At 44.1% G+C, this 59,444-nt stretch overlaps 1 protein-coding gene across 1 annotated transcript; it reads right to left on the bottom strand.

The window, feature by feature from the left end:
- Positions 1-14,431: 14,431 nt before the first annotated feature.
- On the bottom strand, positions 14,432-34,010 carry EGLN3 (egl-9 family hypoxia inducible factor 3). The gene is made up of 5 exons (XM_066608552.1): positions 33,393-34,010; positions 31,221-31,340; positions 30,958-31,094; positions 30,805-30,878; positions 14,432-20,317 (listed from the first exon to the last, which is right to left on the bottom strand). The coding sequence occupies exons 1-5, from the start codon at positions 33,747-33,749 to the stop codon at positions 20,283-20,285; spliced, it is 723 nt and encodes a 240-aa protein (XP_066464649.1). The 5' UTR covers positions 33,750-34,010; the 3' UTR covers positions 14,432-20,282.
- Between the last annotated feature and the right edge of the window lie 25,434 nt (positions 34,011-59,444).

Below are 59,444 nucleotides of genomic sequence, written 5' to 3'. Positions count from 1 at the left end.
AAGAGAGCTGAATTCCCAACCGAGAACAAACTAAACGCCAGAACCTGGAAACAAACGACCCCACAATCGGAGACGATAATTGCTGGTAACCCGTGCAATCTCACAATATGAGTAAGGAATAATATGGACAAGTTTTTAGCATTGAGAAGACCGGGAGAAGGGCACAAAATGACACATCTTGCTAAAACGATCTATCACAACCCAGATGACAGTATTACCTTCAGAAAGCAGCAAATCTTTAATAAAGTCCATAGACAAATGAGTCCAAGGTCTCACTGGTATCAGCCAAGGTATCGACCTCGTGGCAGGGGCAGTCTAAGGCCGCCTGCAGACGGCTGGGTCAGATCCGGCTACAAGACTTCTCGCAGCGGGACCCGACCCGAGCGTCTGCAGAGAGCAGCATGACACTCACCTGCTCCCGCGGCCCCGCCTCTTTCATGTACCGGCAATCCCCTTCCCTGTGAGGCAGTAACTTATCTGCCCCCTCCGGAGAAAAAACATCAGTGAAATCAGAAATATATTCTGGTAACTCCTCAGCTTGCAGTGAAGACACCCTTGCAGGGATACAAACAGATTTACAGTATGGACTCCATTTAGAGATGTCTACCTTCTTCCAATCCACCACAGGATTATGCAAACGCAACCATGGTAAGCCTAAAACTATCTGCGTTAGAAGGGATTCCATGACATATAAAGTGATAATCTCAGTATGGAATAATCCGATATTTAAACATATATCCAGAACACAAAATCTCAAGCACTTCTGTGATAATGGAGAGGCATCAATGGCCGATACAGGAATGGGTGGATCCAGAGGTTTTACCTTTAACCCCAAGCGTTTCACCGTCTCATGATAGATTAGGTTAATACCAGCTCCACAATAACAAAAAAAAAACCTGTGATTAGGTGGCTATTGCCAAACGACTAGTATGATTGCATGCAATGCACAGCCATTTAGACTGCAACTTCTCCTCTCTCCTGATGTTGCCAACTAATGAACCCAGTTGCATGGGTTCCTCCCCACCAGTAGGCATAAAAGATGAAATAGCGGACAGGTCACTTTGCCTTTCTCTAATCCAACGGCCAACTCTGATGGCCAAGGACATAACATCATCAAGACTTTGGGAAACCAGATAAACCACCAACAAATCTTTAATTTTATCAGTGAGACAACAGGAGAACTGGCTTCGCAATGCAGGGCCATTCCATTGAGACTCAGTAACCCAGCAGCGGAACTCGGCACAGAAATCCTCACTGGAAGAGTCTCCCTGCTGTAAAGCTCTGAGCTTTCCCTCTGCCAGTGACACCGTATTTGGGGTCAAAATAGATTAAACCTAGAGCGTTGAAAAAAAGACCCACAAAGGACAAAGCTTCAGAGGAGGGAAGCAAGGAAAAAGCCCATGCTGAAATACAGCTTGCAAGTTTCTCTAAAGCAGACACATTTCTGTTTCCAGAGAAACAGTCAGGTAGTTCGAGTTTAGGCTCCTTACCTGAAGCCCCTAGGGTTGGTTGCTGCTGCTTTACCTCAGCAACCTCAAGTGTCAGCATCCTCAGCTGTTTTGACAAAGCCTCAATGGGATTCATATTAGATAAACGAAAGTATCCCACCGAGTAAGTATGGCGGTTGATTATGTTAAGTCCAACCTGGACACACTGGATCTATCACTCGCAGATCTACCAAAAATGCAAATAAACAACTAAACAAGAATGGAACAAAAATATGGGAAACGCTGCCCCTATGCAAACAAACAGTGGGAAGGGCTCTGTCTGAAAACAGGACGATTGCCCCGATAAGGACAGCCCCGACCTCGTACCTTGGCGCCTAGTTGACCCTATGTGGGGAAAGGGAACAAAACCAGAAAACGAAAGTAACAATGCAAACAAATGCAGTACTTAGCTTGAGATGTAGCATGTAATTGACGATCCAGCAGGAATCTTTATATTTAATGGGACCCTTCTCCTTAAGTGATCTCAGTATTTTCGCCTTTTCCTTGTAAAAATGGATCATGCAAATCACATTCTGTGGACGGGTGTAGTCCACAGGCCAAAGGCCTAGTGATCTATGGATCCTATCTAATTCCACCAGCTCCCATGAGGGGCATTGTAAAAGTTCCCCAAAACATTTTTGTGCCTAACTTTCCAGATGTGTAGATTCCACCTCCTCGCTCAACCCCTTTATGCAGATGTTATTGCACCTATTACAGTTTTGATTATCCAGATATGTTAAAATATCAGAAATCTGATTTGAATATTATTGTGCAATAGAATGATTAGCATTGATGTGATCGAAAATCTGATCCTGGAACTCCTCCACCTTCGTCAGGCGATGGCCTATACGTTGGCTCTCTTTTTCAGGGACGCTATGGTCTGTTTTTGAGATGTATTGAAATGAGAGAAAAAGCCATTTAACTCCATCTAGGTGGAGATCGGCCTTAAATGACCCATCCAGTCATATTCCTCTAGATCCACTGAAGCAGGTGGAGATATCAGGGACCCTCTCGCTGAGGAATATGTATTGCGTATTGCTGGCTAATGAAGAGGAAGGAAATGGGGACCACTGCAATGCTGGTTTAGATGTACATGTTTGTAAGCATGCAGAGCCTGTCTGGCTCTCACTACCACCTTCAGGGGGTATCCAGAAACGGCTGCCCAGGATACCTCATTCTCCTTAGAATGAGCCGAGGTGAAGCACAGAGAAGCTGTAGCACCTCTTTCGGTCACCTTGTGGATCAGCATACGCCATGCTTCCCTGTCTTTGGCCGCTTCCTTCAGATTTTCTACAGTCATGTTCATATCAACCTTGATTGTGTCTAGCCAGCATGATCTTTGGCATCCTTTTCTTCTGGACTCACTGACTGACAATAAGTTTGATGCCCATTATGTGTACTTTGACACCCATCCACTGTTGCCTCAGCTTGCAGTGGTGTGGTGAACGCCGAAACTGGACTGCTGTGGAGTGGAATCGAGTTATCTTCAGCAATTAATTCAGTTTTAGTTTGGAAACTAAGGACGAATGTATTCCTGTCTGGAGACCTAGAGTTGAGCGCCTCAATCCTGCCTTTTCTGTGGAGTGGAACATTTCCCCCATCCTGCAGCCACATGCAGGTGGCTTCCAAAAGGCATTTTCCAGCAGGTCAAGGCTTGGCAAGGGTGTAACAGGAATGCCTCCACAATATTGTCACACTTCTGTGGCCTGCTTTGTCACCAGATATATCGCCAATAAAATGTGTATGGTACCATTTGGAACACTAACTTCGACAGCCTACGAGTTTGCACAATCTAAAGGCTCGGTTACAGCAAATGCGATATCTTGCAAGATGCCATACGGAACCTGTCTGCTTCCATGCCTGACCATATCACATCTTGTATCCAAGCTAGAGACAGTACAACAGGGTACTAGAGCCTCCATGCCCCCCGTATCACATCTTGTATCCAACTAGAGGTGATACAACAGGGTACTAGAGCCTCCATGCTCGCCCGTATCATCTTGTATCCAAGCTAGAGGCAGTACAACAGGGTACTAGAGCCTCCATGCCTGCTCGTATCACATCTTGTATCCAAGCTAGACACAGTACAACAGGGTACTAGAGCCTCCATGCCCACCCGTATCACATCTTGTATCCAAGCTAGAGGCAGTACAGTAAGTACTAACTAATGCCTCCCTTCAAGGGTTCAGTTTTCCACAATAAATTATCCTTTTGCTCTGATATTGTAATATTATATCAATTTTACAACACCACATAATAAGTTTCACTCCATTCTGACAACACCTTCTGGGTGCTTTTTTTTGACAATGGGTCTATTTTAGGCTGACAGTCGTTTTTTGCAATAGGGTTTATTTAAAATTTTTGCACCTTTTTGTCTTCTGCAGTAGTCTATAGGAGATCCATCAGTGAAGCTGGACTGATGGTTTAGTTTCCCTCTGTTCTCTCCTCTCCTGAATGTTCTCAGCAGCTAATTTATGACCACAACAAAGTTTTTATCTTTGTTGTGGTCATAAGTTAGATGATAAAAAAATTCAGGAAAGATAGATAAGTGATGAAAATTAGGGCTTCAGAAAAGCATACTGACAGATCTCCTATTGGGACTTCATAGTCTATATAGTGATATATAGAAGCTGCAGAAGACAAACAATGCAAAATGTTTCACTAAACCCTATTGCAAAAATATACCTCCCAAAAGGTGTCCATAGCCTTTAAAGGGGTTGTCTCGCGAAAGCAAGTGGGGGTATACACTTCTGTATGGCCATATTAATGCGCTTTGTAATGTACATTGTGCATTAAATATGAGCCATACAGAAGTTATTCACTTACCTGCTCCGTTGCTAGCGTCCTCGTCGCCATGGTTCCGTCTAATTTCGGGGTCTTCTTGCTTCTTTAGACGCGCTTGCGCAGATCCGTCTTCTCCCTTAGGCTCCGCTCGGCAGCATCGGCGATTTGGCTCCGCCCCCTTGTACGCATCATCGCGTAGCTCCGCCCCCGTCACGTGCCGATTCCAGCCAATCAGGAGGCTGGAACCGACACACATCATGGGGCGGAGCTACGCGATGATGCGTACAAGGGGGCGGAGCCAAATCGCCGATGCTGCCGAGCGGAGCCGAAGGGAGAAGACGGATCTGCGCAAGCGCGTCTAAAGAAGCAAGAAGACCCCGAAATTAGACGGAACCATGGCGACGAGGACGCTAGCAACGGAGCAGGTAAGTGAATAACTTCTGTATGGCTCATATTTAATGCACAATGTACATTACAAAGCGCATTAATATGGCCATACAGAAGTGTATACCCCCACTTGCTTTCGCGAGACAACCCCTTTAATTCTAGTTAAAATATTTTCTTGTTCTGCTCACCTCAATCAATGTTTGACAACACACCAATAAGTCTATCTTTCAAGCAGCCAATTGGTGCGCTTGGCACTCTACCTCAATGCCCCCTTGACACTCAGCCCTTGCCAGTTATTGCAGTTGCTACAGCACAGTGAATCAGTATCATATCCATCTGATCTGTTCTGACTCTGCCTGTTCTGTCCTGGTTATCTTGTACTTGTCCCTTTCCCTCCTGTATTCCTGCTCTGTTCATACTTGGATTTTGACCTTTGATTAGTTTGACCACCCAATTTCCAGACATTCGTTTTCCTGTAGCCCTCGTGGTATGTGACCCTGCTGTGTCCCAGGACCCCAGGACTGTCTGTTCCCTAAGCCTGTAGTCATGCCCTACACAGATCCTTAGCACAGTAATATGCTAATATGTTAACAGTTTAAAATAAAGATTTCAACCCCTTTCTAACTGCATCACGTAAAAGTATGTCACGTGGTTGCGAAGGATATATGGGATTGGATCAGAAGTCAAGTCCACTCCTACACCATGACTATTTGCAGCTGACTACCACTAATCCTCACACAGTCCACTCAAAGACAAACAATTAAATCAATTTAGAATTTTTAAAGGTTTGGAAAAAATAAAACAACTATATAAATTTGGTATTGCTGTAATCATACTGACCAATAGAATGAAGTAAATATTATACCATGCCCCCCCTTCCAAAGCATGGTACAGTGGTTGTTTTTCTTCCATTTCACCCCACTTAGAAATTCTTTTTATGTTTGTCAGTACATTACATTGTATATTAAACTGTACCATTAAAAAATACAACTTGAAAAACCGAAAATAAAAAAATGAAATATCTTTGCTCTTGAAGGGGTTACAAAAATGTAATAAAAAATACAAAACCAAACTATAAAAAGGGATTATTTAGCATGAAACAGATTTTTTCCACATATAGTACATAAAAGAAAAAAAAAAGACTGCACATATTAGGTATGTACATGACATGATAACCTGAACAATCGTCAAAAGGTCTCTTCTGGAGTCCTGGGGCATTTGTACTAGACACCTAGAGAATTTGACATTAAAAACATAGCTGCCAAAAATTACACTGGAGAATATGGCAGTGGAATTAGAAATGTAATAGGTCCAATACTACGGTATAATAAGCATTTAGAAGTATTACTTTATACAGTATGTGACATATTGCCATTCAAAGGCATACCACTAGGGGGCAGCAGTAGCCATAAAAAAATTGACACTAATACCAGCTTGACCACTTTTCCTATGCTACTTTCCACACTGTAACACCGTCCAACTACATCCAGTACATCCAGTAAAAGTACATGGAAATTCTATAGTCTTAATACATATATGCAAATATTTTCTTCTTTAAAATCAAATCCGGTTCATTGTTTTGTAGGTTAGTATAAAAACGAACCCTTATTCTAATTCTTAGGCCGCTCTCACGGGCGTATTGTTATTGCACATCACACGCATAGTTTTCCTGCGCCCGACACGTGATGTCAATAGCTTATTCATTCCTATTTGGCCACATCTGCATTTTATCTACACACGGATTGCTCGCACAAATAAAAACGTAGCATGCTCTATCTTGGCACATATTATACGCGCATACACAGCAAGATAGTGCATGGGATTGGCGGCATGCATGTCCTTGCATACTTGTTGCATTCATGTGCGGCACGCTAATAGACACAGTCATGTGAGCCCGGCCTTACTCATATCCTTTTGCCTAATCCCAACATCTAATAACTGGAGTTCCAGCATTGTAAAACACTGTAGTTCTGTCATAACGTGTTAAATGTCAAGACAACATTTGTTACATCCGTAAACAGAGATGTAGTGACAACTTTCTAAGTATTGTGTTTCTATATGACATCATAACTTTGAATAAGCCGCCTGCGCACGGGCGGGTCGGATTCTGCATGCGAAATCCCGCAGCAGAATTCGGCCCTGGCAGCAACGGCGTCCGCGTGTACCTGCTTTCGGTTTGCTTCATCTGAACTGCAGATGGTCTGCACGGCTTGCCGTCAGACATGCGCAACCCAGATTTTTTTTAAAACTCCTGCTTTTCGATAACGCGGAATTTGCGACCTTTCTTCAAATTGCAGAAGGGCCGCGGATTGGATGGCTTCCATTGACTTCTTTGGAAGCTGCCTGCGCAGAATCTGAGCAAAAATGTAGCATGCTGCGATTTTTTTCTCTGCAAGCGAAAACCGCATTTGGTATCCGCTCGTGCGCATGAAAAATCATCCACGCTATGGGCGGTATTTGCTGTGGAATCCGGAAGCGGACGCTCGCTCCAGATTCCGCATTGCAAATTCGCCCGTGTGCAACCAGCCTAAGACTTCCTGCTATATGTCTGATCCTGCATTAGTAACAAAATCATAGAAAAGGGAAATAGAAATGCACACACACAAAAAAAAACAACAACAAAAAAAAACACAAAAAGCATCCATATGCTTACTGATCTACTGATACAAAAGGGCAGGTAAAAACACCACATCCCAAACATGCTGACAGCCAAACTGCTAAATGGAGGAGCAATCGCACAGGTGAAGGTACTGATGAGCAGCCACTCATACACCTTCCTTATATAGAGGAGGCAGCTGCTTAGTACTATACGTGCACATTGTAGGGTGTTGGACCACATAGTACGTAGTGCTCCATGCAGGCTTACAACCTACTAATGACACCATATTTCAGTCCAACTGGCTGCCCTGCAACTCATAGGTAAGGCACACTGGCACCCTCAGCACCTCCAGCATTCAAAGCCACACGGCATGTTACTGATAAATACCGATATATACGAGGTATTAGCTAATATTTTGGCCAAAATACACACGCCCACAACCCACGTCAACGGTTCTTGTGTAGTCCCTACACTAACATCAATAAAAATCACAGAAAAGGGAAATATAAATAGACAAAAAAAATTAATGAAAGCAGCCATATGCTTACTGATATACTAATACAAGAGGGCAGGCATGAAGACCACGTCCTAAACATGCAGGCAGCCAAACTGCTACGTGGAGGAGCAATAGCACAGGTGCAGGTACTAATGAACAGCAACTCACACAGCGTTCTTATATTGAGGGGAGCGGCTTTTTAGTACTATTCTTGCACAAAAAGAGGTAACATACAGGGAGTCAGACCACATGTTACGTGCAGTGCGCCATGCACCCTTACAACCTATTAACCCATATTTCAATCCAGCAGGCTGCCCAACACCTCATAGGTGAACTGCACTGGCACATAATATAAGGAAGGTATGTGAGTGGCTGTTCATCAGTACCTTCCACCTGTGTATTGCGCCTTCATTTAGCAGTTTTGCTGTCTGCATTTTTGGGATGTGGTATAAGTATATGCCTGCTCGCTTGTATCAGTATATTAGTAAGTATATGGCCACTTTCTGTGGGGTTTTTTGCATCAATAACAACTTGTATCCGTACAATATGTCCTCTCATAAGAGAATTACAATTATTCACAGCATATTTATATAATTATTGTATTATAGTACCATAGAACCTTACGGAGTAATTTAGTAGAGACTGTTGATCTTACTCCAGTGACCATAATATGATAAATTTCCACCTCCATTTCTTTCAACATGGTGTTTTGTTTTATACTACTAATAATCTTTATTTGTATAGCGCCAACTTATTCTGCAGCGCTTTCAGGCATGGATAAATGCAAAACAATACAACAATTACAATGTGAGGTACATTGGGTTTGACACAAATGGGTTGGGGGTGGTACAGGAGGTGCAAAGGGTGGGGGAAGGGAGCAAGGCATGGGGAACACAGGCAGTAGGGAATTTCATGTGCAGATCAATTATTAGAAGGCAAACAGGGTGGGGCACCATAGGGAGGGGTAGGGGACTAGGTCAGGAGATTTGGTATGCTTCCCTGAAGAGGTGCGTTTTTAAGGCACGTCTAAAATTTTGTGCATCGGGAATTGTCCGGATGCCTTGGGGTAGAGCGTTCCAGAGGATGGCTGCTGCTCTGGTGAAGTGCTGTAGGCGAGCATATGAGGTTTGTATTACAGGGGTGTTAAGTCTGAGTGTGTTAGCCGATCTGAGTGGGCTGGGTGGTGTACTGACAGGAGGGGAGGTGATGTATGCCGGCGCAGCACCATGCAGAGCTTTGTGAATGAGGTAGAGGAGTTTAAATAGTTTAGTTTTGCAGTGAATGGGCAGCCAATGCAGCATCTGGCATAGTGGAGAGGCATCTGAGTAACAACTGGATAGAAAAATGAGCCTAGCTGCCACATTTAGTATGGATTGGATTGGAGTGAAGCGAGTCTAATGCGGGAGAGGCCGATGAGTAGCGAGTTGCAGTAGTCAAGCCGGGAGTAGACGAGGGCGATCACGAGTGTCTTTAGCGTGTACGTGGTTAGGAACGGCCATATTTTAGCAATATGTCTGAGGTGCAGGTGGCACGTTTGGGCCAGAGATTGGATATGGGGGGTAAAGGAGAGGTCAGAGTCCAGTGTGACCCCAAGGCACCGGGCATGCCGTCTGGGGGTTATGATGATGCCAGACACTGGAATGGAGATGCTGAGAGGTGGTCAGTTTGAAGGTGGAAAGACAAGGAGGTCAGTTTTAGTGAGGTTAGTTGGAGAAAAAGGGAGGACATAGTGTTAGAGACAGCGGACAGACAGTCGGTGATTATTTGGAGGAATGGTCCAGAGATCTCACGAGAGGAGGTGTATAGTTGGGTGTCAGCGTAGAGATGGTATTGGAGGCCGAATTTGTGGATTGTTTGTCCAATTGGGGCAGTATAGATGAAGAGAAAGGGACCAAGGACCGAGCCCTGGGGTACCCCAACAGCGAGAGGAAGTGGAGCAGAGATAGAACCAGCAAAGGAGACACTGAAAGAGAGGTCAGAGGTAGGAAGAGAACCAGAAGAGAGCAGTGTCCTTTAGACCAATAGAGCGGAGCATAGTGAGAAGGAGGTCATGGTCGACAGTGTCAAATGCAGCAGACCGGTCAAGGAGGATTAGTAGGGAGTAGTCACCTCTAGACTTTGCAGTCATCAGGTCATTTGTTACTTTTGTAAGGGCAGTTTCGGTCGAGTGTAGAGAGCGGAAACCAGACTGGAGGGGGTCGAGGAGTGAGTTGTCAAAGAGAAAGCATGTAAGGTGGGAGTAGACCAAGCATTCTAGTAATTTGGAGATGAAGGGGAGGTTTGAGACGGGTTGGTAGTTGGCAGCATCAGGTGGGTCCAGGGTTGTTTTTTTAAGCAGAGGGGATATGATTGAGTTTTTAAATGAGGAGTGGAAAGTGCCAGATGTTAGGGAGAAGTTGCAGATTGTGGTGAGGTGAGTAATGAGAGCTGGGGAAAGGGAACGGAGGAGATGAGAGGGGAGAGGGTCGCTAGCGCAGGTGGTGGGGCGGGCAGTGGAAAGGAGCCTGGAGACTTCTTCATCTGTCATTGTTTTTAACATAGTGAGTAGGTGCTGGATGCAGTGTTGACGAAACTGGAATCGGGGCTAACCATGCAGTTTTCAGAGATTTCTTTTCGATTGTTGTCGATTTTGTTCTTTGAAATAGGCAGCTGGTTTTCCAGCAGTCAGGTCTGTTGCAGGGGCCTGTTTGGGGCTGAGGAGGGAGTGGAAGGTCTCAAAGAGTTGTTTGGGGTTGTGGGATAGTGAGGAGACAAGGGAGGTGAAATAAACTTGTTTGGCATGGTGAAGGGCTAGGTTATAAGTTTTAAGCATAAAATCTGAAGTGGAGGAAGTCGCTGGCAGCTTTGACTTTTTAAATGAGGAGTGGAAAGTGCCAGATGTTAGGGAGAAGTTGCACTGCCGGATGAAGCGCGTTTGGGACGTGAACCAAGGTTGCCGTGGTCTGCGTTTGATGTCTCGAGTCACGGGTGGTGCCGCTTCATCCAGGGCATGACTGAGGGTGGTGTGGTAGTGTTCGGCTGCCAGGTTAGGGCAGGGGAGGAGAGAGATAGGGAGGACTGAATGGTCTCGGTAAACTGTTTAGTGCAGACGGACTGGAGGTTCCTAGATAGATAGGAGGGTCAGGGGAGATGCTAGGGTGCCTGATGGAGAGAAGGTTGTGATCTGAGAGTGGTAGGGGGGAGTTAGTAAAGTGAGAGGCAGAGCAGAGACGGAGGAAAACTAAATCAAGAGTGTTGCCATCTCTGAGTGGGGGAGTCAGAGATTAGTGATAAGCCAAGAGAGGAGGTAAGCGTTAAAAGCCGGGAGGCAGATGAGCTGGGGTCATTAGTAGGGATGTTGAAATCACCAAGGATGAGGGTTGGGATTTCATAGGATAGGAAGTTGGGGATCCAGGCAGCGAAGTGGTCTAGGCGGGTGGGACCTAGGGGACGGTAAATAACTGTGACACGCAGGGGCAGTGGGCGGAGGTGACGCAGGGTGTGGACTTCGAAGGAGTGGAAGGTAAGCGAGGGAGCTGAGGGAATGACCTGGAAGGTACAGTTTGGCGAGAGGATGATGCCTACTCCTCCGCCTCGTCTGTCATCCGATCTGGGGTTGTGGGAGAACTGCAGGCCATCATAGGACAATGCAGCGGGGGAGGTAGAATCGGACTGCTGTATCCAGGTTTCCGTGAGGGCAAGCAGGTTCAATTGTTTACTGGTGAAGAGGTCATGGATAGTTGGGAGTTTGTTACATGCAGATTCAGAGTTCCATAGGGTGCATTTGAATGGGGCAGGTGGGGCATTTTGGCAGGGAGCAGTACGGGGTGGGCCTGGGTTGGGGGATATGTTCCCTGTGGCTAGGAGTAACAGGGTAGCAAGTGTGAGTGCATGGTTAGGGGATTTGTGTGGGTGGCTGAGGTGTTTTTTGGCGGTATGGGGGGGTTGGAGGTGTCTTAGGAGGTTGAAAAGTGCATGGGAGCCATACATGGGTGAGGCGAGGAGGGAGGGGCTGATGTGGAGGGAGTGTGCTGGGCCTGGGTGTTGGAAGAATATGTTAAGGCTTGAAAAGAGGATAGTGATGGAGATCAGTGCAAAGAGGAGAGTATTTTCCTCCAGACTTTGGACAATTGTGGATGTTACCTGTCTCCTGCTCTGTCGAACTGCATCATTTGACAGCATAAGACACTTGTTTTCTGGACACCTCTGGTGAGGCATGGAGGATATAACTGGCTTTAAAGTTCTGACTACAGGACTTCAGCTGGGAGTGGCTTGTTACATTTCACTAGTCATCCAGCTGACCCACCTTTGGATGGCTAATGAACAAGTTGGGGGGGGGGGTTATTACCCTCTTACATAAACAGTGTCCAGCAACACTAAGATGAGACAAAGGGAGAAAGCTAAAATACATAACAAATAGAGTCAAATCAGTTTATATAAAGCAATGGGACATAGCATTGTGCACAGATTATGACATAAATGAAAGATTTCACAGCAGATTCAGGAGAGGCAAGGCAGAGCAATCAAATTCAGATGGAGTGAAGCAATGAATGAGTGGGACATACCTGTTGGTGAAAGAGAGAAGGTAGATGATTATTAGTAACTGCGCTGTATAACTGCATCATTCGACAGCATAAGACACTTGTTTCTGGACACTTAGTGCTGGAGGCCTCTGGTGAGGCATGGAGGATAGAACTGGCTTTAAAGTTCTGGCTACAGGACTTCAGTTGGGAGTGGCTTGTTACATTTCACTAGTCAACCAGCTGACCCACCTTTAGATGGCTAATGAACAAGATGGGGGGGGGGTTATTACCCTCTTACAAAAACAAACTGTGTCCAGCAACACTAAGATGAGACAGGGAGAAAGCTATTTGGGGAGCTGATGAGGAAAATACAAATAGAGTCAATTCAATTTATATGAAGCAATGGGACATACCATTGCGCACAGATTATGACATAAATGAAAGATTTCACAGCAGATTCAGAAAAGGCAAGGCAGAGCAATCAAATTCAGATGGAGTGAAGCAATGGATGAGTGGGACATACCTGTTGGTGAAAGAGAGAAGGTAGATGATTATTAGTAACTGTGCTGTATAACTGCATCATTCGACAGCATAAGGCTGCATTCAGACGAACGTATATCGGCTGGGTTTTCACGCCGAGCCGATATACGTTGTCCTCGTGTGCAGGGAGCGGGGGGAGGATGGAAGAGCCAGGAGCAGGAACTGAGCTCCCACCTCCTCTCTGCCTCCTCTCCGCCCCTCTGCACTATTTGTAATGGGGAGAGGCGGGCCGGGGCGAAGTTCCGAGAATTAGCCCCGCCCCCGGCCTGCCTCTCCCCATTGCAAATAGTGCAGAGGGGCGGAGAGGAGGCGGGAGCTCAGTTCCTGCTCCTGGCTCTTCCATCCCCCCCTGCACACGAGGACAACGTATATCGGCTCGGCGTGAAAACCCAGCCGATATACGTTCGTGGGAATGCACCCTAAGACACTTGTTTCTGGACACTTGTTTCTGGACACATCAGGTGAGGCAGCCTCTGGTGAGGCATGGAGGATATAACATTAACATATTGTTTTGTTGGACCACAGAAATATAAACGTCAGGAAGGCAAAGTATATAGAAGAAAATCCTGGGCACCTCTACATGCTGCCAGGATTTTTTTCTACATTGCATGGACTTCTGTAGGAGTGCAGTTTGTACTCTTGTCTGGCTGTTGCATTTTTTGGCCCTACCCAGATTGGGTTTTTCTGGTGCTGCTGACACACTTTGTTATTTTGCATTAGGAAGGCAAAGTATGATCAGCTCAGAGATGCTCTTAAAGGGGTTGTCCCGCGCCGAAACGGGGTTTTTTTTTCTTCAACCCCCCCGTTCGGCGCGAGACAACCCCGATGCAGGGGTTAAAAAAGAACACCGCACAGCGCTTACCTGAATCCCCGCGCTCCGGTGACTTCTTACTTACCTGCTGAAGATGGCCGCCGGGATCTTCTCCCTCGGTGGACCGCAGGGCTTCTGTGCGGTCCATTGCCGATTCCAGCCTCCTGATTGGCTGGAATCGGCACGTCACGGGGCGGAGCTACACGGAGCCGGCATCCTGCACGAGCAGCCCCATTGAGAAAAGCAGAAGACCCGGACTGCGCAAGCGCGTCTAATTTGGCCATTAGACGCCGAAAATTAGACAGGCTCCATGGAAACGAGGACACTAGCAACGGAGCAGGTAAGTGAAAAACTTCTTATAACTTCTGTATGGCTCATAATTAATGCACAATGTACATTACAAAGTGCATTAATATGGCCATACAAAAGTGTATAGACCCACTTGCTGCCGCGGGACAACCCCTTTAACCTCTTCAATTGGGACAATGTCCTCAAAAATAAGACTACAGACAAATAATGGGGCATTTTTAGAGCATCTTAAAGGAAGATGATACAGTCTCTAGATAATCATGTGATTGATAACACAGAATAGTGAGAAAGCAGAGAAAAATCTCTGCATCAAGATGGTCCCTGATAAGTATTAGACAGGAGGCTGCACTGCATGCAAGTCTGAATACATAAGAGACCTACATGTCAGGCAATCAATTGAGGGGTGCAGTGATGGAAAAATGTGTTTTTTGCTGGAGTGCTACTTTAAAGCACTAAGCACTGTTTTGTTTAGTCCTTAATAAGTCACAAGATACAAGTTCAAGATCACATGCTGTTTATTCTTTAAAATCAACACACATTGCATAAAAATCATAAGGATTTAACCATCTAAATTCCTTACACAACACTGTCAGATATAAATATACAGAGTGATTAAACAAAGTTGGTCAGGTTTACTAGATTTACACAACAAAGTGAACACGCTCTGGCCTGCAGACATGTCTTTTGGTCAATGACCGTACCAATCTCTGCAACATTTTCTTCCTGCTGTGCTTTTATTTTACAATAGTCTTTTAGACTTTGCAATATTTAAATATTCTGTACCAAAAAAAGACAAGGTGCTCAATCCATGCATGGAGGTGCAATACGGTATTCCTATCTTATGAAGCAGGGGTGCACAACTTTTTCTGGTCTGAGGGCAACATTGCCATACTGAACCATTTCCAAGGGCTGCAGGGGTATTCCCATCTGAGACATTTATGGTACATCCTACGTATATAGTAATGCCATAATAAATCAAAGTAAGTTCCACTTCTAGGACTCCCTCTTTTGGGAGACTTCCCCCCCTCCCCCCAGCACTCCAGAGAGGAGACCAAGCACATAGCTCTCTCCATTGTAGATGATGGATATTGAGGTAACATCCTGGTATTTCATAAGTCCTATAAACTACAATGGAGAGAGCCTGCATGTATGTACGTCACCTCTATCTCATATACTTGTCTCTGGAATGGCAGACAGGTCAAGAGACTTTATTCACCTACTATAGAGGGGGCCCAGACATGACTACACAGTGTACCCTTAGTACTTGGCAAACTACTAACGACCACTTGTCAGTATGTGAGTGCTTCTGATGCTCCGCCCCCTTGTGACATCATCAAAGGTCCTACAACATATATAAAACACAGAGCCTGACCGACAGAAGAACAACACAGTTAGGGCTCTTGAAAAGGGGAGGACAAAAATAACAAAATGAGAATACAACTAAGCAGTTATTATCTCAGACACAATTCAGCGGTCCTAACAGAAGACACCAACCTACCGCCACCACAGATATCCGGTGGCTGAAGGGCCTGCGGTGACATCATTGTTGTGGGAAGAGCCATTGTGCAATTTGGTAGAAAGTACTGTATACTGGATAAACCAACAGTAGCTACTACCAGGACCTGTGATGATGTCACAGTCATGTGATCACCTGTGTAGGTGGAGTCAGGAATCACATGACCAGGGGCTCATCATTGTATCCAGGAGTCTGATGATGTCTGGAAATCAGGATGGATGTGGATATAGCATAGCTGTGTGTGTGAATCAGGATGTAGCAAAGCTGTGTATGTCATATGCGGGAATCTAGATGGGTGTAGTAAAGCTGTGTGTTTGATGTGTGGTGATCATAATGGATGTACCATGTAGCAGAGCTATGTGTGTGTAAATCAGGATGTGGCAAAGTTGTGTGTGTCATATGCTGTGTGTGTGATGTGTGTGAATCAGGATGGATGTAGTAGAGCTGTGTGTGTGATGTGTGTGAATCAGGATGTAGAAGAGCTGTGTGTGTAATATGTGGGAATCAAGATGGAAGTAGCATGTGTCATATGCTGTATGTGATGTGGGGGGTAAGGATGGATGTAGTAGAGCTGTGTGTGTGTAATGTGTGGGAATCAAGATGGATGTAGCATGTGTCATGTGCGGGGTAAAAATGGATGTAGTACAGCTGTATATGTAATGTGCTGTGTGTGTAATGTGTGGGAATCAGGATGGATGTAGTAGAGCTGTGTGTGTAATATGCTGTGTGTGTGATGCGTGGGGTCAGCATGCATGTACAAGAGCTGTGTATGTAATGTGCTGTGTGTGTAATGTGTGGGAATCAGGATGGATGTAGTAGAGCTGTCTGTGTGATGCGTGGGGTCAGCATGCATGTAGAAGAACTGTGTATGTAATGTGCTGTGTGAGATGTGTGGGAATCATAATGGATGTACAAAGTAGCAGAGCTGTATGTGTAAAGTGCTGTGTGTAATGTGTGGGAATCAAGATGGATGTAGTAGAGCTGTGTGTGTAATGTGTGGGGTCAGCATGCACATAGTAGAGCTGCGTGTGTAATGTGTGGGAATCAGGATGGATGTAATAGAGCTGTGTGTGTAATGTGCTGTGTGTGTATTGTGTGTGAATCAGGATGCATGTAGTAGAGCTGTGTTTGTAATGTGTGGGGATCATAATGGATGTACCATGTACCACAGCTGTGTGCCGCATTGCGCCACCAGAAGCACGGGTGCTATAATTTACTAATAATTACTAGTTCTAATATATAGGGGACCCGGACAGTGCACCCTTAGTATTTGTCCTAATATATATGGACCCAGACATGACTACAGAGTACACCCTTAGTACTTGTCCTAATATATAGAGGACCCAGACATGAGTATACAGTGCACGTTTAGTACTAGCTCTAATATAGAGGGGACTCAGACATGGCTATACAGTGCACTCTTAGTACTTGTCCTAATATATAGGGGACACAGACATGGCTATACAGTGCACCTTTAGTACTTGCTCTAATATACAGGGGGGATCCAGAAGTGGCTATACAGTGCACCCTTAGTACTTGTCTTAATATATAGGGGACCCAGACATGGCTATACAGTGCACCCTTAGTACTTGTTTTAATATATAGGGACCCAGAAATGGCTACACAGTGCACCTTTTGTACTTGTTCCAATATTTATATGGACCCAGATATGACTACAGAGTGCACCCTTAGCACTTGTCCTACTAAATAGGGGACCCAGACATCATTACACAGTTCACCCTTAGTACTTAGTCCCTAATATATAGGGACGCAGACTTGACGACAAAGTCCACCCTTAGTACTTGCTCTAATATATAGGGGACCCAGACATGGCTATACAGTGCACCCGTAGTACTTGCTCTAATATATAGGGGACCCAGACATGGCTATACAGTGCACCCTTAGTACTTGTTCCAATATTTATATGGACCCAGATATGACTACAGAGTGCACCCTTAGCACTTGTCCTAATATATAGGGGACCCAGACATGGCTATACAGTGAACCCTTAGTATTTGTTCTAATATAAAGGGGACCCAGACATGGCTACACAGTGCACCCTTAGTACTTGTCCTTATAGGGGACCCAGACACGGACGGCTACACAGTGCACCTTCAGTGCTTGTCCTAATATATAGGGACCCAGACATAGCTACACAGTGCAACCTTAGTACTTGTCCTAATATATAGGAGATCCAGACATGGCTACACAGTGCACCCTAGTACTTGTCCTACTAAATAGGGGACCCAGACATCACTACACAGTTCACCCTTAGTACTTATCCTAATATATAGGGACCCAGACATGGCTATACAGTGTTCCCTTAGTACTTGTTCCAATATTTATATGGACCCAGACATGACTACAGAGTGCACCCTTAGGACTTGTCCTAATATATAGGGGACCCAGACATGGCTATACAGTGAACCCTTAGTACTTGTTCTAATATAAAGGGGACCCAGACATGGCTACACAGTGCACCCTTAGTACTTGTCCTTATAGGGGACCCAGACATCACTACACAGTTCACCCTTAGTACTTATCCTAATATATAGGGACCCAGACATAGCTACACAGTGTAGCCTTAGTACTTGTCCTAATATATAGGAGATCCAGACATGGCTACACAGTGCACCCTAGTACTTGTCCTAATATATAGGGGACGCAGACATGGCTGCACAGTGCACCCTTAGTACTTGTCCTACTAAATAGGGGACCCAGACATCATTACACAGTTCACCCTTAGTACTTATCCTAATATATAGGGACCCAGACATAGCTACACAGTGTAGCCTTAGTACTTGTCCTAATATATAGGAGATCCAGACATGGCTACACAGTGCACCCTAGTACTTGTCCTAATATATAGGGGACGCAGACATGGCTGCACAGTGCACCCTTAGTACTTGTCCTACTAAATAGGGGACCCAGACATCATTACACAGTTCACCCTTAGTACTTATCCTAATATATAGGGAGCCAGACATGGCTATACAGTGCACCCTTAGTACTTGTTCCAATATTTATATGAACCCAGACATGACTACAGAGTGCACCCTTAGCACTTGTCCTAATATATAGGGGACCCAGACATGGCTATACAGTGAACCCTTAGTATTTGTTCTAATATAAAGGGGACCCAGACATGGCCACACAGTGCACCCTTAGTACTTGTCCTTATAGGGGACCCAGACACGGCTACACAGTGCACCTTCAGTGCTTGTCCTAATATATAGGGACCCAGACATAGCTACACAGTGCAGCCTTAGTACTTGTCCTAATATATAGGAGATCCAGACATGGCTACACAGTGCACCCTAGTACTTGTCCTACTAAATAGGGGACCCAGACATCACTACACAGTTCACCCTTAGTACTTATCCTAATATATAGGGACCCAGACATGGCTATACAGTGCACACTTAGCACTTGTTCCAATATTTATATGGACCCAGACATGACTACAGAGTGCACCCTTAGGACTTATCCTAATATATAGGGGACCCAGACATGGCTATACAGTGAACCCTTAGTACTTGTTCTAATATAAAGGGGACCCAGACATGGCTATACAGTGCACCCTTAGTACTTGTTCCAATATTTATATGGACCCAGACATGACTACAGAGTGCACCCTTAGCACTTGTCCTACTAAATAGGGGACCCAGACATCATTACACAGTTCACCCTTAGTACTTATCCTAATATATAGGGAGCCAGACATGGCTATACAGTGCACCCTTAGTACTTGTTCCAATATTTATATGGACCCAGACATGACTACAGAGTGCACCCTTAGCACTTGTCCTAATATATAGGGGACCCAGACATGGCTATACAGTGAACCCTTAGTACTTGTTCTAATATAAAGGGGACCCAGACATGGCTACACAGTGCACCCTTAGTACTTGTCCTTATAGGGTACCCAGACATCGCTACACAGTTCACCCTTAGTACTTAATGTATAGGGACCCAGACATGGCTACACAGTGCACACTTAGTACTTGTCCCAACACATAGGAGACCCAGGCATGGCTACACAGTGCAACCTTAGTACTTGTCCTAATACATAGAGGATCTAGACATGGCTACACAGCGCACCCTCAGTACTTGTCTGTTCCCTACTATGTGCCACTGCTCTTCACCCAGACATGGAAACCTCATTTAAGCAGCCATGCATAGAGATTTTTGTGTCCAGATGATTGGGGCCACATAGAATGGCATTGTGGCCCACATATTACGGAATCCTGTTATAAAGTGATTGCATATCCTAAGCGATATGCTATTTCTTTATGACTGATGGGGTCCAACCAATGGGATCTCCACCAATCTTGAAAATGAAAGGGCTGTAGCGCTGGTGTAGTACTGCATCGCATTCTAAATTGTCCTTGCAGAACAACAGTCATTTAAATGGAGTCACACTGCAGTTCGCTGCACAGCAGGCGGTTGGGGTGCTGCAGAGCATGGAAATATAAGGGATTCTCAGAATTGCAGGCCACTACCGATCATAGAGCAATGGTGTATTCCCAAGAGATGTACACTTTATAAGGTGGAAATACCCCTTTATACAGAGAGCAGAAGGCTCATGGACAGTCCTGGGACACCGACAAGAATTGTGTGTAAAATGCTTCCCCGCTTTTGTCTTCAGTCCCTGCAGTGCCATTGAGTGGATGGTTCAATATGTAATCCATGTTGCCAACCATGGACACGGTGTGGTCTTTGTACCTGCATCCTTCTTATGGTAGGATGGTCTTCGCTTACAGCTCATGCACTGACTTGCTATCGTCCCTTCTTTCTTCAATCTCCAGTATTTCATTATGATGGAAATATTGCCATTTCCTGAAGTGTTCATTAGTTGTCCTCGGAAGTAGGATCCTGCCTAGACTCTGCAGAAAGACAAATAAGGTTATCAGTAAAGATCAATGAACGGCAACTCCAAAAAGAAAAGCCAATGTCTACAGAAAGTTGCTCAAAAAGCTTTGTCCTATGACACTCTGATCCAAAAAGCTCCCAAAATTTGATATATGTTGATAGCAATCAATAAACGTCTTTAAGGTTTTGTTCAGATGCCGATGTGCTGTCTGATTGCATGCCCTATGCTCATCGATATGTGACAAATTGCTCATGTGCATAGGCTATAATGGTCCATATGAAGTACATGGATGGAAAATACGCCGTGGTGAATAAACCCTATCTTGCATAGTACATAACTTTTTTTTACTTTTCTTTTCCGATTCCTGCCAGACAAGACAGGCTACAAATACTGAGGGAGATTGATAGGAGGTACACGCAATAGCATTGGAGAGGCCGTTTACTACAAATCCCATAATGCCTTGCATGTGACTCTCTTTGACTGACCTACCCAGTCGTATCACTGCTGAGAAGGTTCACAGTGTTTTTCATTGTGGATTTGACACTTCAGGATGCAAATTTCATATGGAATTGGAATGGACTCTACAGGAAACCCATGGTCAAATCCGCATCCTGAAAAGTCCTATTAGTTTTATATACTAATAGAAATCTGCATGCAAAAAGAAACGGCATTTCTTGATGCAAATTCCGCATGTGGAATTTTCCCAATGACTGTGTTAAACCTGCATGTGAATCCACAGCAACAATGCAGATTTTCTTTGAAATCTGCATCGGAAGAATTTGATGAGGATTTAGGTTGTGTGAATATAACCCAAGCAAGAGGCACAGACTAGACCGTACCCCAATACACTGCTGGTATATATATATACACAGTGGGGAAAAAGTATATAGTCAGATACCAATTGTACAAGTTCTCCCACTTAAAAAGATGAGAGGCCTGTAATTGACATCATAGGTAGACCTCAACTATGAGAGACAACATGAGAAAACACATCCAGAAAATCACATTGCCTGATTTTTAATGAATTTATTTCCAAATTATGGTGGAAAATAAGTATTTGGTCACCTACAAACAAGCAAGATTTCTGGGTCTCACAGACCTGTAACAACTTCTCTAAGAGGCTCCTCTGTCCTCCACTCATTACCTGTAGTAATGGCTCCTGTTTGAACTTGTTATCAGTATAAAAGACACCTGTCCACAACCTCAAGCAGTCACACTCCAAACTCCACTATGGTGAAGACCAAAGAGCTGTCAAAGGACACCAGAAACAAAATTGTAGCCCTGCACCAGACTGGGAAGACTGAATCTGCAATAGGCAAGCAGCTTGGTGTGAAGAAATCAAATGTGGGAGCAATAATTAGAAAATGGAAGAGATACAAGACCACTGATAATCTCCCTCGATCTGGGGCTCCACGCAAGATCTCACCCCGTGGGGTCAAAATGATCACAAGAACAGTGAGCAAAAATCCCAGGACCACACGGGGGAACCTAGTGGATGACCTGCAGAGAGCTGGGACCAACGTAACAAAGGCTACCATCAGTAACACACTACGCCGCCAGGGACTCAGATCCTGCAGTGCCAGACGTGTCCCCCTGCTTAAGCCAGTACATGTCCGGGGCCGACTGAAGTTTGCTAGAGAGCATTTGGATGATCCAAAAGAGTATTGGGAGAATGTCATATGGTCAGATGAAACCAAAGTAGAACTATTTGGCAGAAACACAACTCGTCGTGTTTGGAGGAGAAAGAATGCTGAGTTGCATCCAAAGAACACCATACCTACTGTGAAGCATGGGGGTGGCAACATCATGCTTTGGGGCTGTTTCTCTGCAAAGGGACCAGGACGACTGATCCGTATACATGAAAGAATGAATGGGGCCATGTATCGTGAGATTTTGAGTACAAACCTCCTTCCATCAGCAAGGGCACTTAAGATGAAATGTGGCTGGGTCTTTCAGCATGACAATGATTACAAGCACACCGCCAGGGCAACGAAGGATTGGCTTCGTAAGAAGCATTTCCAGGTCCTGGAGTGGCCTAGCCAGTCTCCAGATCTCAACCCTATAGAAAACCTTTGGAGGGAGTTGAAAGTCCATATTGCCCAGTGACAGCCGCAAAACACCACTGCTCTTGAGGAGATCTGCATGGAGGAATGGGCCAACATACCAGCAACAGTGTATACCAACCTTGTGAGGACTTACAGAAAACGTTTGACCTCTGTCATTGCTAATAAAGGATATATAACAAAGAATTGAGATGAACTTTTGTTATTGACCAAATACTTATTTTCCACCATAATTTGCAAATAAATTTGTTAAAAATCAGACAATGTGATTTTTTGGATGTGTTTTCTCATGTTGTCTCTCATAGTTGAGGTCTACCTATGATGTCAATTACAGGCCTCTCCCATCTTTTTAAGTGGGAGAACTCGTACAATTGGTATCTGACTAAATACTTTTCCCCCCACTGTGTATATATATGTTCAAAACGGCTCCAATAGGTAAAGAAAAGAGTGATTAATTTGCACTTTGTTTCACAGAACAATCCATTTAAAAGCTTGTGTGGACTTAGAAAAAAGTGGCGATTTTAAATAGGGCCACTCTCTGCATGGCCTGTGTGCAGTATGTATCTCAGTCACTTTATGCGCATGAGCTGCAGTTCCAGACACACCAATCTGAAAAAGCACATCAGCAAGAGTGGTGCTGTTTATGGAAGAAAGCAGCCACGTTCTTCGCATATCATGCAAAACCTTTTACGGAGAAATCTGAGTCAGATTTAATGCACTGATTTATGAAGGCAGCATGTAACTCGTACCAATCAGCTACTCATATTTCAGAATGACTGACAGAATTGTATTTGTCTTTTACCCCTACTTAACAGTTGTCATTTATGAACAGCGGAAGTTGAAAGGAAAAGTTTGAAGCAGGCTCAGGAGTTGAGAGAAGGGGCTCGTTCCATCCCCCAATCACCGTGATCATGGAGTTGCAAACTGTTATCATGAAAGTTGGCGGCCTAGTGAAGGCTTCCATGTCTGTTATCATAGTGTGGCAGGGTGTAAGAGGATGACAGCCAGGGAACAATAAACTGCAACGCATAGGTGTTGCAGTGTATTAAACATGTGACCCCTTGATTGCTTCTACAAGTTGCAATTGTAGAAGTTTTGCAAAGGGGCTAAGAAAAATGTAAAAAAAAGTTTAAAAATAGAGATGAGCGAACGTACTCGGCAAGGCCGATTTTGCAATCGAGCACCGCGATTTGAGTACTTCACTACTCGGGTGAAAAGATTCGTGGGTCGCCGGGGGGCGGGGCATGGCGTGGTGGAGCAGGGGGTAGCAGCACGGAACAGGGGGGAGCTCTCTCTCCTTCCCCCCCCCCACTCCCCTCTGCAACCCCCCACTCATTCCCGAATCTTTTCACCCGAGTAGTGAAGTACTCGAAAATTGCGGTGCTCGGAAATCGGCTTTACTGAGTACGTTCACTCGTCTCTATTTAAAAATTTTAAAAAAAATTATATATAAAAAATTTCAAAAGTTCAAAAAAATAATTTTCTCAGGTTATTACATACAAATGGAAGAGATTACAAAAGTAAACATAATTGCTATCACTACAATTAAAATAGTCCAAATGAATAAAATATGTTATTCCACATGGTGAATTCCAAAAAAATGCAATGTTGGAATTGCTATTTTTTGATCACCTCACTGCCCCAAAAGAATGGAGTAAAAAGTGATCAAAAAGTCCTTACAGCTAACACAGTTCCATTGATGGAAAAAAACCCTTATGTGACTCCTAATTTAGCAAATTTTTTAATAAAAACATTTTTAATTTTTAAGTAGTAAACTATAACAAAAACAACATAATATTGATGCGAGTGTGAACTGTTTTCAACGCATGTAGCCATGGAGACCATCAAAAAAATAAGGCGAACCAGGAGGTGTAGAGCCTGTGCACTCTTTTTTTTATGAGTGAAAAATGGTTGGAAATTGTGAGTGGAAACATTTTTTAAATATATAAATTGCAGGAAAATCACATCAAAATTGTATGAAACATTAGACTAGCTGAAAAAAATGGCCATTTGCATACAGCCTTAGGGCTTATTCACACGAGCGTATATATGCCGCCATTTTCAGGGCCATACGATATACGCTACCATCTGGTGCATTGGATTCCAATGCATCAGATCACACAGGCGTATTCCTGCAGCGTAAATGACAGCGGCCAGAGAAGGGAGGTGGGAGGGAGTTTAGCAACGTGACTGCTAAACTCCCTTCCCTTTTTCTCCTCCTCTCTCCTCCCCTCCCATTGCTGGCTGTGGACAATGGGCGGGAGCTTAGCCCCACCCCGCCCTCTCCCATTGCAAACAGCTGGAGGGGAGGAGGGAAGGGAGAGAGAGATTAGCAGAGCTAAACTGTCTCCCCCCGCCCGACGGCATATATGCCGAGCCCATGCATCAGATGGTAGCGTATATCAGCCATCCGTGAAAGTGCCGGATGATATACACTTGTGTGAATAAGCCCTTAAGGGTATAGTCACTTTTTTTCCATCTGAATTTTAGACCAAATAAAAGTGTCCAAAATCAAACAGAAATAAACCAATTAATCTGAATAGCGATATTTACATAGGCTTTGCAGCATGTCCTATTTTGCTATGATTTCCATACAAGTCTATGAATGTGTTTAAAAAAAAAACCAACAAACGGATAGCACTTGCATGCTGCGACTGTGATCCATTTTTAAACACAGGTGACCATAAATGTAAAAAAAGGATCAGGAAGCTTTTTTTATATGCGCATAAAAAACGGATATAGAAAAGATGGAAATCACTTGTGTGCGTGGGGGGGAATAAAAAAAGCATAAGCGTACGAAAATCGCAAGCAAAAACGATCTAGTTTTTCATGACCAAAAAGAAACCAACACCTGTGCGCACAAGTTTAAAGGCGAGAAACTCGTGTAAGACTTGTGCGTTGCGAGACGCACAAATCTAGCGCAAGTAAGAAATGAATGCAGTCATATACATTTGCAATGTGGTGCAGGAAACAAAAACATTATTTATTTTTTTTTTTTTAAATCGATGTATGTCCATTTGTCCAATCTTCTTGTGGTTTTCGGAACGCATTGCCCATTGTTTTCAATGGGACAGTAAAACACATCGTAGGGTTTGCGATGTGCATTCAAGGTTTCTCATTGAAAACAATGGGAAATACTTGCAGATCCTCTACTGTAGCTGAAACCCGCGCCAGAGGATCGCTACTTTACATAAGTGATGGGAGGAATTCACGCATGTTCAGGCATATTGCGCAAATTTGACAGCCGTCTATGGAGACCCTTGGTGCGCAAATGTGCATAAAACTATGGCATGCCGCTTTTTTTATGCACGTGCAAAATACGGATATGTGAACAAACCTATTGAAAACAATAGGTTTTGTTCACTGCGTATTGCGCTCAAAAATGCACCCGTGAGAAGCAGCCCTTATACAACACAATTTGTGTTGGGTAAACAATGAAAGTAATGGGCAAACACTGAAACAACGGAGTTCCATAGGATAAGTGAGAGGTGTTGATGTGCGAGTATAGGAGAATGTAACGCGCTGTATTGCAAGCAGAAACCATCGTATGCCTACTCAGGGGGGCACTGTGACCTCCATAAGGACAGCTTCAGATGACTGGGAGTGTGATAAACCCTACAGATCAGGCTCCTCCCATGCTATACAGACAGGCACGTACACAGTGTCACACACGTACACAGTCACACCGCCACTCACATGTCTTCACTGACGAGGAAGCTAATGTATGCACACTGCCAGAGGAAGCGCAACTCCAACTGACTCAACCAACAATGTGGTGAAAGAACAAAAGGAGATACATTGTATCATCTCGGTGGATACACAGAAGCAACACTGTATCATGTGGAAGCTTATAGCATATGAACGGCACAGTTTATTCTAAGGTCACAATTAACACTGCAACCTAATAGAAGAAAGGCAAAAGTGGTTTAAGGTTAATTTAACCCTTCCCAATCAAAGTTCCCTGCTACCCACACACCCCAGCTCGTATTTATTTTGGGTGGGAAAGAGCATTACTCATCAGAAATACATAAAATGATGTCATGACGATTTTATTAGCAATTTTTTGAAAATTAAACATGCATTAATATGTATATACTAGGTGGTATACCCTGCGTTCCACATCGCTAAAGGGAGAGGAATTGGTTATTATAAAAAGGGTTTTCAAAGTTATTTCCCTCTTCTACATAATAACTGATGTTACTGCGCCATTTTGCAGCGATCCCAAATCATTTCTTCGTCAAAAATCTGATTATGAGGCGCTGCGCAATTGGCCCATCAACCGTTGACACAATCATCTTTAGTAATATGTCTTGTAGCTGAAATGTACATTAATGTCATTAGTTGCTACATAAGTGCCACCAGTTGGCGAAGTTACTGAAATGCGAAATGTCAGTTTTGGTGGTAAATCGCAGACCGCAGCTGGCTCTGCCGACCCAATGTACGTTCTCATGATGAGGTATAAGATCTTACAACTAGAAGTCCTGGAAATACAAAGTAGCCACAAGAATGAGGCTGGCACCACACTGTTAGGCTGGGGTCACATGGGACGTATTCCCAGCGGAAATCTCGCGGATTGGCCACAGCGAAAAACCGTGAGATTTCAGCTGGGAAGGCGCTACTTCAAAACCCACGACACTTAGCCGCGGGTTTTGGAGTGGCTTGGCTGCACGCTTTTCTGTTGTGGCCAGTTCTCCCATAGAGGAGAGTGCAGCTGCAACTGGAAAAAAAAATTATTGACATGCTGCGGCCGGGAAATCTGCGCCGCAGCGCCAGCTTGACAAATCTCGTCCACATGGCTGGCTAATCCTGGGATTAGCGGCCACAGGTGGATTTGCCACAATGGAATTCTGGACAGAATTTCTGCGGCAAATCAGTCCTGTGTGACCCCAGCCTTATGGAAGCTGTTCAAAAGAAAATCTGTGTTGCCCATAGCAACCAATCACAGCGCAGCTTTCATTTTACCTTAGCAGTATAAGAAATAGCAGCCAGTCAGTCACAGCGCAGCTTTCATTTTACCTCAGCAGTATAATATAGAACAACCAATCACAGCGCAGCTTTCATTTTACCTTAGCAGTATAAGAAATAGCAGCCAGTCAGTCACAGCGCAGCTTTCATTTTACCTCAGCAGTATAATATAGAACAACCAATCACAGTGCAGCTTTCATTTTACCTCACCAATATAGAAAATAGTAACCAATCACAGCGCAGCTTTCTTTACCTCAGCAGCATAAGAAATAGCAACCAATCACAGCGCAGCTTTCATTTTACCTCAGCAGTATAAGAATAGCAACGAATCACAGCGCAGCTTTCATGTTACCTCAGCAGTATAAAAAATAGCAGCCAATCACAGCGCAGCTTTCATTGTACCTCAGCAGTATAACAAAAAAGCAGCCAATTACAGCACAGCTTTCATTTTACCCCAGCAGTATAATATATAGCAACTAATCACAGCACAGTTTTCATTTTACTTCAGCAGTCTAAGAAATGAAAGCTGAGCTGTGATTGGTTGCTGTTGGCAACAAGAATTACAGGGGAAGTCAATGAGTTTTCGATTTTTAATTACACCAGTATTTGTTGCCCAGTGCTGAAGAACACTCAGGCAAAATGTCACTGAAATTGGACCAGAACTGTGGATTTGTATATGACACAAGCAAACAGATTTTGAGTTTTATATATATAGATTACACGATGCAGGAGGGAGGTCCAACATCAGCGCTGTCATCTGAACAGTGCTAGACATGTGTCAGACCTCGTCCAACATGGGAGCTAAGCAGGGACATCTCAATGATGGACGACATCCGACACTGGAGTAGAAAGGGTTTAAAGGGGTTTTCCAGGGAGAATACGATCAATGACCGATCCGCAGGATGGGTCATAAATAGTTGATCGACTGGAGTCCACCGTTGGGGAAATGGAATCACATGGAAATAGAATGCATTGCTTTCAATGGGGATGATGGTCACATGGCTTGTTTTTACTTTGATCAACAATCTGAGTTTCTTTAAAAAACGGACTGCAGTCACATGATGTGAGAGCGATCCGTTTTTAACCTGTTTGTAACCATGGGGACTATCAGAAACAAAAAAAAAAAGAGAACCAGGAAGTGCACAGTCTATACATTTATTTGGGTTTTTTGGTATGCAAGTGGAAAACAGATACAGAACGGAAGTAAATCATATATGAAAAAAATAAATAAATTGTAAAACTACAAAAAAAAAAAACGCACAAAAAAAAAAAATAGGATTTTTTTTTTACAGACCAAAAATCGCAATTGTTCCTCATGCACACAGGCGGATTTTTGCCATGGAATATGGAGCAAGTGTCCACCTCTGGATTCCGCAGCAATATCTCTCCATAGCATGCTATGGAAAAATGATTCTTCATGCACACGAGTGGAAACCAATTGTGGTTTCCGCACGCGGATTTAAAAAAAATAAATAAATAAAAATTGCAGCATACTCCATTTTCCTGCGGTTCCTGTACAGACGGCTTCCACTGAAGTCAATGTAAGCTGTCCGACCCGCGGCCCATCCATAATTGACATTGCGGACGGGCTGCTGAATCTGCGGGAAAAGCAAGTTTACAAGGGCAATAGGGTCCCAGTTAGACCTATGGAAAGTTTACCACTAGGACCTTCCAAACTGATAAAATTAAAAAATACCTTTTATTAAATTACTTAAAAGAAAAGAAGAACAAAACACACACAAACAATCACAAGAGGAGTTATGATGTAAATAGACACCTATAACTAGTAATCAGAAGGATGTTCGAAACGTAAATTTTACGCTCGACTTGTAGAGCAAAAACACTTGCCACTCGTGTAATATGAACAATGACAGATTAGAGTCATACGATAAGACTCTGTTGATGTAAATCATTGGTCATAGTCCAAGTGAAGGTGATTCAGTCTAATAGGAGGACGAATCCCATACTTGGTCAGGTATAACACCGTGCATCAAAGGATGGAAATGACTAACACGTGAAAAAATTAGCTCATCAAGAGCGCGTCACCCAACGCGTTTCCCCCACCTAGTGGGTTCTTCAGGGGTTACAGTACGCTAATCCCAACTGATGTGTCAGGTCGTGGCCAAAGTCTACTTATGGAGACCACATAGACGTCCCGAATATAGAAGGCACGCTAGTGGTCGCCAAAAAATGGTCTGTTTGCGTCCATTTACGGATGCTAAGCACCGAAAAGATAAAGGTGCGTTGTAGGTAAAAACAGACCAAAAAAAAAATAATAATAATTGACCCTAAGCGTGACAAAAAAAAATAAAATTTTTTTTTATTTTGTCACCACTGTGGTCATAAAAAGAGCATAACTATCCTCTTAGTACAAGAAAAGGGCAGGGAGATATATCCCAAGCCCTAAAGCCGTTAGATAGAAACACGATCTGCAGTCCCTATGGTCCTAAAGATAGAACAAAAGTACCTAGCAGATATAAACTAGCTTAGGTTGCTAGATACATGGATAAGTGCAACCAAAGTAAGTAGTAACGGGGAACTCGCCCCTAAATCAGGACCCAAAACTGAAATCAAATAAAAGAAAAAAACGGCGGCATGTCAGTCCTTGTGGTGGAGTGACAGCATGGAAAAGCAAGAGTTTAAAAAAATCTGTATTGCGCATGTCCAACGGCGAGCCATCCACACAGGCTATGGCGAAGAAGATGACAGGTACGCAGGGTCACCCGTGCGGGATTCTGCAGCCGGAATCTGGACCTGCCCTGTACATGAGGCCTTACTCTTGTCAATATAGCCATAGGGCAGCTTGATGCAGGAGTATTTGCACGTGTATTTCTGCGTACAAAACTTGCGCGTGCCATACACAGAATAGAACCTATTGATTTCAATGGGTTCGTTCACATTTCTGTATTTTGCGCAGATATTTCAGTCACACGGAAAAAAAAATTTAATATATTGTATTTTTTTTGGCGCATTTGCGCACCAAAGGTCCCCATAGAAATCAATGGGGGATGCGCTAATGTGCATGCAAGGTGATGCGTAAAATATTGCACAATTACACTGGAAAAAGAACACATCTGGAACTAATAAGCCATTTGAATTGGTGCGTGTGTTTGCAGTGCAAATTAACATGCCTTGCAACAGGGCAAAAAGTACAGCAAAATACGCCGATGCGCACGCAAAAAAGCATTGCTCATTCCACAAAAACACAGCACTGAGGCGTGCGCAAATACGCTTGCGCTCAGGTGAAGCTGGCCTGATGCTGCATATTTTCACTGAGGATTTCACTCCTTTCAAATGAGTGGAATGAGTGGAATGAAATCCGCCATGAATGCTCAGCAAAATCCACAAGTAATACATTGCATTTTACCACAGATTCGCACAATTACACAACCGATTTTTTTCTGTAAATTTACGTCTCATACGGATGACCGACAAGGTGGAATTTCACTTTGACACATCGACTTGCACTTACCACTTAATCTTTTGAACCTCTGCTTGGCCGCTGCTCTTTCTTTGGCATCGAAATACCAGACGGTTAGCGCGTATCTATAAGGACAGGGATAACCGTTATATACGGAACGCAGTAACGACCGGCACTATATACAGTCCACCAATCTGCACTCACCTGGTGGCGTACGAAGGCTGCACCTCATGCGGGTTGCGACGGTCAGACCAAAAAAGAAGCAAGCGGTCAAAAAGAGGCTCCACATCAGCTACACAAGAGCCGCCATCAGGAAAGATGCGCAATACTCCACCATGGACCTAGAGGAGAACAAGATGGATCGTCACCGAGAGTCCAAAAATACTACAAAATCATCATATCCAAAGAAAAAGAAAACAGATAGACAAATAGCAAAAAAACGGATGAAATTCTGGAAGCTTCCTCACCTTGGCATCCCAGTTCTTATTCAGATAATAAATACAGGTAATGCAGCGCCCGTCTCCGGTGGGGTTATCTACGTGCCGCACGTAACCAGCGCCATTACCGGGATAACAAGCGACCATTGCCTGGAATATAATACAGCGTCTATGAGTTTTACTGCATTGGAATTAACCCTTTAATACCACACCTTCCCGGACAGATGTTCATACTGCACTTTATTTTCAGAAGTAGTTGTAGAACTATTGCTAAGAATGTCGTCATACATGTAGGTGCGCAAAACCGTTTTGTCGTAATACAAGAAATTAGATTAATAGCGCTCTGGTGGCGCCAGTTTGAAAATTTGTAGTATGCAAGGGTTAATAAAGACAGCCACACTGACAGATGTGTGTATATTTATCTCTGTCAGAAGTTGCTCTAAAACTTAACTTTTTTGAAAACTTCTGACCTCTTTTCGGCAGGTTTAAAAAGACCACATGACCGTTATTTAAACCCAGCGCCCTCCCATATGTAATAAGCTCAAATGTGTTTTGGGTGACTGTATGAAAAACATTACTCACAGGAGGCCACCAACAGTAGCAGATCAGACCAGCATGCTGCGCAAATTGTGATATACAGTATATGGGATATTGGGGGTCAGCAGAATCAAACCATGGCATCTACTGAGCAGCTCAAAAGAAAACCTTAAAAAAGAGACCCTGTCGCCATCTTTTTTGCATAAGGTAGTAACACTGATATGTCTGTGCAGTAGTTTTGGAGAAAATGACCTTTTATCGGTAGCAGCACCTGCATAGAAGACAACTTAAAGTACCCACAGGGTGGGTGTGGCTAGGCTGCAGCTCATGAATATGCAGGACTAGTTCTGGGTCTGGCTGCTACTAATAAAATGGAAGTTTCTCCTAAACTCTTGCACAGATACATACAAGAGACACATAACTGTAATCAGTGTGAGAGGACTACCTTGAGTGCTGCAAAAACATGGTGATATCTGTTTAAGGCAAGCGTGTATTTACACAAACAATTTGTCGTCTAATTTTCAGACTTAAAAAAAGCCTGAAATCATTAGAATTAGAACATATTCATGTGAATGGGTTTATTTACCCAAAACCTTGTTTTACCTGGATTACAGTCCAAGTAAAAAAAAAAAAGTTACATATGTCCTATTTTGGTGTGATTTTCGCACAAAAATCGTGAAAAGTGTCATCCGATTTAATTGCATGTAACCATGGCGATAATAAATTAAGGTCAGAAAGCTTTTTTTTATATGCAGGTAAAATTTAGATGGAAATTATGTGAGCAAATTGTAAAACAAAACAAAAAAAAAATTACAATTTTTTTAGGGCTCAAAAAAACAAAACAAAAAGAAAACGCCATGCAGGTCCTTTTATGCGGAATAACTGTCATTCAAAAAAACTGTTCTAACGAGCAAAAATGAATGATGATTGTTCAGTGTAAATTCAGCAAATAATTGATGAAAAATTATAAATCGTTCTCACTTTTCGCTCGTTGTTCATGTTCTGCAGCATTAAAATCATCCTTCGCTCATTCACTGTTCATTCAGTTTAAATAGCGCTCATCCGGTCCATCTCATTCACTTATACAGCGAATGAGAACAACTGAATGATTTCCCATTTGAACGAGCCAACGATGTATCTGCTATATAACTAGGCTGCAGGAGTGCGAACGCCGACATCGTTCACTCGCTCAGATAATAAATCGCTGGCTATAAACGGACCCTTGGGGTATAATTCACGGAAATCATTTTTCTATCTGATTTTTGGACCAAAAAAAAATAAAAAATCAGCCTGAAATCGGATAGAAACTGATGACATTGATTACAACATGAATATTCACACGGGCTGCTTTTTTTTACTTGGGCAGTCATATTTTTGTGCAATTTTCCTACAAAAAAAATTTTTTAATCGCTCGTGCAAGGCTATGGGTGCATTTCAATAAAACGAACCGAGTGACGTGAGCGCGATCCGTTTTAAACCCATGTAACCGAGGCAATCGTAACGTGAAAAAAAAAAGAATTAGAAAGCATTTGTTTATACATGTGTGAAAAGCGTACACAACAGAAGATAGAAATCACGTGGAAAAAAATAAAATAGTATGGCAGCATGGCGGCAGCGTAGTGACTGACCGCCAGTCGTGGGCATTATGGCGGCTGGGGGTCTCACCTTGGACCTCTCTTTCACGTAGTACTGGCCCAAATGGTTTCCACACAGCGCCACCAGTCGGTCGATGACAGATAGAACCAGTCCGATGGCCTCGCACCCTTCCTCCGTGCCAGCTATCCACGCAATCTTGTCCCCTCGCAGGTGCCTCTTGGAGACCCCTCGAGGATGCCCTGCCAGCTGGCCATCCTTGAGCGCCCCTTCCTGGTGAAGACGTCTGACCTCCTCCAGCACTTGATCCCCCAATTCTTCTCCCATGATTCGGTCCAAATAGCAGTAACCGTAGAAGAGCAGGCGCGGCGCGATGTGCTGCAGTGCCAGCTTCTCCAGGTCCACCGATGGGCTGCGCTTCAGTGGCATCGCTGAGCAAGAAGTGGGCACAACCAGCTTACAACATTGATACTATCAGATCAAGCAAAGGATGGCATATGACATGCCAGGGATGCCAGTGCAGAGTCTTCCAAGCTATGCCCACACCCCATGAGGTATGTGTTATCTAAGCCCAGGATAGGAGGGCACTTGCAACCCTCTCAGCTGGTATCCCTTGCGACTTTACAGCCCTTCTCCTGTGGACGGCGCTCTATATAGCCTCAGCTACGTGTCTCCCTCCGCAGCTCCAGCCCCTTTCTCTCGCCTGCACTAGACGTGCAGGGAGAGCGCTTTCCACTAACGGGGCGTGGCTTGTGCTATCGCTTAAACAAAAAGCCAATCAGGTTGCGTAAGAGGCGTGATCTGAAAGTAGGCATCTACGCACGTGCTCAAGGAACACACGGAGCTCGTCGACCAGCGGCTTAGCCGCATGTGGGCGTGGCCAGGTAACCAGGAGACAGCGTGCTAGTGGGCGTGTTATCCGCCATTGAGGAATCCCTCTTCAGCATGTAGCTTTCTACCACCGAGCGTAGTAAACAGAGGGGAGGAGGGGAGACAGGAGAGCCGCCAGCGAGGGAGGGAAGAAGAGGAAATAAGATGGGAGAGGTGAAACAGAGGCCAGAGCAGGAGGTCAGGAAGATGGAGAGTGTGTGTGGCCACTCTAAGAGGTACACGTCTGGGAGCTTTATATACAGGGGTCTCAAAAATGTGGAACCCCCTAGATAGAATAAAAAAGGTTTGTCCGACAGTGATGCAGTTTGGCATACAGTCTGCAGGGGAAGCCGGGCACCTGTTAGGTCATGTTGCCCAAATGATGGCCATTGTGAACGTGCCATCTTGGATTCAGCTCTAATGTTTCCAATGGGAAGGTAGGGGTGTGATATATCAAACGGACAGAGAATTTCACCCGAAAAACAATGCTGCGCTTCATTTTAACATCACGTTGTTTGTTTTCATGTAAACACAGTGATTTCTTCATTGCAGGCAGTGTGAATGATGGCGTTGTTTCAAGCAGATGGTCCTTATGTGAAGTAAATAAAGCATATGTTATTGTGAAAGATTTCATTCTTTTGTCATTTCAGGATTTGGTTTATTAGTGACGGAATTTGGAAAGAAGTTTGGTAATTGCAATGTTGGGGGGGGGGGGGGGGTTGACATCTGCAGCGATATGTAATTACATTACTGTAAGAGGTACCTAGCAATTGTTTCTACAGATTACCTGCCAGGATTAATACAGCTCACTTAAACCCGGGTTCACATCTGCGCTGGAACCTCCGCCCGTTCTGTTGATGTTCCCGCACAAAATACTGGAAGAAAAAGTGCTGCATGCGGCGTTTTCTTCTGGCCAAATACCAGGCAGATGAGCAGAAACTGAACAGACCCAATTATACACATACAGGAGTTATGTCAGTAAGTACGGCCATGGGGATTCTCGTTTCTGCTTACCGAACGGAGCAGGAAAACTAAACCCCCAACACAGATGTGAAAGCAGCCTTAACCCTTTCCAATCCAATTTATATCCTGGTTTTCCTAGGGGGCTTACTCTTTTTCTGCTGTTATACAACGGCGCTATATGCTGGCTAAAGCCAGTACTGCATGAGGTGACACATTGGATAGGCTCCAACAGCAGAGAGGCTGGCAATATACAGTAAGAGAACTTACTGTGGATTGAAAAGGGTTAAAGACTCATGAAAGTGGTCAAAAGCAGGACAAGCAGCTAGAACTAGTTTATAGGGGGGGATGTGAAATGTACTAATGTATTCAAACATCATAGAAGACCTTATTTGTGATTTGCAGAAAAATGCTGCACTAACGTTACTTACAATAGTCGGACAACTATTATCACTACTCTGCATTTCTCTATATAAACTATGTAAATAATAAAACCTCAGAAACATCACCTGAGTGTCTCCCACTGTGTACTTCTCCGATGCTTCATATATACAATTAGGCACTCCTGAGTGTCTCCCACTGTGTTCAAATATACAATTGGACATTCCTGAGTGATGAGATTACCATACTCTTTGAGTATCATCTAAATTAAATCATTACTCCAAAACTAGTAAGAGCAAATGTGATCCATACAGTATATGATCCCCTACAAAGATCCTCAGTGATCCATGTATGATCAGTCCTTTAACCCCTCAAGGACATCACCACTTGTCATCTTTTGGCTTTTTCACCTACAACTTCCATGAACCATAATATTTTTATTTTAACATCAACATGGCTGTTCGAGGATTTGGTTTTTTTGCAAGGTGAGTTGTATTTTTTAATGGCACCATTTAATCTACCATGTTAAGAAAGGCTTAGGCTAGGAAACATGAAAATAACTTATCTGTGTTGCGTTCGCAATACAGGCACTTCCTCATCTTTATGTGGTCCATGCATCCGTTTTGTATTTCAGTATGCCACCAATTTTTCACGTCTGCAAAAACAAAAGAGAGAGAGAGAGAGAGAGAGAGAGAGAAAAGCTCGGCACCCGGCGTCCCACATACAAAAATGCTCCAGTCTCTCATTGTAGTCAATGGGGTTCGTTACTCGAGTAGAGTGCTCGAATTTTATGAAAAGCTTTACTCAAATAACGCGGACCCGAGCATTTGGGTGCTCGCTCATCTCTAATGATAACTTTTTTATTTTTCCGTCAGTTGAGTCCTGTGAAGGCTTGTTTATTACGGGGTGAGTTGTAGTTTTTAGCATTATCGGACATATGACTTTTTGATCATTATTTAATTTTGGGGGGGAAACCAAGGTCACTGCAAAAAAATTATAATTCTAGCATGTTTTTTGGTTTTTTTTAAAGCATTTAAAAAGTTGTTTATATTATAGATCTTTGGACTTTTAGGAAGAATAAACAAACACAATTCTTCTTATTGTTTATATTTTTAATGTCAGGGTTTAAAAACTTTTTTTAATAGGTTTAACCCTTTGCAATCCAATTTTGGATTCAGGGTTTCCTAGGGGTTTTTCTTTTTGCTATTATACAATGGCGCCATCTGCTGGCTAGAGCCAGTACTGCGGCATGGGACATGCTGGAGTGGCCGCCAACAACAGAGCAGCCAGTAATATACAGTAAGAATACCCTGCCCGACGTTTTCTGACATCGAAGCTGTACAGCCTTCAATCAAAATGTCTTTAGACGTCAGACAATGGATTGGAAAGGGTTAATTCCTTTGGTTAAAACATTTTTACAACTTTTTTTCAGTTTTTTATACTTGAACATGTGATCTCTTGATCGCACGTACAATACACTGCGATACTTCTGTATTGCAGTCTCTTTTGCTTCAGTAGTCTTCCTATTACATCTTGCCAGAGGATGGTTGTAATAGCTGCCATACCAAAACAGGCCTGGAGGCCTTCACTAAATTTCTGGCCGCCATGACAACTGTTCAGCTTCATCCCTCTTTGTAACCATGTAGTTGCTACAGTCCGCTTTGACGGAAGGCATTAAAAGGTTATTCCAATTCTGGCTGCTGCAAGTATCCGCTGTGTTCCTAAGCCTGCTCCAAATGCACGTATATGTACATGGGGTTAAATTCCTCAGTGATCACATTAATATGGCATTACTAAAATACCTGATGGTCCATTATATGCTCATACTATTAAAATCCCCTGTGATCTATATATAATCACACATAAAATTTTCTGTGAGGGATAGAAGGGGTAAGAAAAATACTATAGTAAAATACTTTATTCTCGCATTCGTCTGAATTTTAGGGATCTAGGTATATGAGGACTCAAAACAGTTACAAGTAACGGAAGTGGAATACTTAAAGGGGTGGTCTCGCGAAACCAAGTGGGGTTATACACTTCCGTATGGCCATATTAATGCACTTTGTAATATACATCGTGCATTAAATATGAGCCATACAGAAGTTATTCCACTTACCTGCTCCGTTGCTAGCGTCCTCGTCTCCATGGTTCCGTCTAAATTCGCTGGCAGCTTGCTTTTTTAGACGCGCTTGCGCAGTCCGGTCTTCTCCTTTCAGCACGAGCCGCTTCAGCGTGCTCCCCGCTACAGCTCTTCTGCGCATGCGCAGACGAGCTGTCGCTGCTCGGGAGCGCGCTGGAGCGGCCATTCTGTACCTTCCTCTGTTAGAGGAAGGTGCAGAGCTGCCGGGCTGTCCGGAGAAGCCGCCCAGCTGTCCCGCCGTCCAGCTGTCCTGGTAAGTGATGGGCCGGGGGGGCTGCCGCTGCGCCGGGGGGGGCTGCCGCTGCGATGGGGGGGCTGTCGCTGCGATGGGGGGGGCTGTCGCTGCGCCGGGGGAACTAGCGCTGGGCTGGGGGGGGCTGTCGCTGGGCCGGGGGGGGCTGTCGCTGGGCCGGGGGAACTAGCGCTGGGCCGGGGGGGGCTGTCGCTGGGCCGGGGGGGGCTGTCGCTGCGCCGGGGGAACTAGCGCTGGGCCGGGGGGGGCTGTCGCTGCGCCGGGGGAACTAGCGCTGGGCCAAGGGGGGGCTGTCGCTGGGCCGGGGGGGGCTGTCGCTGCGCCGGGGGAACTAGCGCTGGGCCGGGGGGGCTGTCGCTGGGCCGGGGGTGGGCTGTCGCTGGGCCGGGGGGGGGGGGGGGGCTGTCGCTGCGCCGGGGGAACTAGCGCTGGGCTGGGGGGGGCTGTCGCTGGGCCGGGGGGGGGCTGTCGCTGGGCCGGGGGAACTAGCGCTGGGCCGGGGGGGGCTGTCGCTGGGCCGGGGAGGGCTGTCGCTGCGCCGGGGGAACTAGCGCTGGGCCGGGGGGGGGCTGTCGCTGCGCCGGGGGAACTAGCGCTGGGCCAAGGGGGGGCTGTCGCTGGGCCGGGGGGGGCTGTCGCTGCGCCGGGGGAACTAGCGCTGGGCCGGGGGGGCTGTCGCTGGGCCGGGGGTGGGCTGTCGCTGGGCCGGGGGGGGGGGGGGGCTGTCGCTGCGCCGGGGGAACTAGCGCTGCGCCGGGGGAACTAGCGCTGGGCCGGGGGGGGGCTGTCGCTGCGCCGGGGGAACTAGCGCTGGGCCGGGGGGGGCTGTCGCTGGGCCGGGGGGGCTGCCGCTGTGTTGGGGGGGGGGGCTGCGCCGGTTACCTTCTGCCTGGCGGTGGGTGACTGGTCGGCCGTGTTCACTCCAGGGGTCTGGTCGGCGGCTGCGGGGCGTCTGGTTGCCATGGAGACACAGCTGGTAGCGTCTCGGGAGCGCGCACGTCGGGCTACAGCAAGCGATGCGAAAAGAGCTGGCGGCCATCTTGGGAAAAAGTTTTATAAGTTGCTGAAACGCTGGAACGGTAAGTAGAAACCAGCTAGGAAAGTCATTTACAGGGGTAATTAGTAATGTATGTTTAATTAGGAGGACTGGGCAAAAAAAAAAATTCACTGCTTCCTCGAGACATCTCCTTTAACACAAAACAGGCATTAAATGCACAAGCAATCCGCATAGTCAATATGGGTAATGCAAAAGCCGAAAATAAGTAAGTAATAAATAAGTAAGGCTCCTGTCTATGACTATGGCCACCTGTCCACTGGCAATATTTCACTGCGTTACCCATGGCGATAATCTGCACGCGGGTAACGCAATGAATGCTTTTCATAGGATAACTAAGGAAAGCACAGCCCGATGTACACGAACGGAAAAACGTGGCGATTTCCCGCTCGCGTATAAAAATTGCGGCATGCCACAATTTTCCGCGATGAACCTATCATAATGATAGGTTCATTACAGAAAATCGCAGTGAGATAATGCTCCCCTGCAGCGGATCCCGCGGCGGAAATCTGCGGCGGTATATCGCACAACCCGTGGACAGCCAGCCTATGGAGAAACCTCATGTAGATGATGCCTCCTTGTCATGCTAACAAGTCTAGGTATAAAAAGATAATTTATAATGCATGTCACCTGAATGCTAAATGATAGCATTCAGCTTCAGCTGCAGCATTCGCTTTTTCTTGCTACTAACCAAGCCCCCTTGAAAGCAATGGGCTGCAGGCAACCCCTGTAGCGATTTTCGGGGAAGGGCTTGAAATATAAGCCCTTCCCTGAAAATCGTCCCTAGCTTGAGTAAAAAAATAAATATATATACTTACCTTTCTGCCGCTGTCAGGGCTCAGCGTGTCTTGGCACAGTACTAAAGTTCTTTCAGCAGGTGGAGATTTAAAATCCCCGCCTCCTGAAAGGGCTGTGTGTGATTGGTTGAGCGCTCAGCCAATCACAGGCAGCTCTCAGCCATTGAATGACAGCTGAGCGCTGCCTGTGATTGGTCACAGCACTCATCCAATTACAGGCAGCGCTCAGCCATTCATTAAATTCAATGAATGGCTGTGCACTGCCTCTAATTGGCTGAGCGCTATGACCAATCACAGGCAGCGCTCAGCTGTTATTCAATGAATGGCTGAGCGCTGCCTGTGATTGGCTGAGCACTCAGCCAATTAGATACAGCCCTTTCAAGTGGGGGGTGGGGGGATTTCTAAATCCCTGCCTGCGGAAAGTGCTTCAGTGCAGCGTCAGCATGGAAGAGAGAACACGCGCCCAAGCCCCCGTCAGTGGCGGAGAGGTAAGTATATATATATATATATATATTTTTTTTTTATTTTTTTACAGCAGCTAGGGGTTGCCTGCATCAATGAGGCCAGTGGCTGAAAGCAATGGGCACGCATGTTGCTAATGCATGGAGTGCTTTTTTTTTGCGCACATAGATGCGCAAAAAAAATGCTGGTCTGACTGAGCCCACAAGGTTAAGCTTAGTACTATGGTCTGCTGATCTCTCCAGTGGGTCAGCTGTGGGGAACCATTGCATATTTTTTTCTTCTTTCATGTGTTTTCCTTACATATATAAAGAAATGGCAAGGGGTGAAAACAAAACATAGAAAAATTCATCACATAAGGGCGCGGGCAGACGAGCGCATAAACGGCGCGTTTTTGCGACCAAACGTATATACGTGACCATCTGAGGCAATGGTTTCGAATGTATTCGTTCACATGGGCGATTTTACGGCACGTAAAAACGGCAATTCGAAAAAAAACGGAACATATGCGACCGAAATACGCGCCAACGCATATTCGATCGCCGAAAAGACCGTTTGCAAAGTAGGAACAAACGAAAATACGCTTTCTAGCTCTGGTCGTGATCGGTGAAAAACAATCGCTCGGGCGAATATACGTTGCGCTCGTGCGAACGTAAATACGCCTACGCTCGTCTGCCCGCACCCTGAGGGTGCGTTCACACGAGCGTAGGCGTATTTACGTTCGCACGAGCGCAACGTATATTCGCCGGAGAGAACGTTTTTCGCCGATCACGACCAGAGCTAGAAAGCGTATTTTCGTTTGTTCCTACTTTGCAAACTATCTTTTCGGCCATCGAATATGCGTTGGCGCGTATTTCGGTCGCATATGTTCCGTTTTTTTTCGGGTTGCCATTTTTACGCGCCGTAAAATCACCCATGTGAACGAATACATTCGAAACCATTGCCTCAGATGGTCACGTATATACGTTTGGTCGCAAAAACGCGCCGTTTATGCGCTCGTGTGAACGCACCCTTAGTATGATTTTTTGGGGATATAATTAAATAGCTAATAAAAATCCTTATCTCCTAGGCTGGGTTCACACAGGGCGGGTTTGCAGCGGAATTTCGCTGCGGCGAATCCACCTGCGGCTGCTAGTCCTGGGTTTTGCTAGCCATGTGGACGACATTTGTCAAAAATCTTGTCCACATGCGGCGGACAATCTATCGCGGCAAAGTCGGCGCTATGGCGCGGATTCTCGGGACGCAGCATGTCAATTCCTTTTTTTTTTCCGTTGTGGCTTCGCTCCTCTCTATGGGAGATCCAGCCGCAACGGAAGTGCATGCGGCAAAGCTGCTCCAAAATCTGCGGGTGAGTGCCGCAAGTTTTGAAGCTGCGCTTATCCTGTGGAAATCTCGTGGTTTTTCGCTGCGGCAAAATCGCGAAATTTCTATGGTAAATCTGCCCTGTGTGAACCCAGCCTTAAGAGATATTTATATATTTGAATTTATAGTTTTTTTAATTAGGTGTATTTTATGATGATGTCACAATAATGCTCAAAGATCACTCAAGTGCGTTCCGATAGAGTGTTAAGCGAGAAATCGCTCAGTAGTTACTAGTTGATTTGTTTTAACTCAGTGAAACGAAGAGACCAGTGAGCGAGTTCTCGCCCAGTATCAACAGGCAGTTATTCATATGTGAACGTCTGCCTGTTCACAGAGACTGGAGGCAGTCGGAAGAAATCGCTGTCTCACTAAACTATTATTGCTCCTGTGTGCAATCACAGGGGTGATAGTCGTTGGGATGACTATTGGTGCTGCTGTGCCCAACAGTTGTCCCGTGTAAAAACACCCTTAGGCTGGGTTCACACGGGGCGGATTTGCCACGGAAATTCCATACGGAATTTCGCTGCGGCAAATCCGCATGCGGCCGCTAATCACGGGATTAGCCAGCCATGTGGACGAGATTTCTCAGAAATCTCGTCCACACGGGATGGCAGAAGCCGCTGCTGCAGCGCGGATTTGCCGGCCGCAGCATGTTCATTTTTTTTTTTCCGCTGCGGCCGCGCTCTCCTCTATGGGAGCGCTGGCCGTACGGAAGAGCGAGCGGCCGGGCCGCTTCAAAGTCGCCGCTGGTTTTGCAGCGGCGGTTCTCCCGGCGGAAATCTCGCGTTTTTTTGCTGCGGCCAAACTGCGAGATTTCCGCCGAGACTCTGCCCTGTGAGAACCCAGCCTGTGTATTTTCAAGTCAATACTTCATTGTGATATATACAGTCACAATAGTGTAAGTATTCATTTCTAGGCTGTGTCCCTTACTGATAGCACTATAGTCTCTATATTTATTGGTTGTGATGATGTCACAACAGTCTGTATTTTTTAATTGACTGTGTTCTTTTCTGATGCTGCCCCATTGTGATTATATCACAGTAGTTACTCTTTATAGTTATTCAAAGGCTTTATGTCATTCAACTGTTCCTAGCCCGAGTTTCATTGAGGTGATGTCACAATAGTGTTTATATCCATTTAATGATTGTGTTTTATTTTCGTGATAGTTTGGTAGCGTGTTAAGCCAGGGGAATCAATTGTTATTGTTCACATGGGTGTATTCAGTTTCATTCTTTGAAATATGCAGAGTTTTCACGGACTAAAACTGTACATGTTCCCTGTGTCTTGCTTTTTTAATTTTTTTATTCATTGCATTTTTCATGCACGCAAAATAATACAGACCAAAATAGAACATGTGATTTTTTTTTTTTTTTTGCATTGAGGTATTCAAACGTGTGAAAAATTCATGGCTGAATACTCCAATGCAAATCACTCTGTATTACATGCGTAAAAAATATGCACTTAATACACTGTGCAAATATAGCTGGGTGAATGAGCCATAAGACTGTATTCAAATGGCCGTGTACGAGTTAGGCTACTTTCACACGGGCGACAAAGTCACATGATTTTCTCGCGATGCAACAGTGCTACGAGTCGCATGTATGTGAAGCTCATGCTTTCCAATTGGTTCTTTCACATTAGCGAGAAAAAGGTTGCTGAATATTGCCGCAATTTGCTATGTTTTGTAGCCCATGTTTTCCTATAGATCCTTCCTTGTGATTAGTTCATCGAGCACTGCAGTGATTGGCTGAGCCGCAGTACTCAAGAACAATTCACAGTCAGCGCCACAAGCAAATGCCGGGGACCTGTGAGGAGAAGTGTGGCAAAGCAGAAAGCGGCTGTTAGGTGTGTTCTTTGGGGGTTTTGTTATGGAGCCAGAGCTTTTTTTTCGGGGCAGGCCTTTTTTTTCAAGCTCCCCTGAAAATCCTGGCAAAAGAGTTCTACAAAGTCGCACTAGTTTGTAGCGGCACAAAATCACGATATCTCCGTGAGAAAACGTAGCAATATCGCACAGAACAGAGATGCAATATTGCTGCGTGTTTTTTTTTTTGCGGTGATATCCCTGTCCCCTGTGTGGAAGAAGCCTAACACATGAGATTCTCAGGTGTAACTTGCATGGGACAGCACACGGACACACGCCTGAGTGCTGCCCAATACCCACCGGCAATGGACATGTCTGCTTCTGGTCTGTGAATCGGGGCAGAATAGGACATAATGCAAATTTTTTCCATGGACCATTGTTTCTTGAGAGAAAGGAAGAAAAAAAATATCAGTCATGTGAAAAGCCTTTATTCTTTTTAATGGGTGCGAGTTCTGTAAAAAAATCACCTCTGTGAATGGGCCCTTAAAGAAACAAAATAATCTTATAATACTTGAAGGGGTTTTCCTGTGAAATACTATTGATGACCTATCTTCCATATAAAAATATTTTAAAATGTAAAAACCCACATATTTTATATCGTTGCATCCGTAACGACCCATACAATAGGTTGAAAACACATTTATCCAGCATGGCAAATGCTAGAAAAAAAGAAAAGAGAAACAAAGCCAAAAAGCTTTTTTTCTCCATTTCGCCTTCTATAAATAAACAATAAAAGTGATCAAAAAAGCAATATGTACTCCAAAATGGTACTAATAAAAACTACAACTCATGTGAAAAACAGCACTCACAGAGCCCTGTCAATGGAAAGATAAAAAAAGTTATGCGACCCTGAATGCAGCAATTTCAAAACAAATTTCAAAAAGAAAATCGTGTGTATTGTGCAAAACTGTAAAAACCCAAAATAAATATATAATTTTGGCATTGTTGTAATTGTACCAACTCGGAGAAAAAAAAGTTATCATGAAATTTATGCTTCATGATGAACACTGTAGAAAAAAAACAAAAAAACCCCAAAATGTGTGACAAAATTTGTGGGGGTTTTTTCTCCCTGCCTCCAAAAAAAGTGAGAAAGTTATGGCTTTTAAAAAGTGGAGATGAAAATCCCACAAAATAGGTCATGACCTTAAGACTTTAAAGTTATTTCATGTAAATATTTTATGGCCACTGTGCCCTGTAGTAGGTATAGCACATGGGGCTGGGGGGTAGGGGGGCATATTACACACTGAGTGCACTAATGGATTTTCAACAGACAGCATTGACAGAAAGAAGCAGCACATTGTCTATCATCTATTAGTTCATGCTCTCATTTTAGTAGAGAGGGGGTATATGGGCCCTGCAATTGTGACCCATTCTGCTACGCCACTGCTCAGGGAGGGTGCTGCAACCAATCTGTACACTTGCACATTGGCAAGTTCAGTCAGTACCTTAGTTTACTTGGGGGTCCCTTTGGGGATGAGGATCCTGGGTAATTGCCCAATTCCCACCCTTAACATTTGCCCTGAGCACTCATTGCTTGCCTGCCTGTCTATATCCATTGTGATGATTTCAACATAGTCTCTATCTTTAATTATAGGTTGTTTTCTATTGTGACAATGTCACATTACTATTTGTCTTAAAAAAACAACAGGGTTCTAGTGTGATGATGTCACAATAGTCTTTGTATTTTTAATTGGCCGTGTTACAGTAATGTTTTCTATTATTCCAAGTGTGTGTCTCTTGTAATGATGCTACAGTAGTGTTACTCTTGTTTACTTGACTGTTTTGCATTTTGTTAAATACACAAAAATCTCTCTTAAAGCTGTGTCTTGTGTCACATTCTTTGATTGTGTTTTATTACGATGATGTCATAAGACCACTTTCACATTTGCATTTCGAATTCTGTTTTCTTGCTCCATTGTGAGAGCAGGAAAATGGAATTACTGCCTGAACAAATCTGTCTTATAATGGAATCAAATGGTGCTCAACGGACCCTGATGACTGTAATTGGTTCGGTCCTGCGCTCTGGCATTTCCCCAGACCAAACAAAGTAGCTTTTGCTATATAATACAGTAATTTTCTAAACAAGTGCTAAGGTATTTAATTGAATGTGGCACATTCTACTTTCATAGTATTTTACTCCTGTTCCCAAAGTCATCCCGAAATGAAACTTACACCAAAGTGAGATTGCATTTACTTGAATAACATACTTTATTCCCCCAAAAATTGAACATACAATTTCTTAGATATTCAAGGTCAAAGTTCACATCATGTGATGCTAAAATTAAGAATTTAATATTTTATTATAAAACCTTTTTTTTATGGAAAATGTACTTGCTTACTTCCTAGTGTGCTTAAAAATGAGCCCCAGATGAAAGTTCTACCAGAATTAGAAGCAAAGTTGGGATTTTTTTTTGTTGGCCTTGTAAGCATAAATCTCACATTTTGTCTCCTGTTTGCAACTCTGCTGTATTATTAGCATATCACTTAGGGCTACACTTTTGCACATTTAAGTTATGCCTTGATGCCCTCAACAGTCCTACCAAATTTCATGAACATTTGAGATGCTCGGATTTAAAATTCAGTTTTTGTGATGATTTAGCATGGAATGACCTTTCTGTGTTCTCCTGCAAAGAATAAATACTAGCACTATTTTGACATTACAATTAGAATTGAACATAAATACCATACCTATTCTGACATAATTAAAATTAACACAACCTAGGAATAACACCCAACAATAACAGCCAAGTAATAAAAACAGAAACTATTGTGACATCATCCGCTTATAAATCCAGACAGAGACAACTGTGAAGATTAAGTGATTTAAAGGGGTTGTCTCGCGAAATCAAGTGGGGTTAAGCACTTCTGTATGTCCATATTAATGCACTTTGTAATATACATCGTGCATTAAATATGAGCCATACAGAAGTTATTCCACTTACCTGCTCCGTTGCTAGCGTCCTCGTCTCCATGGTTCCGTCTAAATTCGCTGGCAGCTTGCTTTTTTAGACGCGCTTGCGCAGTCCGGTCTTCTCCTTTCAGCACGAGCCACTTCAGTGTGCTCCCCGCTACAGCTCTTCTGCGCATGCGCAGATGAGCTGTCACTGCTCGGGAGCGCGCTGGAGCGGCCATTCTTATTGAGTGTGCATGGCTAATGACTGCATTGTTTTAGGCATACCATGCGGCCATTAACCAATCAGCAAGCATACATGGAACTCATAGGGCCCCACACATTAATATTTTGCCCTAAGTGGACGCACAAAATAATATGCTCCCTCTGTAGCTCCACAAAGTAATGCACTCTTCTGTGGCTGCACGAAGTAATAGTGTGCCATCTATGATCCTACAAAGTTTTAAAGTCCCCTCTGTTGCCCCAAAATGTAATAGTTTTCCCTCTGTGGCTCTACTTAGTATAGTGTCCCCTTTGTGGTCCAGCAAAGTAATAGAGCCCTCTCTGTGGCAACAGAAAGAAAAAGAGACACCTTTTTTCTCCACGAAGTAATAGTTCCCCCTCTGTAGTCCTACAAAGTAATAGTACCCCTATAAAGTAATAGTTCCCCTACAAAGTAATAGTGCCTCTTTTCATGGCTCCACAAAGTAATATTGCCCCCACAAAGTAATAGTGTTTCCTCTGTGGCCCCACTTAGTAGTAATAGTGCCCCCAATATGGCCCAATAAAGTAATAGAGCCCTCTCTAAGACCCCACATACTAATAGATCGACTTGTGCTGCTCCAAAAAGTAATAGTTCCTGTTCTGTGGCCCAACAAAGTAATAGTGCCCTTCTGTGGCCCCTGCATTCCTCCCCTGAGTGTGGCTTGGTTTTGTGCAGAGCATAGCCTGACTACTCCCCTGTTCCCCTTCTCCAGCACATACAGAGAGCAGGAGAGGGGAGAGGACTTTGGCTCTGCTCAGCACAGAGCCAAGCATCGTCTGGCTATACTGTGAGTTTGGTTTATTGGGTGGAAGATGGGGCTGAGCCCAGTAGCAGCCGTATTGTCTACCACCGTTGGCGCCACGCTACCGTTTCTGACTATTTTGCCAACCTGTATTTTAGTAAGTACAAGCTCACCAAACGTAGTGAGGCAACTGTTGTGAAGCCTAAACATGTTTATGGCACTAGTATTTAAATTTTTTTATACTGTATTAATAAAGGTTACAGTTTATTAGATTCTTTGTATTCTAGTCTGTTGTATATTTTGCAGAGCATAGCTACAATAGTAGTTCTGCATCTAGCTTTGTTCTGGTAATCTCATCAGTTGGGGTCCCAAGTCCCCCCCAGTGAGGAGCATCTTGAATGGAGAGGCGTCTGGGCATGGACACTTCACTCCATTCATTTCAGTGGGGCTGCCGGAGATAGCTGAGCAGAGACAGCTGGTTCCCCAGCCACCCGAGCTTCTCTTCACCGCTGGGGAATGCAGTAAGGAGAAGAGGAGGACTTGGGATTCAGTGGTGAGACCATCCTGTGGCTAGGTGATAAAAGTCAATTGTGAGAATAAGCCACTAAGCTCCACTCCTGTGTTTGCAAAAAAAAAAAAAGTATTAAAATCCAAAAGCTACAAAGTGGGAACAAAATCCTGGAATGTCTCAAGTTACAAAGAAAGTATTAAGCTATATATGTAGTAAAAAGAGGATCGTTATGGTGATGAGATTCTTTAGCTGATGTGGTTTTATAGACATTTCTTTTTTTAAAACTGACATGTCTTTCTTTAGCCGGCCAAACCACAGAACAAAGCTTTGCAGTGTAATATAGTTTAGATGGGGTTAACAAAGGAGGCACTAATGTATGAGCAGTATGGGAGTGGTTTTACAGATATCTGCTTCTCATCACGTACAGTCTGAGTTATGGTACAGAGAAACTTGTAAACGTGAGAAAGCTAGTGATCAGGTATGGCGATGCCCCACCCACCTCATATAGTTCGCAATTTGCACTTTGAACATTTCCTTTCAAGTTTATTGTAATAATGCCTAGATAAAACTGGCAAAAAGCTATGAAATTCTTCAGGTCATGTAATAAGTCCCCATTCCCACTTGTGAGTGTTAAATGTGTTTAAGTCAGTGCTCATTAGAGAAGGTTCACTTCACACGTCTTATTTTTCCTGCTGCAAATTTCAGCCTTATTTTTTTCAGCATGTTTTTGTGGAATTAAAAAGAATACATTTTATTCTGCCTGCACACACCTTTCTGCAAAAATAAGATGTCAAAAAACAGTTTTTGTCCTGTATGGATGTGCCCAACTGCAGGTCTGCTGACCTGACCTCACTACATCATAAGGATCTATAGTGCAGTGAGTTCGAGTCTGTAGACCTGGGACAATCATCTATTATAAGGGCGTATAAGTGGGCTCTTAGTAAGCTTGTGTGAAGGCAGCCTAAGGGCTCACTCAGACAACAGTATTTGGTCAATATTTTTGCATCAATATTTGGAAGCCAAAACCAGGAGTGAGTCCAAAATACATAACCGATACAAATCTTTCTATTATACTTTTTCTCTGTAGGTTTCGCTCTTGGTTTACTAATACTGATGCAAAAATATTGACCAAATACTGTTATCGGAATGAGATCTTAAGCCAATTTCACACAAGCATATTAACTGGATGGCCACTTTATTAGAGACACATTTGGACTTTGGAACCACAGTAAAAGTAGGTGCGGTGAGATCCAGCTATTCAGTTGGCTCACATTCAATGCTGGAAGGGGGACAGGAGACTACGGAAGAGGAAATACCAGCAACCCGGAGCACTGCAGGTTGGTCACAACGAGCGGAGAGGTGTCCAGGAAGAGAATGTCCTTCTATAATCACCTTTATTTATATAGTGCTAGCATTAGAGATGAGCGAACGTACTCGTAATGAGTACTTACGCACCCGAGTACCGCCATTTTCGAGTACTTCAGTACTCGCGCGTAAAGATTCGGGGGGCGCCGGGGGGCGGGGAGAGGCGCGGCGGTGCGGGGGGTAGCAGCGGGGAACAGGGGGGAGCCCTCTCTCTCTCCCTCTCCCCCCCACTCCCCGCTGCAACCCCCCGCGCCGCCACGGCGCCCCCCGAATTTTTTCGCCCGAGTACGGAAGTACTCGAAAATCGCGGTACTCGGGCGAAAAAGGGGCGGGGCCGAGCACGTTCGCTCATCTCTAGCTAGCATATTTCACAGCACTTTACATCACTTGATATTGGGGTCTGTCCCCATTGGAGCTAACAATCAATATTCACATAGCTGTATGTTTTTGGAGTGTGGGGAGAAGCTGGAGTACCCATAGGAAACCCATATAAACAAGGGAGAACATACAAACCTCATGCAGGTGTTGTCCTCAGTCAGATTTGAAGTTAGGATGCCAGCGCTGCAAGGTAGCCACCGCTCTGCTGCCCCATCTCTCATTGTAATACACTGTCGGGTACTTCATGGAGTCTCCAATGATGTAACTGTCCATATTTCCCATTTCTCATTCCCGCCTTTAAGACTTCTCCAGAGCAGCACCGGTCCTCTGGAACGCACTACCAAAGGCTACCCGAGCAATCCAGGACTCGCAGAACTTCAGGCGTGCTCTAAAAACGCACCTCTTCGGGGAGGCATACCGAATTCCCAAAACAAACCCCTCTGTACTCCGCCTGATAACATGATCCCTGACCTACTGACTGCATTCCCTGCTAGCCATCATAAACCGCTCCTGCAGTCATACTGTTTCTGCCGTCACACGGCTAAATGTCTGACCATTGTCTATGTGTATATCACCCCTCACTCTCCACCTCGCCGTACAGTGCACATCTCCAGCCCCTTTACCTTCTGTATCACCCCATTACTTGTAGTATGTAAGCTCGTTGGAGCAGGACCCGCACCCCTATTGTTTCCATCAATTGATTACTTTGTAACCGTGGTTCTGTAATGTTTGTACTTTTGTCTTTCTGTATCCCCTGTCTATGTAAGTGCTGCGGAATATGTTGGCGCTTTACAAATAAAGTTTATCATTATTATATTTGGAGGTTACATCACTTAATCATATTGATCAGGAGTTTGAGTTAAAATGTCATCTAAAACTTTACCTTCACCATCGTTGCTCTGCTGCTCTCTTTCAGCCTCCATTCTTTTCCCAGACTTCGTCCTTGTTCTCTGCTTCCAAAGTGGTCCAATATCATGGGCAACTTTGGAGTCTTGGCTGCTGCCAGATATTACAGTGCCCCCCTCCCTCCTCTGTCCTGTAGGATTCCCAGATAACCTGCCATGGTGAAGCAATTTCCTGGCAACCTGTCCTATAAGGACCAATGGGCAGTGAGTGCATGACGTAGTTGGGTGTTTGTTCTCCACCTCACCCCCCAGGGAATGAAGGCTGAGTGAGGAAAGCAGAGCTAAGATGCTAAAGGTAATCTTTTAGGTGACATTTACTGTATATGCAATTAGTTTTATTGAAAGTTTATGGTAATACAAAAGGAATAAACATAGAAATCCAACAAGAGAAAGAAAACAAGAATAAACAAATCTCGCTTCAGCTTTGATTAGACATCTGAAGATCCTCGTAACCCACCCTCATTTATATCAAGCTACAATGAAAAAAGAATTTCCATATTTCCTCATATCAGAAAATCCACTAATATAGTAACATAGTATGTAAGGCCGAATGAAGACAATGTCCATCTAGTTCAGCCTGTTTATCCTCCTATGTTGTTGATCCAGAGGAAGGCAAAAAAAAACAAAAATGCAGGAGCCAATTAGCCCATTTGGCAATCAGACTAATCCCTGGAACAACCTGTAATAGTTACTACCTGCCTGTATACCCGGATTAACAGTTAGCCTAAGATTTATATCCTTCCGCTCCAGAAAGACATCAAGTCCCCTTTTAAACTCCTCTATAGATTTTGCCATCACCACATCCTCAGGCAGAGAGTTCCACAGTCTCACTGCTCTTACAGTAAAGAACCCTTTTCTGCGTGGGCGATAAAACCTGCTTTCTTCTAGACGTAGAGGATGCTCTCTTGTTATAGTCGCAGTCCTGGGTATAAACAGATCATGCGAGAGATCCTTGTATTGTCCCCTCATGTATTATACAGAGTTATTTGATCGCCTCTTAGCCGTCTTTTTTCCAGGGTAAATAATCCCAATTTTGATAGCCTCTCTGGGTATTCCGGTCCCTTCATTCCATGTATTAATTTAGTCGCTCTTCTTTGAACCCCTCAAGCACTGTAACATCTTTCCTGAACACCGGTGACCAGAACTGTATGCAGTATTCCATGTGGGGCCTGACAAGTGCCTTATATGTTGGAAGAATAATGTTCTCGTCCTTTGCCCATATACCTCTTTTAATGCACCCAAAGACTTTATTAGCTTTTGCAGCAGCTGACTGGCATTGGTTACTCCAGTTTAGTCTACAATCCACTAGTCCCCCCAGGTCTTTTTCCATATCACTTTTCCCTAGCAGTATCCCATTTAGTGTATATTGGTGACACCCGTTTCTCCTGCCCACGTGCATAACCTTACATTTTTCAACATTGAACTTCATTTGCCATTTTTCTGCCCAAGCCCCTAGCTTATCTAGGTCCGTTTGTAGCCGTACCTTGTCCTTCGTTGCCTTGATTATATTGTATAATTTTGTGCAATCTGCAAATATTGATATTTTACTGTGCAGCCCCTCTATCAGGTCGTTGATAATTATATTGAACAGAATGGGGCCTAATACTGAACCCTGCGGCACCCCACTAGCAACGGTGGCTCAATCAGAATATGAACCATTTGGATTTGATAGATGTATCCATCCTGCCAAATCCAAAGGGATCATCTGAAAAAGAGTACTTACTTAGCATAAGCTAATAACAGTAACAGTGTGCAAGTTGAAAAAGAGACACATGTCCATCCAGTTTAGCTTATTTTTCCCCCAATGTTGATTCAAAGAAAGACGAAAAACTCCATGAGGTAGAAACCTATTTTCTTCATTTTAGGGAAGGAAATTCCTTCCTGAATCAGGCAATCCGAATAATACCCGAATCAACAACCCTTCTGAATTATTCAGTAACTATAACATGTATTATAGTTGCATCCAAGAAAGACGTTTAGCCCCCCTTATACTCTTTTTTTTTAAAAATTCTTTATTTATAAAAAGGCTGCATTCTTCATACCCCACCTGTCATCATGGAGCGGGATACGGCTGAAACAATAGTATCAGCTGTATCCCGCTGTAAATCCCTGATAAGGCTCGTCATTGTGTTTCAGCACGCTGAAAGACAACGATGAGCGATGGTTTAACGAAAACTGCACAATGTCAGTGCAGTTAGACACAACAATTATCGCTCAAAAGACGGCTTTGAGCGATTTTTGAGCAATAATCGTTGTGTCTTGATGGGCCTTAAGTTTTCTATTTCTCCAAAACAACAAATTAAATCACTAAATCAGTCATTCGAAAAAACTGACAACCTGCAACCCAAACACTGGTACAAAATTCCCCAACTGGATTAAGACAAAGTGCTAAAACTTGAAGCACATACAATAAACCCCTGGAGGTCAGGCCATTCAGGTACTACCTATGGTATTGCAAGTGTGAACTGCAATTATGCTTGGTCCCGAATTTCCAACCCCTGTGAAGAGGAAAGAAGACCCTCATTAAAAGTCAATCCCCGACCCACTCCTCCCCAAACCTCTGCACATAGTTATCCCCACCCACCCCATGTACCCTCTCCATTGTCTTGATAGAGAAAAATAAGCTCCTATTTTAAACCGCCAACTATGGCGTAACAGTGGAACAGCGTAAGATGGAATAAACAAACTGTAAGAAAAGATAAGAAAGGAAAAAAGAGGAAAACAAAATCTAAAAGGGTAGGAATGGAAGAGATGAAGGGTACATTATAATGCATAGTCTTGCATTTGTCCCCATATTATTTGGTGTACCGCGGCATCACTTTCTGAACCGTACTAAGAGCCTGATTCAGCTCTTGTACTCTTTTGAGTTCACCATCAGCACATGCTCAGGCAGACAGTCCATACTCTCACTGCTCTTACAGTAAAGAACCCCCTACTATGTTGGTTTAAAACCTTCTTTCCTCTAGATGTAGAGGATGTCCCCTTGTAACAGTCACCGTCCTGGGTAAAAACAGATCATGAAAGAGATCTCTGTATTGTCCACTGATATAGCTATATATAGTTATTAGGTCACTCCTCGGCCATCTGTTTCTAAACTAAATAACCACAATTTTGATAACCTCTCTGTGTATTGTAGTCTGCCAATTCCATTTATTAACTTAGTTGCCTGTCTTTGTAACCACTAAAGCTTTGAAATGTGCTTCTTGAGTACCGCTGTCCAAAACTGTACCCAATACTTTGTGTGGTCTGACCAGTGATTTGTGAAGCAAAAGAACAATGCTCTTTTGATGTACCCCACAATTCTATTTGCCTTGGCAACAGCTGCCTGACACTGTTGCTCCAGTTAAGTATTAAAAAGAATCGGGGCCCATTACTGCCCCCTGTGGTACCCCCACTAGTAACCGTGACTCAATCAGAGTATACTCATATAACTTAATACCCGGGGTCTGCATTCTATCACTGAACCAGTTACTTACCCACTTACACACATTCTCATCCAGACTAAGCATTCTCATTTTATATACCAACCTTTTATGCGGTACAGTATCAAATGCTTTGGGAAAAATCAAAATATACAAGATCCAATGACTTTCCTCGGTCTAGTACAGAACTTACCTCCTTGTAGAAGCTGATCAAATTGGTCTGTCAGGAGCGACCCCTCATGAACCCATGCTGACATGTATTTTGCAAAAAACTCTCTTTGAGGTACTAAAGGATAGCATCTCTTAGAAACCCTGTAAACATTTTACCCACAATAGAAGACTTAATGGCCTTTTGATCCCTTTTTGAATGTAGGCACCACATTTGCTATGCACCAATCCTGTGGAACAGACCTCATCACTATAGAGTCCTTAAATATAAGAAACAATAGTCTGTCTAATACTTATTGCATTTGAATCTGGGGGTGTATGCCATCAGGACCCAGTGATTTGTCTATTTTAATCTTTTTAAGGTGGCTATTCACTTCTTCCTGGGTTTGACTGGTGATATCTAATGGAGAGTTTACGTTATCACTCTAAATTTCACCTGACATTTCATTTTCCTTATACTTCTTCACTGCCTTCTTGTATTAGTAGTTTAAATCCTTTTTTTTTTGTTCTTTATTGCCCCCCTTACATCTTTATTGACCCATATTGGTTTTCTCCTATTCCTGTAATGTATGAACTGCTCAGAGTGAGTATTTAAGATGGCTTTAAAAAATATCCCATCTACCGGTATTGTCTGTACTTTTATTTCTGAGGACATTGTCCCAATCAGTAAGAGGTAAGGGCTAAAGATGAGCGAGCATACTCGCTAAGGCAAACTACTCGAGCGAGTAGTGCCTTATGCGAGTACCTGCCCGCTCGTCTCTAAAGATTCGGGTGCCGGCGGGGGAGAGCGGTGAGTTGCGGGGGTGAGCAGGGGGGAGCGGGGGCGAGAGCGTGAGAGAGAGATCTCTCCCCCCCCATTCCTCCCCGCTCTCCCCCGCCGCTCCCCGCCTCCCGCCGGCATCCGAATCTTTAGAGACGAGTAGTTTGCCTTAGCGAGTATGCTCGCTCAACTCTAGTAAGGGCATCTCTAAGCTGATTGAATTTTGCCTTCCTAAAGTTTAGTATTTTTGTAGCTCCCGAATAACGCTCCCTATTGAAAGTCAAGTGGAAATTTATATTATGGTGACTATTTCCCAGGTGACCTGCATCCCTGTTATTCTGTCCGATCTATTGGTTAATATTAAGTCTAATATTGTCATCTCTCTAGTTGGTTCGTGCATAAGTTGGGAAAGTAAATTATCTTTAGTTGTTGACAGAAACTTGTTTGCTCTGGGATCCACAGATTTCAGCTTTCCAGTTTATATCCAGATAGTTAAAGTCTCCCATAATAATTACATCATTGTCATTTGCCACTTCATCAGTGTGCATGAGTAATACATTTTGGTGGCTTCTTTTATATTTGGTGGGCTATAGAAAACCCCTATGATGATTGTATTATTGTTTTTTCCTCCATGTATCTCTACCCATACAGACTCAACATGTTCATCTCCTTCAAATATATCTTCTTATAGTGTGAACTTTAAACAGGACTTTACGTAAAAACAAATCCCTCCCACTTTCTGTTTCCTTCTCAATTCCTTCTAAACAAACTACAGCCCTGTAAGTTAACCACCCAGTCAGAACTTCCAACTATGTCTCCGTTATTCCCACTATGTCATAGTTTTGTTCAGTAATTATTACTTCCAGTTCCTCAACCTTATTTGTCAGACTTCTTGAATTAGTCAACATACAGTTAAGAAAGTTTTGGTTATTTTATCATTTTAATTACATCCCTACTAACTATTCTGCCAGTTCTCACTGGACTAACCCCTCCTACCGCTTCACCTCCATTCTCATTACTTAGTCCCAAATCACTGTTTGTACTATCTTATCATATATCTCTATGGTTACCCTTCCACCATCCCTAGTTTAAACATTTCTCCAACCTTCTAGCAATTATCTACCTTGCAGTCTCCCCATTAAGATGCAGCCCTTTCCTATGGTAGAACTTGTAGCCAACATCAAAGTTGAACCAGTTTTCCAGGAACCCAAATCTCTCCTTTCTACAGCAAGTCTTAAGGCACTTGTTTACCTCACTAATCTTCCACTGCATTTCTGGTGTGGCACGTGATACAGGTAGTATTTCAGAAAATACGACTTTGGAGGTCCTTGCCTTAAACTTACATCCTAGTTTCCTGAAAATGTTTTTAATGACCTTTCACCTACCTCAAACTTTGTCATTAGTGCCAATGTATACAATGACCACTGAATCCACACTAGCCCCTCTCAGTAATCTGTCAACCTGATCCGCAATGTGTTGAGTTTGCGTACCAAGAAGATAACACACCGTTGGTGATCCCAGTCTTAGTGACAGATTGCCCTGTCTGACCCCCTAATAGAGTCCCCTACTACCTGGACCTGTCTAGCCTGCCCTGCGCTCCTATTCTGCTTCTTACTGGCGATCAGACAACATGTCATGTTGCAACAGTGTTAACCCTGTCACATTCCCCTTATCTGCCAAATTTGCTTACTATTTGGGGGTGTAAGTTTAGGACTAGCCTCTCTAGTCCTTTTCCCTATATCCCTCCATCTGTCATCCAGTTAGCTGCCTAATCATCCTGCACTCCCAAATAACCATCCACCCCCACATCTTCCCCAGTAAGTATCGGCCCCTTTCCATGAAGTTCAATGTTGAAAAATGTAAGGTTATGCACATGGGCAGGAGAAACGGATGTCACCAATATACACTAAACGGGGTACTGCTAGGGAAAAGTGATACGGAAAAAGACCTGGGGGTACTAGTGGATTGTAGACTAAACTGGAGTAACCAATGCCAGTCAGCTGCTGCAAAAGCTAATAAAGTCTTGGGGGGCATTAAAAGAGGTATAGGGGTGAGGGACGAGAACATTATTCTCCCACTATATAAGGCACTTGTCAGGCCTCACATGGAATACTGCGCACAGTACTGGTCACCGGAGCTCAGAAAAGATGTTACAGTGCTGGAGGGGGTTCAAAGAAGGGCAACTAAACTAATACCTGGAATGACGGGACTGGAATACCCAGAGAGGCTATCCAAATTGGAATTATTTACTATGGGGTGATCAAATAACTATGTATAAATACATGAGGGGACAATACAAGGATCTTTAGCATGATCTGTTTATACCCAGGACTGCGACTGTAACAAGAGAGCATCCTCTACGTCTAGAAGAAAGCAGGTTTTATCGCCAACACAGAAAAGGGTTCTTTACTGTAAGAGCAGTGAGACTGTGGAACTCTCTGCCTGAGGATGTGGTGATGGCAAAATCCATAGAGGAGTTTAAAAGAGGACTTGATGTCTTTCTGGAGCAGAAGGATATTACAGGATATAAATCTTAGGTTAATTGTCAATCCGAGTATATAGGCAGGTAGGAACTATTAGGGGCTGATCCAGGGATTAGTCTGATTGCCATTAGGGAGTCGGGAAGGAATTTTTCCCCCAAAAGGGCTAATTGGCTCCTGCTCTTGGGGTTTTTTGCCTTCCTCTGGATCAACAACACAGGAGGATAACAGGCTGGACTAGATGGACATTGTCTTCATTCGGTCTTACATACTATGTACTATGTACATTTGTCAACTGAACTCAGTCTTGTAGCTGCTTATTTAGATCCAGGATCTGGAGTTACAAACGTGTGACACGCTCACATGTCGTACAGCAGTATGCACCCTCAAACGGCTGTTCAAGGACTAGATACATGGCAAAAGGAGTACACTGGATGGTATTGTCAATCATGGAGCACATTCTAAATGGCGATAATACCGATAAAGATCAAGTAATTCATACAAGTTAAAATTAACAGTAAATAGAGGTGACCCTCTACTAAAGTCCCCTGTTTTTAAATCAATCACACTTCAAACAACCATACTTGAAATCAAGCACACGTCGCCACACTCCCATAGTCGCTCTGTTGTTTTCTTTAAGTAACCCTTGCAATAAATCCTCTGTTTGGAAAGGCAATTACAGATAAAGTGATTATGAAAAAAAAATTCTCATGGTAGCAAGGGCTGCAACCCGATATGCCTATACAAGAAAAACAGTAAAGAAGATGAAAAAAAGAAGAAAACAAAAAGCAAACGAAGAAATATACTGAAATTCCAGTTCAAGATGATGAATTAAACAGTATAACTCAGAAATTAAGAAGAAAGTGCTTAAGGAAAAAAGGGTTGAAAAGAAAAAGTGATAGTTCTATTACTGCAGTACTCACAGGCAGTGTTGAACTGTGAGCAGATTGTGGACTGGATAACAATCTGGATGTCTGAACCACCATGTTTAGATAAGGCAATGGCCTCTTCTGATGTAGGCAGAAACATCTTCATGATTGACACCTCCAGGGTAACTATGCCTCTGCTCCCTAAAATATTTTAGATTTTTGAGCAACTCTGTATCACAACTAGGGTGGAGTAGAGTTGCTCCAAATTTAGCGACGTTTCTTGAAAGTTGCATAAAGTATATGTGCCTTAGGCCGCCTGCACACGGGCGGAAATCCCACGGCGGGATTTCCGCCGCTCAAAGCCTGCATAGGATTGCGTTAACAAACGCAATCCTATGCAGACGCCCGCGTTTTGGCCGCGCGAAATCTCGCGCGGCAAATAAACTGCGGCATGTCCTATTTTTGTGCGGGGCTCGCAGACCCCTGCACAGAAACGTCACTCACCCGGCCGCCGGCTCTGGTCTGCGCATGCACCGGTAGCCGGCACATGAAAGAGCCAGGGCCACCGGGCGCGGGTGAGTACGCGCCCGTCCCTGCAGGTGCTCAGGTCTGGTCCCGCGGCGAGAATCCTCGCCACCGGTTCCGACCCGCTCGTCTGCAGGCGGCCTTACACTGACACAGCAAAGAAACCATGTTCCCTTTTAACTTCTTAAAGCGACTCTCCAGTCCTGGGCAAACAAAGATAGATGGATTGCTTCTCTGACTACCTGATGCACACTGCATTAGTATGCATCAGTAGTGTAAGACAGTTTATGCTGATCTGACTGGCCAGTGCTGCTCCTATAGGCAGCACTAGTCAATCAAAGCTGGTGAAATATTTAAGTCCAGAGGTTCGTAATCTTTCTTGCCCTGCAGACCACTTGCCATTTCTTTTGTTTTCCGTAGACCCTCTGCTTGCCTAAGGCCGGCTGCACACGAACAGGTCGGATTCCGCATGTGAAAGCCCTGAGTGGAATTTGACTCTATACCCAGCATCCACATGTACCTGTATTTTCTTCTTCTTTTCTGTACTGCGGATGGTCCGCACGGCTCGCCGTCGGACATGGGTAGTGCAGATTTTGAATAAATAGACATCTATCAGCACCTTGCATCAGATTGTAACAGTATTATTGCATAGTAAGTAGACAAGCCCTCACCTGGTGCTCGAGGGAATTCCTGTGAATGTTAGGGAA

Source organism: Eleutherodactylus coqui, chromosome 6 (assembly GCF_035609145.1).
Source record: "Eleutherodactylus coqui strain aEleCoq1 chromosome 6, aEleCoq1.hap1, whole genome shotgun sequence".
Taxonomy (NCBI): Eukaryota; Metazoa; Chordata; class Amphibia; order Anura; family Eleutherodactylidae; genus Eleutherodactylus; species Eleutherodactylus coqui.
This window is presented reverse-complemented; position numbering and strand designations above follow the sequence as displayed.

Excerpts from the sequence above, each read along its gene's own strand:
- EGLN3 (XM_066608552.1), bottom strand. The coding sequence starts at position 33,749 with ATGCCACTGAAGCGCAGCCCATCGGTGGACCTGGAGAAGCTGGCACTG. Across the intron at positions 30,879-30,957 it reads CAGCCTTCGTACGCCACCAG|ATACGCGCTAACCGTCTGGT; the intron begins GTGAGTGCAGAT and ends CTGTCCTTATAG. Across the intron at positions 20,318-30,804 it reads GAGGTTCAAAAGATTAAGTG|AGTCTAGGCAGGATCCTACT; the intron begins GTAAGTGCAAGT and ends GTCTTTCTGCAG.